This window comes from Hylobates moloch, unplaced genomic scaffold (assembly GCF_009828535.3).
Source record: "Hylobates moloch isolate HMO894 unplaced genomic scaffold, HMol_V3 SCAFFOLD_1, whole genome shotgun sequence".
In the NCBI taxonomy this organism is placed as follows: domain Eukaryota; kingdom Metazoa; phylum Chordata; class Mammalia; order Primates; family Hylobatidae; genus Hylobates; species Hylobates moloch.
Window position 1 is genome coordinate 3,349,339 of NW_026652276.1, and position 63,275 is coordinate 3,412,613.

At 45.9% G+C, this 63,275-nt stretch overlaps 1 protein-coding gene across 2 annotated transcripts; it reads right to left on the reverse strand.

Annotated features, from left to right (window-relative positions):
• Positions 1-32,884: 32,884 nt before the first annotated feature.
• On the reverse strand, positions 32,885-58,475 carry ASB1 (ankyrin repeat and SOCS box containing 1). Of its 2 annotated transcripts, XM_032762295.2 has the most exons (5): positions 58,318-58,467; positions 51,774-51,915; positions 49,466-49,768; positions 40,328-40,713; positions 32,885-38,676 (listed from the first exon to the last, which is right to left on the reverse strand). In XM_032762295.2, the coding sequence occupies exons 1-5, from the start codon at positions 58,364-58,366 to the stop codon at positions 38,549-38,551; spliced, it is 1,008 nt and encodes a 335-aa protein (XP_032618186.1). In that variant the 5' UTR covers positions 58,367-58,467; the 3' UTR covers positions 32,885-38,548. The 2 variants fall into 2 exon arrangements, with proteins under 2 accessions (XP_032618186.1, XP_032609078.1); XM_032753187.2 differs by lacking the exon at positions 49,466-49,768 and having other exon boundaries at positions 58,318-58,475.
• Positions 58,476-63,275: the final 4,800 nt, after the last annotated feature.

Below are 63,275 nucleotides of genomic sequence, written 5' to 3' on the forward strand. Positions count from 1 at the left end.
AGTGTGTGTGGTGTGCAGTGTGTGTGGTGTGTTTGTGTAGTGTGCAGTGTGTGTGGTGTGCAGTGTGTGTGGTGTGTTTGTGTAGTGTGCAGTGTGTGTGGTGTGCAGTATGTGTGGTACGTGGTGTGCAGTGTGTGGTGTGTTTATGTAGTGTGTGGTGTGTTTGTATAGTGTGCAGTGTGTGTGGTGTGCAGTGTGTGGTGTGCAGTGTGTGTGGTGTGTGGTGTGTGTGGTGTGTGGTGTGCAGTGTGTGTAGGTTATGCTGTGTGTGGAGTGTGTGCAGGCGTGAAAGCTGAAGTTCTGCTGTTTTCTGCTCACTAGGGGAGAAGTTTGCAGTCAGTGGACTTGCTGGGTTTTATAAGATGAACCAGAAAATAGCAGGTAGTTTCCCCAGCACGAGCAGGGGAAGGAAGAGCTCTATTTTTCGGGATTCGGTGGGTCCTGAAGGAGAGGTGGATTAGTCAGCTCGGCCTACCATGACCGAGTGCCCCAGCCTGGGAGGCTGACACACAGAAGTGCATTTTCTCACAGTTCTGGGAGTGGGAAGTCCGAGCCCCAGGTGCCATCAGGCTGGTTCCGGTGACAACCTCTTCCCGGCTTGCAGGTGGCTGCCTTGCTGTGCGTCTTCCCGTGGCCTTTCCTTTGTGAGCACACGGACGAGACAAAGACCTCCCCCATCTCCTCCTCTTCTTAGAAGGGCACGAATCCTGTTGGATCAGGGCCCTGCCTTTATGAACTTACTTTATAACCTCCTTACAGGCCCCATCTCCAATACGATCACATGAAGGGTTAGAAACTCAACATATGAATTTGGGGGGACACAATTCAGTCCATAACAATGTTACCCAGCTAAAGGGGCTCGCTGCCTATGTCAGTCCATTCTTGCATTGCTATTTTAAAGAAGGGTGTCCAATCTTTCGGCTTCCCTGGACCACACTGGAAGAAGAATTGTCTTGTACAACACACAGAATACACAAACATTAACAATAGCTGATGAGCTTAAAAAAAAAGGTCCCTGCATAATTTTCGTGATATCCGCCACCACAGATGAGCAAAACAGTCCTCACATCACAATCCTAACCATGTGCTGCCCCTTTCAGAGGGTCTTTTAAAATCGTCAAGCAGGTCCCAACTTCGCAATCACTGACATAGAAAATGTATGTATCTAAGTAATAAAACGTCATTAATTTTTTGATAATTTTTATTATAAAAGTAAAAGAAAACAGGACAACATAAAACTAGTGGGATATTTGACATTGTTTTTGAGAAACTAACGCATCAATATCCGGTTCGATGGAAGTAGTTGCAATTCTCAGAGGGTTCTCAAGGTGCTCCTCAGATATTTTGGTTCTAATTTTACTCTTTATGTGCTTCATCCTTGAAAACAGTTGCTCATAAACACACACCACATACACACACCACACACAGCATACACCACAAACACACTATGCTGCTGCCAAAAAGCGACGACATGAATGAGGCATGATTGTGAAGCCAGGGATATTTGTCTCCGGGAAGATAGGTCTTATAAAAGTCCAGTAAAGAAGCATGATGAGATTTTTCTTTAAGTTGAATGTCGCATTGCAGCTCTATGCATTTGCAGGTAACATATTTATGTCAGCTGAAAATGGAGTTGCAACTATACCAAAATATTGATTATTTTTCCAGAAATCTTAAAACCTGTTTTCAAATTCCTTTATCAAATCAAAAAGCAAGGCAGAATACTTTTTGCTGTTGACAAGCCCGTGTTTAGCAAATGGGTTGAAATACGTAAAATTGTTTGCCTTAATTTGAGCTTGCCATAATTTCAATTTTATTTGGAACACTGTTATGGTTTGAAACATTGTATTGATAAGTTGGTTTTCACCTTGAAGATTCATGTTTAACTCATTTAAATGAGTGGTCAAATCCACTAAAAATGCTAAATCTGTAAGCCAGTTTTCGTCGTCAAGTTCTGGCACAAATTTTGTTTTTGATACCATAAATAACTTGATTTCATGTCGCAAATCATAAAATCTTTTCAACATTTGTCTCGACTTTACTTCCAAAAAGTAAATGATGTCGCTATCGTCAGCATCCATACTTTTAAGGAATTCCTGGAATTGGCAATGATTCAATCTCTTGGCCCCTATGAAATTCACAGCTTTGATGACAATTTGCACGATGTTATCCATTTTTAAAGCTTTTGTGCATAAATTTTCTTGATGCACTATACAATCACACTTCATCAAACGTGAGTTTCGGGCAGCAACTGCATCATTTTCTATTAATTTTACAAGTCCCTCTCTTTTACGTATCACCGCTGGGGCACCATCAGTAACTATACCAGGCATGTTCACAACGGACAAAGAAAATTGCTTTAATGCACCTTTTACTGCTTCGTATAAATCTCTTGATTTACTCTTTTTTAATGGCACTAAAAAAGCCATTTCTTCATTATATGGGTTTATTATTTCTTCACGATATGGCTTTATATAATGATGACATATTCGTCATCAATGCCTCTAATAAAAATGGCAAGTTGTGCTATATGTGTAGCATCAGTGCTTTCATCCATTGCCAAGCACAAAATTTAAAATTAGCAGTTTTATGCTCTTTTCATAGACTTTCCAATTTCTCCAATTCGCCTGGCTATATTCTGGCAAGACAAACTGATTTTAGAAATATCTTCTTTTTTACCAGGGCAAATGATATATGCCATGCCTCCCATACGTTGCTTAATAAACTCACCATCAGTAAATAGTTTTGCTTTTTGCTATTAAATTTGCTATCATATAACTAGCTTTTACAATAGACTCCGTTTGAGTTGCAACTTTAAAAAAAAAATCTTTTGTGAAGACAGACATTTTTTCAGTTCTGCTATTTTTGTCCTTACGACACACTCCTTGATACGCACCAAATTTGGCAGCATATCTTTGCATATAATGCCTTTTCAAATTATAGTCTTTTAAAACTGGCACAAATTCCCTACAAATGAAGCAGAGTGCCTTACTATTTGCCTTGACAAAAAAGTAGTCATCTGTCCACTTTTCATTGAACAATCTTCCCTCATCTGTATTTTTTATTTGGGGGGGGGGGGGTTGTTTTCTTTTGAGACATTGTAGAAGCCATATGCTGGAATTTTAAAAAATAATAATAGATAAGCAACTCGATTTATGTTTATTATGAAAATTAATAGACAGGAAAATAGAAGCAAGGTTTAATAACCAAATAAGAATACTAATACAGGTCTTCTAACTAATATTAAACACCTATCATTTACAAAGGTAGGTTGAAATATTATCAAAAACAATTGCTCAAGTCGCCAGAAGCACATATAACGCCTGAAAGTGTCAATTCAGTTAGTGCTGTTTCCTGTTCCCTGAGTACAGTTTGGGTCCCACTAGATGGCATCAGGTACAGTGCAAGGGAATTTCAGTGTACAGTAAGGGTCAAGAAGGTGGTCTACCATGTATTAGCTATGCAAACTCCACCAACCACTTAACCCTTCTGAACCTCGGTGTCCCCATCTGTAAAGTGGGGACAATAACTCTGCTAACTACCTCACAGGCTATTATGATAGTCGCATTTTAACATCATTGACAATTACACTCAGGCAAACCACTACTAAAACAAGTGGCCTGGAATTATTTCATCAATCTGCTTCTGGTATGACAGAGTCACTTTTATCAGACCAAACTCCCTGCCCAAAATAAGAAGAAACACTGCATAAAGGGCAAAGGTTGGCAGGGCGCAGTGGCTCACGCCGGAGCAAAGGTGTGAATCTGGGAGTTGCATGAGCCGAGATCCTGCTAACATGTAACCTGGGTTACAGAGGCCAACAAAAAGACAAAGGTCCCTGGAAGAAGGAAACTGCACTGAAGTGAGCCTGACATTATGTGCTGCTTTCACCCTCCAGGTACTTGAAAATTCCTAAACAGCATGGAGTTGAGAGGATTAGAACCCAAGCAGAAACTGGCTACTATAAGTGAGAGAAGTTAAGCAGTTGCATTAGTCTCACAGGACTGAGGAGTAAGAATGGAGTTCAAGATTATCAAGTCAGCTATGTGCTGAGAACCTTAAGCAACAAGGGAGGGAAATGAAGGAAAGTGAGCCCAACCCTCTGTATCACTTATCTCCTCAAAATCACTGCTGATTTTCAAACAGTAGCCCAAAGGCTGAGAGAAAGCAAAAGTCAAGTGCCTGAAAAGCCAAGCAGAGCTTGGGGCACTCTCACTACGCTGTGGCAAAGTTGGAGTTGGAGGATCATATGTGAATAACAATGATCCAGAAATAGACTTGGCCTTACAAAGCCTGAAAATCACCTCAAGGCAGCCCACTACTTGCCCCTAATCTAACTGCCTGGCATAAGCAAAAGTAAACCTTCTCTAGAGGAAGATAACATCATTCAGGACTGCACAATTTATGATCACAGTGTCCAGCATTCAGTCAAAAGTTACTAGACATACTGGACACAGCACCGAAATAAAAAAGCCACAAGAGAATACTATTGTGGAAACAATTCAAATGTCCTTCAACAACAGAATGAATAAATAAAATATAGTATATTCATATAATGGGTTGATAGATAGCAATAAAAAACTGCTGCAGAGAACAGTATGGATAAATCTCAGGCATGATGCTGAGTTAACAAAGTCAGACACAAAAGAGTTAATAGTATGGGATATATTTATAGAAAATCCAAATACAGACAAAACTAATCCATGGTGATAGAGGTCAAAAAATTGCTTATCTTTATATCAGATGCAAGGCACATGATGGAGACTCTGGGGTGCTAGAAACTTAAAACATCTTCATCTGGGTGATAATTATTTGGATATGGAGATATAATAGATATGGATACAGATATGCATGTGTGGGTTTGTGTGTGTGTGTAACAATTCATCAGGCTAAATACTTAGGATTACTGTATATGTTATACCTCATAAAAAAAGAAAAGTGAGAACTAATCATTCTAAATAAATAAATAGGTCCAATACATGACTTTCAAAGCAGATTAGACATAGTTGAAGAGAGAATTAGAGAACTAGAAGATAAGTCCATAGAAAATTAAATACAGAAAGAGAAATACAAATAAAAATACAGAAAATCATTTTAAGAGAAATTTGGAGCAAGAAATATTTAACATGTGAGCAAAGAAAACATAAAGTAACTATAATAAATATAAATTTATTAAATATATTAATTAAAGGACAGATGGATAAAAGTTAAAAGTCCAACTCTATTATATTTCTATAAGAGACAGATCTTAAATACAAGGATACAGAGAATGTGAAAGTAAAAGGATTAAAAAAAGAAAAGATATACCATGCAATCACTAACCAATGGAAACCCAGCAAAGCTACAATAATATCAAATTAAACTCAAAAGAAAGAAACATCATGACCAGCCTGGCCAACATAGTAAACCGTGTCTCTACTAAAAGTACAAAAAAATTAGCTGGGCATGGTGGTGGGTGCCTGTAATCCCACCTACTCAGGAGGCTGAGGCAGAAGAATCACTTGAACCCAGGAGGCAGAGGTTGCAGTGAGCTGAGATCGCACCACTGCACTCCAGCCTGGGAAACAGAGCAAGACTCTGTCAAAAAAAAAAAAAAAAGAAAGAAAAGAAAAGAAAGAAACATGAATAGAGATAAAGAGGGATATTTCATAATAATAAAAGAGTCAACCCACCAGAAAGCCATGGCAATTCCAAATTTATATGCACCTAATAATATATGCCTAAAATATGCAAATCAAATATTCACACAAAAAGAAAACTAGATGAATACACAACCAAAATGGGATATTTTAACAAATATCTCTCCAAAATGGACAGAATAAGCAGATAAAAATATCAGTAAACACACAGAAGATTTGAGCAACATGTTGAAATCTCAACAATTTCAAAGAATTTTCAATTTCCAAGAATACTGATTATGTTCTCTATTTTCTGACTACAGTGGAATTAAGCTACAATTGTGGGGAAATTAAAATTCCCAAATACTCTTTTAAACAACCTGTGATTCAAAAAAGAAACAATAATGGAAATTAGAAATATTTTGAAATGAATGGACATGAAAATATAACACACCAAAACATATAAACATATGAAATTAAAGCTGAAGCCATGCTTAGAGGGAAATTTTTATCAATTTAAATACACATAAGAGAAAAGAGGAAAGGCTTAAAACCAATTATCAAAGTCTCCGTTTTATGAAAATAGACAAAAACAGCAAACTAAACCCAAAAAGGAAAAAACAAAGCTTAAGGGCTTATCCAGAAGACATATGTGAATGTAACTTCTATTTTTTTGTATTACCTTTCCTATGGCGCTGAAGCTTCTGTCTAATGGGGTATACCTGCAATGAAATTCACTGTAACCCACAATGTTTTGGAGAGATTTATTTCGTAAAAATGCTGCCAGCTTAAACTGAAGAGGATAGAGATAGAACCCAATGAAAGGAGGCAGTTTGACCCCAAAAAATCTACTGACAAGAAGGCTGTGTAAACTACTCCACTGCAAACACACACTACATTTTACCAAGAAAAGAAAAGATGACTCAGGGGGTAGAACTAAGCTCAGAGAGCAGAAGGAAGTGCTAGAAAGAGTCATTTCCAGGCCTCGAGACCTAATCGAGGAACTTCTAACATTTCCCCAGCTGGATTTCAGAATTGTTATGGACCAATGACCACTTTTTATCTCTCATTTTTCCCTTTTACAAAAGGAATATCTATAATGGCTATACTATGCCTGTCCCACTATGGTATATTACGCAGGGGGCAGATAATTTGTCCCTTTAGTTTCACAGGACTGAAGATGGAGAGGCACTGTACAGCAGGAACTGTACTCGAAGAGCTTCATCCCAAAGACAGCGAACTTGGAGGCATTTGAACCATGCATGGGAGGAGAGATAAGGTGAATATAGCTACAGGAGTGTTTTAGACTGTTTGGGCTTCTAAAACAAAATACCATAAACTGGATAGCTTAAAAACAACAGAAATTTACTTCTTGCAGTTCAGGAGGCTAGGAAGTCCGAGATCAAGGTACTAGCAGATTTGGTGTCTGAGGAGGGCCCACTTTCTGGTTCATAGACAGTACCTTCTTTCTGTGTCCTCACATGGTGGAAGGGGTGAGCTAGCTATCTGGGGCCTCTTTTATAAGGGCGCTAAGCCCTCATGACTTAATCTCCTCCCAAAAGCCTACCTCCTAATACCATTGCCTTGTGGGTTATGATTTCAACATATGAATTTTGGAGTGACACAAACATTCAGACCATAGCAAAAGGGATTTGGGGTCAGGAAGATTTGGGGTCCTTTTTATGGCAGATAGTTGAACCTATAGTCAAAGAAGAGGAAAGTTCACTCTGCCTCTCAAGGGAGGAACTGAAATGCTATTACGGCCAGGCACAGTGGCTCGAGCCTGTAATCCCAGCACTTTGGGAGGCTGAAGCAGGCAGATTACTTGAGGCCAGGAGTTTGAGACCTGCCTGGCCAACATGATGAAACCCCATCTCTACTAAAAATACAAAAATTAGCCAGGTGTGGTGGCATGTACCTGTAATCCCAGCTTCTAGGGAGGCTGAGGCAGGAGAATCGCTTGAACCCAGGAGGCAGAGGTTGCAGTGAGCTGAGATCATACCACTGCACTCCAGCCTGGGCAACAGAGCGAGACTCCGTCTCAAAAAAAAGAAAAGAAAAGCTATTATGGCAGTCGGTATGGATACAGGAAAGATGAAAAAATGGGGCCAAACCTCATCTCTGAACTCCAAAATGGTACATCCTGCTAATCTAGTCCGTATTTTTCACTGAGTATCTCAAAGGTACCTCAAATTCAGCATGTCCAAGACCAGGCCTCCCATGGTAACTTGTATCTCAGTCAACAAGACTGTATCCAGTGTATGAGGCAGAAATCTAGACCTCGTCCTGACAGCTGCCTTTTCCCTACTACCTATTATCCAGTCAGTCACCAAGTTCAGTAGCTCTTTTTTTTTTTTTGAGATGGAGTCTTGCTCTGTCACCCAGGCTGGAGTGCAGTGGTGCCATCTCAGCTCACTGCAAGCTCCGCCTCCCGGGTTCACGCCATTCTCCTGCCTCAGCCTCCTAGTAGCTGGGACTACAGGCACCCGCCACCACACCTGGCTAATTTTTTTGTATTTTTAGTAGAGACGGGGTTTCACCTTGTTAGCCAGGATGGTCTCGATCTCCTGACCTCGTGATCCACCCACCTCGGCCTCCCAAAGTGCTGGGATTACAGGAGTGAGCCACCACGCCCGGCCCAGAGGCTCTTAATTCTTACATAAGCCTCCTTCTACTCCTTCTCCTCCACCATTCACCACCACCACAGTCCAAGCTGCCAGTATCAAGGCTGAACTCCAGCAATGGCCAGATTTTTAGCCTCCCTCAGACATCGAGGCCAGTTCCTGCAGTCAGAAGGCTCTTTCCAAAATGCAAATCCCATGTGACTTTCCGTGCTTTAAACCTGACCCAGCAAGGCTCCATGGTATCCATCTTCTGGCCTCTCCAGCCTCATTTTGCTCCTCTCTCTCCTGCCCTCTGCCCTCCAGCCTCACTGGCCGGCCTCCTCTCAGCCCCTTGAGTGGGCTGGGTGACTTCCCACCACAGGCCTCTGTACAAGCTACCCCTCTTCCTCCACTGTCCAACTTGCCCCCCCTCCTAGTAAACTCCTCCCTGACATCAGATTTTGGCTAAATGCAGCTTCCCACAAGGAGCCCTCCCACCCTCACTTTGATGCTTGCCTCATTAAACAGCATCCTTTGCTTAGGGTGCCCCTTGATAAGCCCCAGGAAATCAGCAGCCAGCTCCTAACACAGGGGCAGGTACATATAGACAATAAACGCTTGTTGAATGACAGTGAATTTCACTTAACCCTTGAAATAAACTTAAGCAGTGGACATTCTTGATCTCTCTCTGTAGATAAAAGAGACAGGCCCAGAAAAGTAAAGAGAAATGGTCAAGATCACTGAGCTAGTGCCAGGTCCCTTTCACTGAAAAGGTGCAGAAAGTCCAATTCACTTCTGATTAACAAACAGAAAAAAAAAAAAAAAAAAAACAACTATTGGGAAAGTATATCTTACTTCGAAACTTATGATACATTACAAAGAACAAATGGAGAAATAAAATGCTGTGACTGGGTTCCTTCTTGTTTAATTCCTTTCCCCTTGTATTTTCTCTTTCTTTCTTCTCCCTAATTTTTCTCCTTTCCCTGTATTCAGTAGCTGACTTGTATCCCTTTAAATACTTCCCAAGGAAGCAGCCTGAACAGCCTTTCCCACAGATTTGGAAATGCCCTGCAATAAAAATGTCAAGGGTGAAATAAGACAATGCATTTTCTCAGCCCTACATCAGGCCAAATTACATAATAAAGGCCCAACATCTGAACAATAAAACTCAGGATGAAAGTCACCTTTAACTTGCTGGAATCCTGGTTAAGGTCTGGATTAAATGGAGTGGGGGGCTGGAGCTAAAGTTGTCATTCTCCAAGGACTTTCATACATGGGGCAAAAATCTGCTGGGCCCCTTCCCAACCTCCTCCGTTACCCAGTCCCCACTCCGGCCAGAATTATACAAACCTTGCAGAGGCTCTGATGAACTTCCATCAGTTCTCAGTTGATTATTGAGAAATTGTCCTCTTGTGCTAGAATTAAAAGCCTCCATTGTTCCTGCTCAGAGTTCCTCCATCAGAAGACAGATGCCCTTAGGCCCTGATATCTCTAGGGGTGTAGAAGCAATCCCTTTCCTGGCTGTCCTGTAGGTACCATGTACCTGCTAGACTAAACAGAGGTTTGTAACCACACACACCCCAAACAGGCCAGCTCAGGCCAGCAGCACAGCCAAATTCTGGGAGGCCAGGCAGCACTGGGCCAGTCCCGGGACCACTTGACAGTGTCAGTCCAGACATCTCACACCCAGGGACAAGGTTGGTGTCCAGGGCTTTTCTCATCACTGTGTCTTTCATCGGAGCAGGTCTGACTTATGATTTCTGACTTATGATTCTGGTTGGTAGCTTTTTAAAAAACTTTCTTACTTAGGTGAAAGGACTCAAAGACTCCTCTCCCAAAGTACCTGAAAATCTCCCTTCTCTCCAAACACCAATTTGCACTTTGTTGCTCCATCAATGACCAGTAAACTTTTTCCCCTGGACTTTTACGATGTTAGAAGACAGTGCAAGTATCAGACATCAGCAAGATAGCCAGCTAGAGTTTCCTGGCACTTCCCCCCACCCACCTAGAAAGGGAACAAAACAACAGATACCTTATTTCCACTCCAGTGACTGAGGCGGTACACTGGAGAGCACCAGGGGAGTGGTGAAATCCCTGTGGGGCGCAGAAGCCCAGGACAGCACCATAGAGAGGTGAGTGAGGTATCCTGCCTCTGCCACACTGTCTCCCCCACCAGGATCTGCTCAGAGTTGAGGGACTTCTTAGAACCAAAGCCAATGCACCATTCCCAACCAATACCCTAGAACCCATCTACAAGGATGTGTTCCTACAAAAGCTGCCTTATAAAAATCAAAAAAGCAACTGTTCCATTAGATATGCAGGTATGAATGTAGGGACATGAGAAACATGAAACATGAAAAAGCAAGGAAACATGATATCCCCAAAGAAACACAATAAGTATACAGTAACAGACCACAAAGAAAAGGATATTTATAAAATACCTAAAAAGAAATGCAAAATAATGACGTTAAGGAAACTCAGTAACATACAAGAGAGTATAGACAAACAATTCAATAAGATCAGGAAAACAATTCACAATCTGAAAAATAAAATTCAACTAACAAATAGATATCATAAAAAATAACCCCCAAAAGTCTTGGAACTCAAAAATTCAATTAATGTAACAAAAAAATACAGTCGAGAGTTTCAACAACAGACTAGATCAAGCAGAAAAGAATTTCTGAGCTTGAAGACAGGTCTTTTGAAATAATCCAATCAGGGGGGAAAAAAGAAACAATATAAAAAAATGAAGAAACGTACAAGACTTATGAGACACCATTAAATGAACAAATATTCACATTATAGGAATGCTACAGGGAGAAGAAATGGAGAAAAAAAGCACAGAAAACCTATTTAACAAAATTATAGCTGAAAACCTCCCAAGTCTTGAGAGAGACATAGATATCCAGATCTGAGAAGCTCAAAGATTCCCAATAAAACTCAACTAAAAATTATCCTCTTTGAGGCATGTTATAGTCAAAGACAAAGAGAGAATTCTAAAAGCTACAAGAGAGAAACATCAATTCACAAATAAGGAAATTTCCATTAGACTATCAGCAGATTTCTCAGCAGAAACCTTTCAAGCTAGGAGAGAATGGGATAATATATTCAATGTGTTAAAAGAAAAAAAAAACTGTCAGCCAAGAATACTACATCTATAAAAGCTGTCTTTCAGTAATGAAGGAGAAATAAAAAACTTCCCTGACAAGCAAAAACTGAGGGAATTCTTCACCACCTGACTGGCCTTACAAGGAACGTTTAAGGGAATGCTATAGCTAGAAACAAAGAGACAATAATTACTATCATTAAAACACATGAAATTATAAAACCCACCAGTGTAGGTAAATCTATCATACTTAGAACAGCCCAGTGCTGTAATGGTGCTATGTAAATCTTTCAATCCTCTAGTTTGATATTTAAAAATCAAAAAGGTCAAAAACATCAACTACAAAAGATAAAGATGTAAATTAAGGCAACTAAAATACAAATTGTAGGCGGAGAGGAGAAAGTCTATATTTTTATGTAACCAAATTTAAATTGTTAGCAGCTTAAAATAGTGTACTATATCATGAGGCACAGTAGCTCATACCTGTAATCACAGCACTTTGGGAGGCTGAGGCAGGAGGATCACTTGGGCCCAGGAGTTCAAGAACAGCCTGGGAAACAAAGTGAGACTCTACCTTTACAAAAAATAAGCCAGGCATAGTGGCATGGACCCATAGTCCCAGCTACTCAGGAGGCTGAAACAGGAGGATCGCTTGAGCCCTAGGAGATCAACCTGGGCAACAGAGCAAGACCTTGTCTCAAAAAACAAAACAAAACAAAACAAAACAAAAAAAATAGTGTACTGTAACTACAAGACTCTTTTTGTTAGACCCATGGTAACTACAAAGAAAAAAATTACAGCAGATACACAGATGAGAAAGAGAAAGAAACCTTAACACCAAAAAACCCACCAAACCACAGACGTAAACAAAAAGAGAAGAAGAACAACAAAGGTCTACAAAACAACCAGGAAACAATTAATAAAATGGTGGGAGTAAGTCTTTTTCTACCAATAATAACCTTGAATGTAAACAGATTAATTCTATAGCTAAAAGATATAAAATTGTTGAATTGATTTTTTTAAAACAGACCCATCTATATGCTGCCTATGAGAGACTCCCCTCACTGCTAAAGACAGACTGAAAGTGAAGACATGGAAAAAGATATTCCATGCAAACATAAACCAAAAACAAACAGGAATAGCTATATTGATATCAGACAAAATAGACTTTAGGTCAAAAACTGTAAAAAGAGCAAAAGAAGGTCATTATAAAATAATAAAGGAAGCAATTCATTAAGAGGATATAACAACTATAAATATATATGCACCCAATATCACAGCATCCAAATATACAAAGCAAAGATTATTAGATCTAAAGGGAGAGATAGCCTACCACATAAAAATAGTAGGGAACTTCAGGGTTCCACTTTCAGCAGTGAACGCAGATCATCTAGACAGAAAATCAGCAACAACAAAAAATTGAACTTATACCACAGACCAAATAAACCTAACAGACATTTACAAAACATTCCATCCAACATCTACAAAATACACCTTCTTTTCAACTGTACATGGAATGTTCTTCAGGATAGATCATATGTTAGGCCACAAAATAAATCTTAAACTTAACAAGATAGAGATCATATCAAGTATTTCTTCAGACCATAATAGAAGTCAATGACAAGGAAAACTAGAAGTCAACAAAAAGAAAAATTTCAGAAGTCTTAAAAGTACATGGAAATTTAACAACATGCTCCTAAATAACCAATGAGTTAATAAATAAATGAAAAGGAAAATTTTAAAATTCCCTGAGATTCAAGGTGGGAGGATCACTTCAGGCCAGGAGTTTGAGACCAGCCTAGGCAACATAGTGAGACATTGTCTCTATAAGCAATTTTAAAAAAATAGCTGGGCATGGTAGCACATGGGAGGCTGAGGCAGGAGGATCACTTGAGCCCAGGAGTTCAAGGTTACAGAGAGCTATCATAATGCCACTGCACTCCAGCCTGGGCAACAGAGCAAAACCCTGTCTGTAAAAAATAAAAACAAATTATAATAATTAAAATTCCTTAAGACAAACGAGAATAGAAACACATCATTCCAAAACCTATGGCACACAGCAAAAGCAGTTCTAAGAGGGAAGTTCATAGTGATAAATCTGTACATCAAAAAAGAAGAAATATTTCTAATAAATGACCTGCCATGAACATCTAGGAACTAGAGAAATAAGAAAAAACTAAACCCAAGATTGTTAGAAGGAAGGAAATAATAAAGCTTAGAAAAGAAATAAAATAGAGTGTGAAAAAAAGACCAATTCAAAAGATCAATGAAACAAAAAGTTAGTTTCTTTGAAAAGATAAACCATATCAACAAACCTTTAGCTAGGCTAAGAATAAAAGAGGATAGACACAAATATATAAAATCAGAAATGAAAAAGGAGACATTACAAATAATATCACAGAAATATAAAGGATCTTAAGAGACTATTATGAACACATATACAACAAAAAATTTGTAAACAAAAAGGAAATGAATACATTCCTGGATATAACCTATCAAGATTAAATTATGAAGAATAGGAAATTTTAACAGACCAATAACAGGTAAGAAAATTGAATCAGGCCAGGCGCAGTGGTTCACGCTTGTAATCCCAGCACTTTGGGAGGCCAAGGCAGGCGGATCACAAGGTCAGGAGATCGAGACCACGGTGAAACCCCGTCTCTACTAAAAATACAAATTAGCTGGGCATGGTGGCGGGCGCCTGTAGTCCCAGCTACTGGGAGAGGCTGAGGCAGGAGAATGGCATGAACCTGGGAGGCGGAGCTTGCAGTGAGCAGAGATCGCGCCACTGCACTCCAGCCTGGGTGACAGAGCGAGACTCCATCTCAAAAAAAAGAAAAAAGAAAATTGAATCAGAAATAAAAAGTCTTCCAAGAAAAAAATAAATAAATTTTTTAAAAAGCCCAGGACCTGATGGCTTGCTGAATTCTACCAAATATTTAAGGAAGAACTAATACCAATTCTGCTCAAAATATTCCAGAAAATTCTGAAGGGGGGGAAAACTTGCAAACTAATTTTATGAGGCCAGCATTACTCTGATTCCAAAACCAGATAACAACACAACAAAAAAGAAAACTATAGGCCAATATCTCTGAGGAACATAGATGCAAAAATTCTCAACAAGATACTAGCAAACTAAATTGAAAGGCACATTTAAAAGATCATTATGATCAAGTGGGATTCATCCCAGGAACATGAGGATGGTTCAACATATGCAAATCCATACATGTGACATACCACATTAACAAAAAAAGGCAACAAAATGACCATTTCAATAAACACAGAGCATTTGAAAATCCAACATTCCTTTATAATAAACACTCTTAGCAAATTAGGTATAGAAGATATATATATACCTGGAAACAGTAAATACCATATATGACAAATCTACAGTTAACATCATACCGAATGGGGGAAAGATAAAAGCTTTGCCTCTAAGATCAGGAAAAATAAGGATGCCTATTTTCACCACTCCTATTCCACATAGGACGGGAAGTCCTAGGCAAAGCAATTAGGCAAGAAAAAGAAATAAAAGGCAATCTCTATGGAGTCTAAAAGATAATGCTTGAAATCTAAGGTCCTTTTTAGCATCAGTGACAAGACAACACTGGATGTAGGGCTTCCCCTGAGATGACATCTCCCAAACTAAGATCAAGAAAAGCAATGCCTCCAACTCCGCAGAGCATCAGAGAAGGCCACGTGAGTAGGTCAAATCTTCATCCCCACCTGGCAGTAAAAGGGAGCCCTTCCCCTCCCCACTGGGTTTGTGTCAAAGGAAGCAAGTAAAGCCTAAATGTCTACCACCACCCATACCCAAGAGTAGTAAAACATCCTTCTTCATCCTTTTGGGTGGCAATAGAGGCTGAGAGGGGAATTCGGACTTCCGCTCCTCCTGACACTTTCTTAGGTGACAAAGCGTAGAGGAAGCTTGAAAAGGCAGGAGATTTAAATAAGATCCTGAATACCCAAAATGTCCAGGATACAACTGAAATTCACTTGTCATACCAAGAACCAGGAAAATAATCAACTTGAATGAAAAAAAAAACAGTAAATAGACACCAGTATCAAGATGACACACACACATGGGAATTACATGATGAGGGTTTTTTATTTGTTAATTAATTTTATTTATTTATTTATTTAATTTATTTATTTATTCGAGACAGAGTCTCACTCTGTCGCCAGGCTGGAGTGCAGTGGCACAATCTCGGCTCACTGCAACCTGCCTCCTGGGTTCAAGCGATTCTCCTGCCTCTGCCTCCTGAGTAGCTGGGACTACAGGTGCCCGCCACCACCACACCCAGCTAATTTTTTTTTTTTTTGTATTTTTAGAAGAGACAGGGTTTCACCATGTTAGCCAGGATGATGTCAATCTCCTGACCCCATATCATCTGCCTGCCTCAGCCTCCCTAAGTGTTGGGATTACAGGCATGAGCCACTGTGCCCAGCCAATTAATTTTATTTTTTAATTGACAAATAATAATTGCACATATTCATGGGGTACATAGTGACGTTTCAATACATATAATGTGATCAGATTCGAGTAAATAACATACCCATCAAATGCTTATCATTTTTCTGTGTTAATAATATTCAATATCTTGATGAAGATTTTAAAGCAGCCATCATAAAAATGCTTCAACAAGGAATTGGAAACACACTGGACATAAACTTTTTTTAAATAGAAAGCCTTGGCAAAGAAATACAAATATGAAAAAGAAACAAATGGAAATATCAGAACTAAAGAATACAATAACCAAAACAAAGACAAAAACTGAATAGGTTCCACAACAGAATGGGTAAGACAGAGGAAGGAATCCGTGAACTGAAAGAGAGAACAATACAATAATCTAAACAACAGAGAAAAAAAATAGACTGAAAAACAAATGAACAGAGCCTCAGGGACCTGTGGGATTATAACAAAAGATGTAACATTTATGTCATGAGAGTCCTGGGAAAAGAAGAGAACAAGAGAGGGACTGAAAAAGTACTCAAAGAAATAATGGCTGAAATTTCTCAAATTTGGCAAAAAACACAAACTTATAAATACAAGAAGCTGAGCAAATGCTAAATAGGATAACCTCAAAGACACTCACATCAAAGACACATCATAATGAAACTCCTGAGAACTATGAACAAAGAAAAATCATGAAAGAAATAGGAGATAATCAGCTGGGCACGGTGGCTCATGCCTGTAATCCCAGCACTTTGGGAGGCCAAGGCGGGTGGATCACCTGAGGTCGGGAGTTCGAGACCAGCCTGACCAACATGGAGCAACCCTGTCTCTACTAAAAATACAAAATTACCTGGGCATGGTGGCGCATGCCTGTAATCCCAGCTACTGGGGAGGCTGAGGCAGGAGAATCGCTTGAGGTGGAGGTTGCAGTGAGCCGAGATCATGTCATTGCACTCCAGCCTGGGCAACAAGAGCAAAACTCTGTCTCAAAAAACAAAAAAAAAAAAAAAAAAAAGAGAGAGATAATCAACACCTTACCTATGTGAAAGAAACAATTCAAATGACAGCAGATTGCTCATGAGAAACCATGGAAGCCAGAAGGAAATGGCACAAAATTTTTCAAATTCTGAAAGAAAAGAACTGTCAATGAAGATACCCTTCAGAAATGAAGGGAGTGATCAAGACCCTCTTGGATTCAAAAAAAACTAAGAAAATTTGGCACCAGAAGACCTATCCTAAAAGAATGCTTAACGAAGCTCTTGAAATGGAAAGGAAATGATAAAAGAAGGAATCTTGAAACATCAGGAATGAAAACAGAACAATAAGAAGAGTAAAAAAAAAAAAAAAGGGTAAATACAAGAAATCAGGCTTTAGGAAAACATTTTACAAAACATGTATGTTTTTTCAGGCCCTTGCAATGGTTACTGTCAACAGATGCACGGATAATGAGTACTTGCGAAATCACTAATTCTTTTTAGGTTGTTTGAAAAAGCTAATTTAGAAGGGGCTTATTTACGTTTTGTAAAGAAAAAATGTCTTTCTGATTACTTTGTTTGCTTTTCAAAATATCATCGTCCTTATTTATGAGTCAAATTTCCCAAGGAGAACATTACATACTCTTAAAAATTTGAATTTTATTCCTGAGCTTATTCCAAATACAGTTTCCAGATTTAGCAAATAAAAAATACAGGAGGCCCAATTAAATTTAAATATTGCATGGGACATAATTATAATAAAACATACGGCTTATCTGAAAGTCAAATGTAAGTGGGCATCATTTAATCCTACAGGATTTCCTGTAGGATTTAAGTCATCAGCATCTACAGAACAGAAGCTCTTCCTGATTAGACAGAACAACTCTTCTGGAACCTCCTCCTCTCCCAAGACCTGCTAAGGGACCACCCATCCTACTATCATCAGTGTTGGACAATAAATAAAAGTCCATCTTCAGAAATGCCTCATTGCCATGATCCTATGGTTTGAATGTATGTGCCTCCCCACCAAAAATTCATATATTGGAACCTAAGACCCAAAATGATGGTATTAAGAGGTGGAGTCTTTAGAAGGTGATTCAGTCTTGAGGTCTCCTCCCTCAAGAATGGATTTGTTCCCTTATAAAAGGGCTCCAGGGCTGGGCACAGTGGCTCATGCCTGTAATCTCAGCCAAGGCGCTGGGAGGCTGAGGCAGGAGGATTGCTTGAGCCCAGGAGTTTGAGACCAGCCTTGGCAACATAGTGAGACCCCATATCCACATAAAAAACTTTATTTTTAATTATCCTGGTGTGGAGGCACATGGCTGTAATACCAACTCAGGGGGGGCGGAGGTGGTGGGGATCACTTCAGCCTGGGAAGTCAAGGCTGCAGTGAGCTGTGACTGCACCACTGCACTCTAGCCTGGGTGACAGAGTGAGACTCTGTCTCCAGAAACAAAAAATGGGGGGGGCGGTTCCAGCGAACTAGTTAAGCCCTTTGCCCTTCCTCCCCCTCTGCCATGTGAGGACACAGAAACGAGGTACCACCGTAGAAGGAGAGGCCAGGCCCTCACCAGACACTGAACCTGCCAGTGCCTTGATCTTGAACTCCCCAGCCTCCAGGACTATGAAAAATAGCTTTCTATGAGTTTTAATTACCCAGTCTCAGGGACTGTGCTACAGCAGCAGGAATGGACTAAGACACACAGATTAGGATATTGTGGGGGCTTTTTTAAAGTTTTAACTCAGAAGGGTAAAACTTATCTGCTCCTAGTGGCCTTAAGAACTAGAAAGCTTTAGAGCTACTCGGGCAGCTATCAGCTACAGGTCTCTACACAAGAAGGACCCGCCACCCCCACCCCAGCACACCTCCCTACACTGGCTGTTGGCCTGTACTTGTTCACTGATCACCTCTGCCGGCTCCTCCAGGCATGAAGATGACAAACCTGTACTCAGACCCTTCCCACAAATGTTTGTTGCTAGGCATGTCTAAGATTACAGGCCTCTGCTGAGAGATTGGGGTGGGGTCACCACTCAGCTGGGAGGGGAGGGAAAGGCTTCCCGGCAGAAGCAACATCTGAAGTGGGGCATCCAAGAGAGAGGAAGGGCCCTGCACAGCTGTGCAATGAGCAGGCCGTGTGGTCAGGGGAAGTGCACAGCTCTCTATGGCTGGGGCCAGGAGAGAGGGCACAGGGCTGGGTGGCCACAGCAATGGGTTGGGAAGGCGAGGGCCAGCGGATTGGCAACCCTTCTCAGGAAGCTTCTCAAATCTCTCCCCAAGTCCTCCATCCTGATGTTACCTGGTTACTGGGACGTCAAATGTGGGTTGCACACCTGGAATTCCGATTGGGTTTTACAAGCCGTGAAATGTGAGCTCTCAGCGCAGCACGACCTCTCCCGCCCGGGCCCCTCGGTCCTCTAGAGCCACCCTGGAGCCCAGGGCTCACCACAGCTTGGCTCAGAGCCCAACTGTGCCTTCTAACGCAGTGTGGATATCCCATTTGGGATTTCAAATCCATAAATGCACATTTTCCAAAAACCCCTTCCCAGGGATGCTGGATGGCCAGACTCCCAGATACAAGACCTGAAGGGAAAGCAGCCTGGGAGAGCCACAGGCAGCCCGGGGCGCGCGGATGGCAGGGTCTCTGCAATGGGCTCCCCAGAGGCTATTTTAGTCTACAAAATGAATTCATTTTTGTTGAAAAACATCATTCACTCATTCCTTCACTGACCAGCATTGATAAAGCACCTACATAGGAAGGTTCTGAGAGGGACAAGGACGCACAGCAAATGAACAGGCTGCCTCGTTCCAAACCCAGGCCGCTTGCTTCTGTAGAAAGCATCCGTTACTCTTCTAATCCACTCTTAGTTCCTCAACGAACAGGCCCCTCTTCCGCTCAGAAGACATAGGGCATGGCATGAGACAGGCCCTGGGCTTGGTCCTGGCACCGCCAGGGCGGGGGGCCACCACAGCCAGCTGTGTCTCCTCACCTCCCAAGCCTCAGTGTCCACAGTGAAAGCCGAGACTGAGCTAGACTCCACTGGCTGAAGTCTGAAGGTCAAAGGTCAAAGCCGGAGTCAGGGTCTGAAGGTCAAAGCCGGAGTCAGCCCTCGCTGTAGCTGCCGTTCTGACATTCACCGACCCTCAGGTTGAAGTCTCAGAAGGGCCAGGAGTCTGTTCTTCCCTGGTGCATGTAAGACAGGCAGGGGCTGACTCTGCCTTCTGTTCCTCTCCAGGGTGACTGTGCTTTCACATGGCTGTGATGGAACCAGGAGACATGATATGCAGAAGACTGGTCCCTGGAGAGCAGAGACTGAAAACACTGGAAGAAAGAGGGTGATGATCGCTGCATGCCTCCTACCTCCACAGGGAGAGGTGAAAGAAGAGGAACCTGAAACTGAGCATTAGAATATGGGGCCCAGGAGACCCTGGTTAAAAGCACAGCATTCAGAGATCCAACAGTGGGAATACATTGGAACTCAGGTTTCCAATTGATAATCTAATCTTCAGGAGACCCACCTTGTGTATAAAGTTCTCTTTCCTGTAGGAAACAATCAAAGAATAGCTTAAATACCTGAGGCCTTGATTCCACTAGGCCTGTAACATCTCCTGACCTCCACCAACAGAAACTGGAGTACCTGAGGGTCACAGAATGCTTCTCTCCTAATTGTTTTAAATGTACATGAAAGTGAGTCACATAGGAAAAGCCTGCTGGGATTGTCCAGGCCATGCACTGTGTGGAAGAGGCAACTGCATGATAGAAATCCTGCATTTCTGCAATGCCAAGAGACACAGGGTCCACATTTTACTACCTCTGATGCCAGGGTGCGTCACACCAGCAATGGCAGTGTCAGCTGTGATTGGCATAGTCAGTGATGTCATTTATCAACACTGGTATCCTGGATGCAGTGAAGCGTGGGCCAGACATGATGCTCCACGTCTGAGCTGCATTGTATCGTTTATCCCTCACAACATCCCACAAATGACATTGCATTGGCAGCCCCACTTTGCAGATAAGGAAACAGAAGCTCAGTCAGCTACACAATGCTCCCAAGGCCCCTCAGCTAGGGCATATTAGCGCCATAATCTTAGCCCCGCTGGCTCCGAAGCCTCAAGCTCTAACTAGGATGCCATAGCACCACCCTCATTCAGGGTCCTCAGTGTGGCGGGGAGCGGGGAGAGAGGTGGAGCAGCCATGACAGCCAGTGCTCACTGAGCATCTCTCAAAAGACAGGCATCGTAAGGCGCCTGCCTGCTGGCCCATCCAGCTGTCCTAACAACTCTACCAGGTGGGCGCTGTGTTATGCTCCCCATATTGAAATGAAATTAAGAAAACAATCCTATTTACAATAGCATTAAAAGGAATAAAATACTTAGAAATAAATTTAACAAAAAAGAGCAAGACAAGCACCCCCAAAACTATAAAACATTACTGAAAGAAATTAAAGAAGACCTAAATAAATTGGAAGATATCTTGGGATAATGAATTATTAGACTTAATATTGTTAAGATGGAAATATTCCCCCTAATACTCAATGGATTCAACACAATTACTATAAAAACCCCAGCTGCCTTTTTTTTGAAGAAATTGACAAGCTGATCCTAAAATTCATATGGAAATGTAAAATAGCCAAAACGATCTCGAAAAACAACAAACTTGTAGTACTCATACTTCATGATTTCAAAACTTATTACAAAACAACCATAATCAAGAGAGTGTTGTATTGCCATAAGGTTGGAAATATATCAATAGAATTGAGAGTCCAAAATAAAACCTTATATTAATGGTCAATTGATTTTTTTTTTTGAAATGGAGTGTTTCTCTGTCACCCAGGCTGGAGTGCAGTAGTGCACTCTTGGCTCACTACAATCTCCACCTCCTGGGTTCAAGCAATTCTCCTGCCTCAGTCTCCCGAGTAGCTGGGATTACAGGCACCCATCACCACCCCCGGTTAATTTTTGTATTTTTAGTTGAGACGGGGTTTCACCATGTTGGCCAGGCTGGTCTCAAACTCCCGACCTCAGGTGATCCACCTGGCTCGGCCTCCCAAAGTGCTGGGATTACATGCTTGAGCCACCACACCCAGCCATGGTCAACTGATTTTTGACAAGGGTGCCAAGACAATTCAATGGGGGAAAGAATAGACTACTGAACAAAAATAGTTGCTGGGACAACTGGATATCTACATACAAAAGAATGAAGTTAGGCCCCCTACCTTACACCGTATATACACATTAACTCAGAGTGGATCAAAGACATAAAATGTAACAACCAAGAGACTATAGGTCTTGGAAGAAAGCATGGGAATAAACCTTCATGATCTTGGATGGAGCAATGCATTCTTAGATCTGACACCAAAAGCACAAGTAAAAAAGAAAAATAGACAAATTGGACTTCTTCAAAATTAAATGCTTTTGTGCTTCAAAGAACATCATGAAGAAAGTTAAAAGAAAACCTACAGAATGGGAGAAAATATTTGCAAATCAAATACCTGATAAGAGAATCGTATCCAAAATATATGAAGACCTCTTCTAAGTAACAATAAAAAGACAACTCAATTTTAAAATGTGCAAAGGATCTAAACATACATTTCTCAAAGAACATACGTAAACAGCCAAAGAGCACATGAAAAGATGTGTGGTAGTTATCACTCACTAGGGAAATGCAAATCAAAACCACATTGAGATACCAATTCATCCCCACTAGGGGGACTAAAATCAAAAAGACAGACAATAACAAGTGTTAGCAAGAATGTAGGGCAATCAAGACCCTTGTGCATTGACAGTGGGAATGTAAAATAGTTCAGCCACTGAGAAAACCAGTTCAGCAGTTCCTCAAAAATTAAACATTGAGTTAATGTATGACCCAGCAATTCCATTCCCAGGTGTATACTGAAGAAAACTGAAAACGTGTATCTATATAAAACTTCGTACCCAAATGTTCATAGCAGCCTTATTTGCAATAGCCAAAAAATAGAAACAACCCAAATGTTCATGGACAGATAAATGGATAAACAAAATGTGGTGCATCCATAGAGTAGAATACTATTTGGCCATGAAAAGGAAGGAAATTCTGACACATGCTACAACATAGGCGAACCTTAAAAACATCATGCTAAGTGAAAGAAGCCACTCACGAAAGGCCACATATTATACGATTCCATTTACATAAGTATAAATGGGATAGGTAAATCCATAAACACTGAAAGTAAATTAGTTGTAGCCAGGGCCTGGCAGGGATAGAACTAGGGAGTGAGTGCAAATAGGTATGAAGTTTTTTGTTGGGGGTGATGGAAATGTTCTGGAATTAGACAGTGGTGGTCAACACACAACTTTGTGGATATGCTAAAAACTGTTACACTTTAAAATAGCATACTTTAAAATGGTGAACTTTATGGTGTGTGATTATATCTCCACAAAGGCATGTAATTCTTTGCTGACGATGGCATGGCCTTGCTCAAGAACTCTAGAGGAGGTCCAGGCATGGTGGCTCACACCTGTAATCCCAGCACTTTGGGAGGCCGAGGCAGGAAGATCCCTTGAGGCCAGGAGTTAGAGACGAGCCTGAGCAACATAGTAAGACCCTGTCTCTACTAAAAACAAAAAAATTAAAAATTAGCCAGATGTGGTGGTGAGCAACTACAGTCCTAGCTTTCCAGGAAGCTGAAGCAAGAGGATCGTTTGAGCCAGAAGTTCAAGGCTGCAGTGAGCTATGATCGTGCCACTGCATTCCAGCCTGGGTGGTAGAGTAAGACCCTGACTCAAAAAAAAAAAAAAAACTTCTAGGGGTGGGAGGTGCTGTACTATGTGTCTTGTACTGTGGCTTGGTCTTGTCCAAGACTCCTCAAAATATTTGTGTATCTCCTTTACCCCAGGGCAGTTCTCACGTAATGAACCTTGATCCTTTTAAGGAGTGGCTAGCAAAACCAAGACTGCCTTGATCCCCACAGCTGTCGCTTGTCCACTGACTCAAGGCCCATCACAGTCCTCCCTCCCCTAGCAGCCCACCCTGACAGTGTAACTGGAGCAGTATTTCTAAAATACTGATTGGGCCGCATTACTCCCTTTCTTGAAACCCTCCAGCTGTTCCCCATAACCAGTCCTAGTTAAACAGCCTCATATTAGAATCCACTGGGAAGGTTTCTAAAACTATTGAGGCTCAAGCTCAACTCCCAGAAATTCTGATTTTACGGCTGTGGTCAGCAGATAAGAGGCCCCCAGAGATGTCCACATCCTAATTCACAGAAGCTGTGAATATGTTGTGCTAACTGGGTTGCCGATGGAATTAGTGTGGCTATTCAGTTGCCCTTAAGAGAGGGAGATCATCCTGGATGATCTGGTTGGTCCCGTGACATCACAGGGTCCTAAAAAGTGTAGGAGGGCAGCAGAGTGGAGGTCAGAGTGATGTGGTGAGGACCCCCAGCCAGGACTTTGTTGCTGGCTATGAAGATGGAGGAGGGGGCTACAAGGCAAAAATGTGGGCAGACTCTAGAAGCTGGAGAAGGCAAAGAAATGGAGTCTCCCTGGCGTTTCCAGAAAACACACAGCTCTGCCCACATCATGATTTTGGCCCAGTGAGGCTCGGGTGGGGCTTCTGACCTACAGAACTGTAAGATAACAAATCTGTCTTGTTTTAAGCCACAAAGCTTGTATCATCTGTTAGTAACAATAGGAAACTAACACACAGTTGATCCAGACGATGCCCAGGCATCGGGAGCTTTTTAACACACCTCAGTCACTGCGCAGCCAGAATTAAGAACCACTGACCAACGGTAACATTCCTCAGCTTTCAGCATCCACAAACACAGAATGCTCATTTTAAATAGACATTGTTAATGATCACCCATTTTTATAAATAAAACGTTTTTTCGTTATTGTCAACTACCTCACTTTCATATCTGAGAGGGATGAAGGGATGACCTTTTTGCACCCTTCACCAAAGCATCTGTGTCTGGTTCAGTGATGGCTAAGTCCAGCTAAAGCACAGGTCTCACTTCCGGGCAGTTTCTTTGCTTACCCTTTTTTATTCCTTTTTTAAACTAAATCAGAAAATTTTAGCCTACAATTACAGGTTTTCAGAAATGACACCCATCTGTGAGACGTTCTGACCATTTGGATCAAACGTGGATGCTAAACCTTTGGAGCTCTCGTCCCTGAGGATGACTTACAGCGTCATCAGACACCACACTGGCCCGCCTCGCAGCCTGGAGACTGGGACAGAGCGGATCAGGGGAATGGCAGCAGATGGATTCCTTGTTCACTCTTTGTAGCATTTCACTCTAAGAAATATTTTCTTCATGTTCTGTAGCCGCATTTGGACATGATTTTAAAAATATGCCAATAACATCAGTTTCTCCAACAAAAGGCAGTGGGTTGGAAAGAGCCTTGTAAGAAATCCCGGTACTAGCCAGGCATGGTGGCTCACACCTGTAATCCCAGCACTTTGGGAGGCTAAGGCAGGTGGATCACTTGAGGCCAGGAGTTTGAGACCAGCCTGGCCAAGGTGGTGAAACCTCATCTCTACTAAAAATACAAAAATTGGCCGGGCGTGGTGGCTCACGTCTGTAATCCCAGCTACTGAAGAGACTGAGTATCACTTGAATCCGGGAGGCGGAGGCTGCAGTGAGCTGAGATTGCGCCACTGCACTCCAACCTGCGTGACAGAGTGAGACCCTGTCTCAAAAAAAAAAAAAAAAAAATCCCGTGATCTGACATCACCACGAATTGTGGTCTCTCGCCTTGAAGCAGAAGGTTCACACCACTCCAGGTACTGGATCCATCAATGAGGCACGCCCCAGGAACAAGCCACATGGCTCTAACTGCTTATTTGATTGTTTGACTGAAACTTGAACTCAGAAATGACCTACACTTAACACGGTTGAGATGCTAGAGTTTTCCCAGCATGGAGGAGGGATTCCAGAGGCGTAGGGAGATGGGAACATTGGACTGGGTTTAACATGTGTGACCTGCACACCTCTCTCTCAACTACACACTGCAGGAGGCTCCAAAGCACTGTTGCTTTCACTTGGGCACTGAGAAATGCCTGGGAGCACCTGCATCCCTGAGAAGCTTTGCAACTGCTCTCTTTGGCAGGCAGGTGCGATGGTGGAGACGCTGCCACTGAGCTGCGCCCTCTGATTTCAGTGGGGATGACAGGGTTCCAGAGGAGCAGAGGCCAAATGCCAGGACTTGAGCAGCAAAGACCAGGGGGTTGCGTCTGCCAAGGGAGGTAGCAGACACACGCTGGGGATCAAAACACCTTGGTCCGCGGGGCTCTTTGCCAGTGGCTAATTGAACTTGGTATCCCTAGGAATACAAGAGGACTGACTGACGGAAAAAAGCAGAAAACCTTAGGTCTGGGAGCCAAAAATCTGACTTGAGTCACAACTGTGGATAGCAACAGCCTCTCTCCCAGTTCCCAGACCTAACTCAATTCACAGGCCAAGATTCTTGAAAGGAAGGCTGGGTCCCCTGAGGAAGAAGCCTGCAACACTGCTTCAAGCACATGACACGCCTCCTCCTCCAGCCTGCAGATCATTCCCCAGTGCTCTACTGGGATCCGGGAGCACGCCTTCCTTGCCAGCTGGTACAGGGCTGATGAGCCTGTCGGTAGGTGGCTCTGGAGGGACACTGGTAAGAGGAAGAGGTTTCTCTTCCTAGTTCCACTGTGCTTTCCTTCCTTCCGACTCCCTTGGCACTCGCGGGTATGTGGGACGCCAGTGGAGCTTACCTCCAGCAGGTTTCAGCAGCACCCAACAGGGAGCATCCTGGCTGAGTTCTGCGGCTGTCCCAGGTGGCCTTCCAAAAAGTTCACCTCCCACAGGCAGCCGCCCAGCATTGCCCGGGAGCCCAACCTGCTCCAGCTTCCCAGCAAGTCCAAAAGCATCCCCTGCAAGCAGCTATCCCGCAAATTTCTTTGGCATCCCAGCAAGTAATTTCCTGCCCACAGCTTTACCCTACCGAATATGAAGCCCTGGCCCAGGGCAACCCAGTGAACTTCTCCACCCTGGACTAGGCTGCTTTCGATTATTCGCTCTGCGCATGAGAGTGGCTGTGGGACACAGGTCTGGAGTTCCTCAGCATTTCTGTGCACTGTCATCTCACTGAGCAGCTACTGAACATGTGTGAATGCCTGGTTAGAAGGGGCACCTCCCCTAGGATTGCTGCAGTCTCCCCCACTCCCGACAATTCAGACCTAGTATTTCTGCACTATGACTCCTACGTGGCCCCAGCAGGTCTTACCATCAATGACACCACCCACCAGGTTCTGCACTTCAGGGCACCTGGCTCCTGACAGTCCCAGGGAAAAGCTTCCCCACACGGAACTGGAACGTGTGAGACACATCCCTGGATACAAGGGACCAAGCTCAGGATGCCCCAAGACGTGCTGAGACTGTCCTATCAACCACTCTCTCCTCAGGGTGGCCTGGGCCCAGAAACAATCCTGACATCCATCCAGGCCACAGCACTGAGCTGCACACAGAGCCCTTCAGTCATTCCCAGGTCTTATGCAACAAAACTTCAGCCAAATGGACTGAGAGCTCTTCCCTGTATCCTACTGCCTCCACACCCCACCCCTACCTCCAATGATGGCAGACCCCAGTTCTGTTCTCAGCCACTCCACAGAATAAACAAAAACCCCCAAGTTAAAGGTAGCCTAGTGAGGCAGGCAGTTCCCTTAGAAGTTTGAGTTGGAAGCCACACAAATCCACCCAGAGTCACGAGGCCAGCAACATCCATGAAAAAAGGTAAGCCATCCCTGTGAGCCACAAAAAGACCCTGGCTAAGGTCCCCTTAGCCAAAGCTAGGTCATGTCCATGCCCCATCCATCCAATCAGGGAGAAGGGAATGGGGGCTCAGGCTACGTGGGTTTCCCTCAAGGGACTGGAAAGAGCATAGTGGGGTGGCTCAGGAGTCCCCAGCAGCTGGTAGAGGAGGACGGTGACATGACTCTGGCAAGGGCTCTGGGCAGGCTGGAATATGCCATGTAGCTCCTGCAAGCTTCCCACAGACCCAGCACCATGCATGAGCAGCACCCAGTGTGGATGTGTGAATACAAGTTCAACTTCTGGCTAAGGCCACCCCCACAAAGGCTGCTCTCAGATCTCCTCTCTGGCATGCGCTGTTAAGTCAAACAAGGACAGTGCACATTCTCTGCACACCTAAGATCCTCCTCCAGCCAGAACTTTCTAGTGCAGAGTGAGGTGGGACCCTTGGCTGAAGGTTTCCTCACACTGGCTGCACTCATAAGGACTGGGTCTCTGGTGAACATTCTGGTGCTGAATGAGGTCTCTGTGGTAGAAGGCCTTCCCCTGTATCTGCATTCATGAGGTCTTCCTTGGGTGGGAGTTTGCCGAGGGTGAGAGGCTGGACCTGCAACTTAAAGCTCTTCCAAACAGGCTGTACTGAATCGCTTTATGCAGCACAAGCCTGGGATTTGGCAGGAGGTTCCTTCCGTTCATCGCACTCCGAGCAACATTCTGGGTGATGCACATTCCAGGGCTAAGTCATCAAGCATTTTGAAAGTTCCATTCCATTCCCTCCTGCCAAAACCCCCCAAGTTAAAGGTGATTAGGGTTAGGGTATGGTTCTCCATTGAGAATTCTGCTGTGAGATGAATCAGAGCTCCATTAATTTATGTTATTTGCTGCTTTTAGGATCCTTTGTCCTTGATCTTTGAGAGTTTGAGTAGTGTATGCCTTGGGGTAGTCTTATTTGGGTGGAATCTGTTTGGTGTCCTCGACCTTCCCATGCCTGGATGTTTAACTCCTTCTCAAGCTTTGAGAAGTTCTCTGTTATTATTTCTTTGAATCTGCTTTCTACCCCTTGCCCTTGCTCAGCTCCCTCCTAAACACTCATGATTCTCAGATTTGGTCTTTTGAGGTAATTTTCTATCTCTTGTAGGTGATCTTCATTTCTTCTCACTTCTTTCTCCTCTGTGTATTTTCAAAGAGACAGTCTTCAAGCTCACTGATTCTTTCCTCTACTTGGTCCATTCTGCTGTTAAGAGCCTCTAATGAGTTCTTCAGTTCAGCAAATGTATTTCTTAGTTCCAAGATTTCTGTTTGATTATTTCCATCTTTGTTAAATTTCTCTGATAAATTTCAGAAGTGATTTTCTGTGTTCTTGGTGATCCCTGAGTCTCTGTAAAACTGCCATTTTGAATTCTTGGTCAGAGAGCTCACAAACTGCCTTCTCGTTAGGGTCACTAGATTTTTGCTTTGTCCTTTTTGAAGAGGTCATAGTTGCCTGTTTGCTGTTGCTTCTTGTGAGTACACATCTGTCCTTGCATTGAAGGATTATTTATTCCAGTTTTCTCTGTCTGGCTTGTTTTGGGTTTTATTGGGTATTTTTGCTTAGCAAGTCTTTACCACTAGGTCACTGCCTCCTTTTCAGCTCCACGTGGCACGTTAAGCCCAGGCTCACCTCAACTCCAGTACATGATGGGAGCTTTGCATGTCCTGACCTGGGAAGGTCCCAAAGGCATTATCCCAGCAGTGTGAAAAGGCTGGTGAGGGGTTTGTGCCCAAGGGAGCTGGGAAACATACCTCCTCCAGTGGCTGTTGCTGAACAGCCACTCTGATTTGGCGTCTCCTGTGGCTGTTACAGAGCAGTCTCTCCAGGGCTGGGGATGGTAGTTCCCCCTCCCCCATTTGTCACTGCCTGTCCTCAGAGATTTCTCTCTTCAGGCAGTCATGCTGCTGCCTGTGGGTTAATGCAAGGACAGGTCTCCTGCCAGGGATTCTAGCATGGTGGGAAAGCTGGTTGACCACCTCAGTCTCACTCTTCCCAGTGTAAAAACCAGTGAGCTGGTGATATGGTTTGGCTCTGTGTCCCCAGCCAAATCTCATCTTGAATTATAATTCCCATAATCCCCAGGTGTCAAAGGAGGGCACCAGGTGGGAGATGATTGGATCATGGGGGTGGTTTCCCCATGCTGTCCTCGTGACAGTGAGTTCTCACGAGATCTGATGGTTTTACAAGTGTTTGACAGTTCCTCCTTCACACACACACACACTCTCTCCTGCCACCTTGTGAAGAAGGCACCTGCTTCCCCTTCCACCATGACTGTTAAGTTTCCTGAGGCCTCCCCAACCATGCAGAACCGTGAGTCAATTAAAGCTCTTTTCTTTATAAATTACCCAGTCTCAAGCAGTTCTTCATAGCAGTGTACTAATACTGTAAGGGAAAGATTCTCCACTCAATTGTTGCTAGGCAGAATCTGGGGAAGGGGCATCATGGATGCGGAAGTCTGGTTCTCCTACCATCTGCCTGGAATTTTTTCACTTCTCTGTGGCCCCAGAATCTGTCTCATTCCCTTATTTGAGTCCTGGGTTGTTGCTGGTGAAAATCTCACACTGTGTATTTATTTTGGTTTTCTGTTGGGGGCGTGAAGCCAGCTTGATTCTATACCGCCATTTTAAAGCTGAAAATCCTCCAGGGCTAAATCAGAGCAGACCTTTGGTGGAACACTTTCTGTGCATTTGTAAGGACTTTCTATAGTGTGAACTCTCTGATGCTGAATGAACTTAGCAATATGGCTACAGGTTTTCCAACCTTTACTGCATTAATGAGGCCTTTCTGTTGTGAACCTTCTGGCACCAAAGAAAGGTGAGTCCTTTGCTGAATGCTCTCCCACATCAGCTGCACTCATAAGGCTCAGCACCACAGTGGACTCTCCGGTATTCAATGCAGCTTGCAGCTGGAGTTGTGGCTAAGAAACTTCCCACACTCACTGCACTCATGAGACCTTTCTCCAGCGCTGGGTTCCCCGTCCTCAGGTTCTCTGGTGCTGAACTGTGCATTTGCAGCTCATGGCCCCCTCACACGCCATACTTTCCAGGTGAAAGGTTCCCCCATCTTCGGTGCTCCTGTGTGGCTCCCCTCACCGTGATGGCCTGCTGCTGAAGAGGCCAGTGCTGGGTCCCATCCTTGCCTCACACTAAGGGCTTCCACAATGTGGGGACTCCACAGCTTTCCACAAGGCCCTGCCCTCGGCCCTACTGCAGTGTTTCTCTCTGCTGTGCTGCTTCTGGGCTGGTTTAAACAGAAGCCAAAGCCTCTCCCACATGCCTCTCATGGGTATGCTTTCTGCCCAGGTGTGCTCTCTGGCACTCAATCAGGGGCGAAATGCTTTTCAACACTGGGCATTTTCTCTTCACTTCTCCCCAGGGAAATGACGATTATTCAGCTTTTGCTCACACACACCCCCCATCAGTCCTCCTACCGCCCTCCATTCTCCTAATAGGCTTGTATCATAATACGGTTACTGTTTGGTGCTTATATTTTAGGGCTATATCCATACTATTCATAACTAAATTCTATAGTAGTATTACTGTGGGAACTTTTTCTTTCCTACCCGTTTTGCTTGGAGTTATGTCCCTTGGATTCCTAAGTACTTGTCAATAATTCAATCTCAGCTCCTATGTAAACCCTCAATATGTTCAGAGGCAACAGGTGTCCTAATAGTTAAGCCATCTTCTCTGGAGCCAGCACTAAACCCAACCTGGCTGCCTTCTATGCTGAGTGCACGGCTGCCATCCTGGAACCTCCTTTTGCTGTGCTCCTGGGGAGTCACCTTGCTCTTTGCATTGGATCTCCCATTGCCTTTATACTATGCTTTCTCCTTTTGGAGTACATTCTCTAGTCCTTTTATTTAAAAGGGTGTGTAAAGGCCAGGCGTGGTGACTCCCACCTGCAATCCCAGCACTTTTGGAGGCTGAGGCGGGCAGATCGCTTGAGTCCAGGAGTTCAACACCAGCCTGGCCAAGATGGCAAAACCCTGTCTTGACAAAAAAATCAGCCAGGCACGGTGGCACATGCCTGTGGTCCCAGCTACTTCGGAGGCTCAGGCAGGAGAATCCCTTGAGCCTGGGAGGTCAAGGCTGTAGTGAGCAGTGTTCGTGCCACTGCACTCCAGCCTAGGTGACAGACCCTGTCTCAAAAAAATAATAAAAATAAATAACATGGTGTGTGGAATATACATTTTTAAAGAGCCTACAAGTCTTTTGGCATGACTTTTAATCTATCTGGAAATAATCTTCCTTCAGAATTGGAGAAGAACATTCCCTGTTTCCTATGTGGCATCTGAGGACTACAAAGTTATTGATTCCTAATACTCCCCATGTGTACTGTTCATTCCCTCCAGCCATTGCCCCGGTGTTCTGAAATCTCACACTCATGTGCCTGGATGTGCACACTGATAAGGAATGGAGAAGGCAGGATGCTTTCTCCTTCCATCGCGTTGGCACTAGGTGTGCTAAGCCCTTGTAATCTGGAAACTGACAGCCTTCATTCTCAGAACTCTTTTATTCGCTGGGATGCATTGAAAGACGTGTGAGGGTATGTCCTGGGCCACGTTATGGATGGGTAACTTTAGGTCTTTCCTTTTAGGCTGGTGAGATTCCTCAAAGAAGTCTCGTTCTGCTTTATTTCTTGCTAGAGGATACGACTGAGCTATGGATTTTAGATACTGAAGGCTGAAAGCAGTACACCTCCTCTGGTCTTTCACGGGTTTGAAGTAGGCACAGTTGCCCAACTGTGTGGAATGGGGAGTCTAACAGCTTCTTAAACAGGCCTCGGCTCCTAGTTTCACCTCATCTCACAACTACTTCCAGAGGTACCTAGAAGTGCCAATTCCAGATCCTCTGGGAGCTCTGCAAGACAACTCGGACGCTCAGATGTTCCCATTTCTTTCTTACAATGTAGATTTCTCAGGTGTTTCTAAGTCAACTACCATTCACCTATTTTCTGGAGAGCTTCCCAATTTTGTTGCTATTTTTAATCATCCCAGTGGCCTTATGCTTTTTAAAAAAGAATTCCCTGTCATATCAATGGGATTTCAGGAGGAAGCAATGGTAAACAGCCACATCTAACTGTACAGGAGGCTGGGAAATGAAGCCTTTATTCTGGGAATCCAAGTGTCCAGCTAAAAACTGTGAGTTGTATTATCGCAGATGGAGAGGGTGGATGGTGAATGGAAACTAGCAATCTCTGCCACATAAATCCAGCTACTTTCGAGGCAAAGAGAGACTGAGACTGCTCATGATAAAAAGCCTTCTTTGCAGGAGAGTAGGAGAGGTGGCAGAGGTTCCGGGACAAGAAATGAAGAAGCAGAACACACAAGGAGTCGCTGACAGATGGATGCATGTCTTTATTTAGTTCATTCATTCCAAGTTCATCCCAAATCTTCACATCTCACCCTCCCACCATCAAAACAGGTCCCATGTAACAACAGGGGGCCAAAAACAACAGGCTTGCCCACAATCTCCATCACCCCCCACCCCACGGAACACTGTGGGGACAATGGCACCTTGCTTGAAAGCCACAGGTTTCAAACACATTTAGGGGCACAACTCTCTCAGACTGGAAACCACGAGCCACTAAGTAAAACAGGCTGTCAGGGAGTTTCAACCTGGGCAACATTTGGGGTATGTCCCTGGAGCCCCAAGTTCCCTCAGAGGAGGTGAAAACTCCTGCTTCAGAGTCCTTCTTTCTATCCAATCACTTAAAACGTTCCATAGAAAGAAGAAAGAAAAAAGAACTCCCTTGTTCTTGAAATGCGCATACCAAGATTTCACACAACCAAAACTTCCACCTGTTGAAATAAACAGTCCACAAAATTAAGGCATTTGGGGGCAATTAGAGGGAAATAAAGCATTTATTAAAATTACAATAGCATATCAAAAATGTTCATTATGCTTTTGAAGGCTCTTAACTAGGCACAAGGGCAGAAACAGTCATGGTCCCGGCCACTGCACGCAAACACGTGTTGATTACCAAAGCAGGAAGGGAAACAGAGGGCTGGTGGTGAGCATTCTCTTCAGCAGGTCCCCAGGCACCAGGCCCCCTCCAAGTCATGCCTCACATGCCCAACAGCAAAGAGAAGCAGTGGGAGCTGTGCAGACACTGCAGGGCAGGGCAGGGCACTGCCAGCTAAATTACAGCAGCAACTGTACACACGAAACAGCTTCTTCATAAACACCATTCTCAAACTGGATTTATGCACATTCATACACTACCTAGTATATCTAAGAGATCTTGAAATCAAAGCAACATAAAAAAGAGAGATTCGCCTGCATTCCAGGCACTGAGCAATGACATGTCAAGGCAACAGAAATCCCCCTCCTGCCCCCACTCACTTCTCCATCCCACTGTCTGCCAAGAATTTATAGTATTTATTCCATACATCACTGTGCACTTCAAAATCTGCACATTCCTCTCCATGGAATTCTCCTGGGATGTGAATCCCACCAACGTGCATCATGTACGCATCTAAACTGTTTCATTCCACACTGAGAGATTCGGGTTTGGAGCGGAAGGAGGGGAGTGAGGCGTAAGTGAGAAAGGAGGTCACATGGCCCAAACAGGTACTTCCAGGAGGCCAATCCCAGCAGGCGGGGATCCAGGCCCCTGGAGGCCAGGCCTGCTTGCCGAGTACAGACAGCCAGGTGAGGAGGCAGAAGCTGTAACCCCAGAGCCAGAAGACCCACACTAGTGTCATCATCAACATACAGGGGCGCCACAGGCTCCCAGGACCCAGGTCAAGGGGCAGTCCTCACCGAGAAGGCCACACCAGCTTCCTGTGAGTGTGTTCCACGGATCCAGGGATGGCCAGAGGCCCATCACCACGGGTGTTTGCACTTCCTAAAACCGCACGCAGCGATCTCCAAACTCGTTCTTGGCCATGAGCAGTGACAATGCTGCAGTGCTGTCTGCCAGTGTACAGGCTGTTTAAGAACCCAAGAGGAATTTCTCACCAATACGTAAACACTCACCACAGCTAGACTGTGGTTCCCTGACTTTGGGAATTCAGAGACCGGCGAACTTAAGAAGAAATTCTGGGGCTGACAAACAGCAACCAACATTTTGTTTTGCAACCAAGAGCATTTCAAAAAGCAAAAATATTGCCCTCTACTTTTACCTTCATTACATAAAAGGAAATTTTATCATCCAAATAAGGAAGAAAATAACTTCAGAATAAAAAACAATCCTTTAAGTTAAACAAATGTGACTTCATCAATTATTTACCATGTTGTTCTCATACACCTCACCTGCATAGAGCGCTCTGTCCCCAGTGCTATGCTGTGGGCCACAAGGACTCTGGCCCATCGGGGTCCACAGTCCAGCCCGGATCTCCCAGGGTCACAGGTTCATCCAGCCCTGTCACTACCTCAAATGCGTTTTCACTAAGAGGGACAAGTCACCAGGACAGCAGTTTACACGCACATGGAGACTGCTTGCATAACACATTGCTTCCCCCGTGACCCCACAAAACCCTGCCGGAAAGGCACAGCAGGAAGCCTTGTCCCTGTCTCAAGTGGAGCCGCCTCTGTGAATAGGGACTTGGCCAAGGCCGCACGGATGGCAGCAAAGCACAGGCCAAGCGTCTCTCTCAGGAAGGCTCTTCCTTGGCTCGGTCCTCTGTCCGCTGTATCCTCCTCTCTTTCTCTCAAGAACTTCTCATTTGAAGAGTCAATTCATTGAAAAAGGAAAAAGAAAACTTACTAAAAACAATTGTTCCTTCTCTTTAAAATTACCTGTTTAACAAGTACATTTTAACTAAATTTTCAAATGTCAAAAGAAAACACCAAAAAAACAAGCATTGTTGCCTTAAACACTTCTCTGGAACAAGGCAGAATATAAATAAATAAATAAATAAATAAATAGCGCGAGTGATGCAGAGTCACAGAATGTGGGTGATATTGATGGGTTTATCTAAAACCCCTCACCCGGTACTGCAAAGCTGAATTCTCAGAGGTATCAACGTTGTCCCCCACCCCACCACGGCCCAGCCCAGCCCATCTGTTGACAGCAGCCAAGGCCCAGGGCCCAGGACTGTTCCACGGCCAGCAGCTGCCCTAGCAGTGGTGACAGTCAGATGCTTCTGGGATGCAACCAGGGACAACCTTCAGGCTCCTTCCCCCTGGCCCATCGAGCCCCCCTCCTAGCGAGGACTCCGGGCCAGCCAGGCAGCAGCCTCACTGAGGACCATGTTTCCCTGCACCGTGGGACTTGGGCACCCCAGAGCTTAGGAAGGTGATTTCCTAAAGTGCTTAGGTGGAAAGTGCTACTCTTTCCTATTCTGTATCCTGTCCTTGCCAATGGAAGAAAAAGGGAGCTTTAGTGAAGGGAGTGTCACTAAAACCCAGGAAGAATGACCTTAGCTACCCACCCTGTTTTCAGATTCATATTTGGCAGCTATGAAACAAGACACCAAACCTCCAAATTGTTTGGATTCTGAGAAAATTGGCAAAGGCTGGCTTGAACAGAGAGGAAGTTGAACATGTCCTCTGCAAATGAAAAGCTGAGACCCTAGACACCTGCAGGCCAGCCAGGACAAGCCACAGGCCAGGGATGGGCCGTGAGAGGCCCCCTCCTCCAGCTCATTCTCTCCCCAGACACATCATTCCCTAGCCAGGTCTGGGTGAGGCTTCTCTGCAAGGGTCCATTCAGTCCATTCCTCCTAGAGAGACCAGGGCAGTGACCTGGTCCCTCCGAAACAGGCCCTGGGCTGTGCAAAGGAGCATGACGCCCACGCTGCCACATCTGGGTCCTTGCCTCTGTGCAGCCCGAAGGTCACACCAGCGCACTCATGCATGGAACTCCCACAAGGCAGCATTCCCAGGTGCCGCTTCCCAAAAGGTCCAAGAACTGAGCCACCTCCTGCACCGGAAGGGCTGGGGAGGCCTCGTCCTTAACAGGCCCCTGCAGAAAGTACTCAGTAGAGCAGAAGCAGAGCATGTCATGTGTCTACCACATGGCTCACCTCAAAAAAAGCCACCCTCCTCTCCTACACTGAGCCCAAAGGGTGGCAGGAAGAAGAGGCTCAAGGTGGGAGGAGCTACACAGTAAGCCAGTAAAGAGCCAGAGTGCAGGGAGCTAACCAGCCTCCCTGAAGGCCCCTATCAGCCCTACCAGGGTGATGAGCCACTGCCTACGACCTCCAGTGACAAGGCCCAGTCCATTGTGGTGGCTCCAACTTCCATATCATCATTCCTTAACTCCCTATAGCTCCTGCCCCAGCCACACCCCCATTTTTGTCCTAGTCCCACTTTGGAACCACAAAGAACACGCCTACCCCCTCTCCCGGGCTAAAGCCCCTGCAGCACCCGGCCCCGGCTGTCCTGGCCCTCCCCAGCTGCTCACCACCTGCGGTTCCTCTCCTAACTTGGGAAGACCCTCCTGGCTTCAGCAGGACCCAATCCCAAGCTCCCCTCGGGAACAGCACACAGCCCACATTTACACAACCATCACAGCTTCTAACAGTGTCACCTCGGCTGAGGAAACACCTCCCGGATTGCATTTTCCCCTCTGAATCACCCGAGGACTGTTCTTCCCTTCGGAACTGCATCTGCACATACACGGGTCAGCTGGGGTGACCCACACAGAGCCCATTTGTGACACAGGGGGTTGGGGGTATAGAATTCTATCCTCTGGCTGTAGAACGCAATAATGGCCAGGCACTACCTGCCTACTAAGACGCACAGTGATGCTACTAAGTAAATAAAACGATATTCATTGTTCAATTTTTACAAATTGGATTTCTCTTATTACAGAAAATCTAAACACAGACTTGAAATCTGCTCCTTCCTAAATATATCTGAAGTCTAGAATCACCATGGATCCACACAATGGTCATCATGGGCTTCAAATGACGAAATGTGATTCACTGGCAACAGCAGCAACTTGGGAGGGCTCTGAGGCTGCAGCCACCAGCCCACCTGGCTGTGCAGCCCTGGGTGAGGGGAAGCCCCACCTACGCAGCCAAAGCTATCAGCAATGATAACCCCGGCCATCTCTCTCCCGGGAAAGACTTCTGACCTCACTGCTATCCCCTTGCGTAGATTCTAGAAGCAGCGACCAAGACAAAAGAGAGCAATCAACCAACCGCCAGATGTTCTGTCCACTGGACAGCATGCACCTGGAGGCTCAGAACCACCCAGAGGACTCACCGCATTTTTCACTTTCTGGTATGTGTGGGGGATAGAAGACAGCGCCTCGGGCATTTTCCTCGCCTATCAGAACTGGCAGTGAATGCTGTTGGAACGGTCCTTGGTCCCAAGGAAGGCAGTCATTTCCTGGGGAGTTTGGTGTGGGCCTCCTAAAATCAATCACTGGAAGCTCCCTAAGGTGAAGTGGCAGAAAAATCGTGACACCTGATGAGAGGCACAGTAGGTATCGGAACAGGTGCCGTGCAGCCAGGAAACCACCCTTGAGTGAAGACACTCACTATGAGACCTCCACCGCAAAGACAGAATACTGAAGTGGCAAGGAAGGAGCGTGTATGACAAGTGCATGTGTCACCCCAGGAGCAGGGAAAACAAACCAGCAAGTTCATGAACTGCATTTCTGTCCTCTATTTTGCTTACAAAACTCCCTTTTCATTGAGATACTAGAAGGCTTTAATCGAACCATCAAATTGAGAAGTAGAAAAATAAAGAGAAGCACAGTTCCAGAAGTGCTAGGAGTCTTCCCTACAGGGAAATGAGTAGGCCTCCAACCTCACCCCTGCATGTACCTATTCCATGGCCCGTTACATTAATATGCAACTGAAAATCCAGAACAGAGAACTTGGGAAAAACAATAATAACTTTAGTATGAGCCTCTCAGTTACAATGACCCAAAGACTGTTCAGCGGCCCAGGCACCTGCGGAGCAGTGACAGTCCACGAGGACATCTTCTGCAGCAACAGCCATCAGGAGACCACCAGCAGCACAGCACTCAGGGCTCGGTGTCCACCTCTCTGCAGATCGCCTTCTCCCTCGCTGGAATCAACCGCAGCGCTTGAAGTCTACTCATGAAGTAGAAACTTCTTTATGGGGTCTGGCAGAGGCAGCGAAGGAATCAGATGAAGCCGGTATTTGCCAAGAGCTCTTCTCACAGCCACACGGCACAGACACAGCAAGGTTCTGGGAACACCTGGAGGTCGTAGGAAGAAAGAGAGGGATAGAGGAAGGTTCATTCTATCCCAGTTCTAGAGAGAAAAGGCAGCTGGGACTGGCAGCCAGAAGTGCACAAATGCTCACTACCAACTTCAAAATGCTCAGTAAAACACAAAGTGATGGCTTTTCCTGATGGATGAGGAGAGCAGGCCCCAGGGAGGAAGGTCTTATTATCTGCTCCTTCCGTCGGAGGAAGGAGCGAAACCTTTCCAGCCTCGTTAACCCAGGGCATCTGCTCCCTGGGTCACAACTCGACCATGTTTAATGCACTAGAGAAAGAAATCAGAGTGGACCACTGAAGGCTCCAGCAGGTGCGGGCCGCGGACACCCAGCCTCTGTCAGCCTCTTCCCTTAGTCAATCCCTGAAGCTCCACCAGTGCCTGGGGAACACAGGCCGAGCAGTGCTTGAGGGGCACAGGCTGACGACTTTGCCCCCAATGAAAAGAGCGCAGCCAAGTTCTGTCTCGATTAGCGAGGAAGCTGAGGAGTGGAACAGTCCTGAACGCAAGCTGCTTCTTCTATCACTATAGTTCCCAGCTGACCATTCATTAACTATTTGTGGGAAGGCTACACAGGAGCATGCTTTAATGAACTGGTTTAAGGAAGTCCAGTAACAGAAACACAATGAACTGAAAGTCCTTTGAGAGGCAGGGAGAAGGAAGAGGTCATCAACCTGGATGTCTCAAGACCCAGACTGGGAGCGGTGGGAGGGGGTGACATGTGGGCAGGAGGTTAAAGACAACACATGAGGTCAGTGTCTGAATCCCAGAGAGCCTCGGATAACAAGACCAAGCTACGGATCAATTCCAATCTCTAGTGCTATTGATGCATTCATCATTAACAAAATCTTTCTTCATAAATAAGCAGACTAGGAACTTCATTGTTACAAAACTTAGGCTTATCACACAATCCAAAGTAGCGATACTTGAGTGCAATTGAAGAAAGGAGAGTAAGGAACCCTAGAAAGCCCCGCTTGCAATTTGTTTTAAGGGCTCATTTAAAAACCAGGCATAAAAGAAGTCAGGTCTATAAGAATCTGGGGCCACAGGTCAGAGCAAAAGGATAAAGAGAATATAATTGCAGGCCGGGGCAGTGGCTCGTGCCTGTAATCCCAGCAGTTTGGGAGGCTGAGGCGGGCAGATCACTTGAGCCCAGGAGTTCAACACAAGCCTGGGCAACACAGCAAAACCTCCTATCTACAAAAAACACAAAAATTAGCTGGGCATGGTGTGCGCCTACAGTCCCAGCTACTTCGGAGGCTGGGATGGGAGGATCCCATGAGCCCAGGAGGTCATGGCTACAGGGAGCCATGATTGCGCCACTGCACTCCAGCCTGGGTGACAGAGCAAGACCCTGTCTCAAAAAAAAAAAAAAAAAAGAGAGAGAGCATAATTCTAGGAGTTCAGACAACACACATGTACTTTTAGAGATTCCCTGGTATCAATTCTTGGAATTCAGGAATTTAAAAAGAGAAGATCAATCTGAACAACCACCTGGAAAACCGCAAGTGCTAACTGAAGATTTTGGCCAAGTGCTCAGTTGGAGGTTTTTGTTTTTTGTTTATTGCTACATCTTGATTCATTCAATCAACCCAGCCCACAAGTCAGAGCTGAACTCAAGCCACTTACTTCTGGCCTCTTTAAAGACCTGCAAGGCCTCAGGGTCCACCTTTCTTCTTCCTCTCGACTCTGGGCCCAGCGATTCCCACTTCACTAGATTCAGGTTGGCCCCAAATTCTACCAGCAGGCTCACGAAGGCTGCCTCACAGCCGTGACGCAGAACAGCATCCATGACGCACCCAGGGGAGCCCCTGTAGAATCCCTGTGTGTTGACAGGACCATTGCAGTTGAAGTCGGGGTTCGCTCCAGCCAGGAGGAGCAGCCGGAAGCACTGAAGGTTGTGGTAGGCTGCGCTGATGTACAAGGGGCAGACCACCAAGGAGGTGAGCCGCCGGGAGAATCGGGGCTGGACATCAGGAGTCAGGTGGTGGTTGACGTCAACATCAGCCCCGTACCTGCAGGGAAGAAAGGGAAAGTCAGACCGTGCAGGGGACTGACCACAGCCCACAGATCCCACAGATCCCACAGCCACCCTGAGCAGAAGGCCTTGATTCAGTGACACCAGGCGCTATAGGAGACTCCACAGATCAGATAGCTTCATTACGTCCAGCAACATAAGGTAGCAGGAAAGAACTTGGAATCCCCGCACATAGAAAAAATCCTAAGGAAGTCCTTCAAACCTTTGAAGGTCCAATAATCCCAAGGCTATTTAAACTATTTCAGAGCAAAGAAAAAGAAGAGAGCCTTACAAATTCATCTGATGAAACTGGCACAATAACCCCAAAACCCGACAAGGGCCAAAGCATAAGAAAAACTACCAGCTAATTTCACTTAGGAGTATCAACTTTTAAATCTTCAATAAAATTTTAGCCGAAGAGAATCCTTAAGTATATTAAGAAAGCAATATACCATGACCTCATGGGAGTTATCCCAAGAATGCACAGGTAACTCCAATATTAGAAACTCTATTAATAGAATCCATTGTAAAATGAGGCTGAGGGGAAAATCCTCTGAGTATCTCTGCAGATGCAGAAAAAAAAAAAAGGTGGGCATATGACAAAACTCAAGAGCTATGCATGTTTAAAAATGCTCAATAAAACAGAAAGTGATGGCTTTTCTTTAACATGATAAAACATACTCCCTCAGGCCAGAAGTCAGCATCTCATTTAACAGGGAAAGGCTAGATGCATTCTGGCCAAAGCTGGAGCAAGACAGACTCCTGCTTTCCAGCCTCCTATTGAACACTGGTGTTAAAGGTACCCTGTGCAATCAGGCAAGAGAAAGAAATTAAATGCATAAAGTTGGAAAATAAGAGGTAAAAATTTCCTATTTTCAGAGGATACAATGTGTCTGAAAAGCCCTAAATAATATGGAAAAAACAACTAACAAGAAATGAAGAACTTTTTGAAGTAGCAGGTTGTCAAACCAATAGGCTTCATATAAAAAGTAGAAGGGAAAATTCCATTTATGATAGCAAAATAAATTTTACAATGACACATCTAAGCATAAACTTAACAATAAATGTCCAAAATGTGCATAACGAAAATGATAAACTACTACTTAAAGTCAACAAAAGCAGACCTAAGAGAATGGAAAGACATACCACAGTACTGATTAGGACTCAACATCAAGAATATAATTCTCCCAAAATTTATTTTATAAATGAAAATGTCATTACTAGAACTAAATAGTTCTAGTAATGTAATAGTTGATCACAAACATAAATAAATAAAAATAGCATCCCTTGAGCTACATTAGTTGATATATGAAGTTCATCTGTAAGATCAAAGAAGATGAAAAAGTCAAGCAAGAAGGGGGTGGTGGGAGGCATCCACACCATAAGTGAAGTTTATTATGAAGGCTAAAAATAAAACTGTGGTATTGGTATGTGAACAAAATTGACAGAATGATGGAACTTTACAGAAAATCTCGAAATGGGCCAAATTGCATATAGAAATTTCATATATGATAAAGGCAGCATCTCAAACAAGGGAGAGTGTAGATGTTTTACTAAGTGTTTTTTGGGGTAACTGAACATCCATATGGAAAAAGGTAAAAGTATATCCATTCACCATAGCATATGCCAGAATAAATTCCAAACTGACCATAACTTAAAACATAAAATATGAAACCATGCAAAAACTAGAAAAAACCTCTAAGTAAAATTTGCCTAATTCTGACACAAAATCCACAAATAAAATGTTTTTAACATGAAAATTTTTAAAAGAAAAACTCTTGCATAGCATAAGCATGACAAAACAACATAAGCAAAAGTAAAACAAGCAATGAAAAATTGGGGAAAAATGTTACAAAGGGTTAATACGCTTAACATATAAAGAGCTTCTAAAAGAAAAAGATCAATAGCCCTACAGAAAAATTAGAGAGATGGGGCGGGGCGTGGTGGCTCATGCCTGTAATCCCAGCACTTTAGGAGGCCAAGGCGGGCGGATCATCTGAGGCCAGGAGTTCAAGACCAGCCTGGCCAACATGACGAAACCCCGTCTCTACTAAAAATACAAAAATTAGCCGGGTGTGGGTGTGCCTGTCATCCCAGCTACTCGGGAGGCTGAGGCAGGAGAATTGCTTCAACCTGGGAGGCGCAGGTTGCAGTGAGCTGAGATGGTGCTGCACTCCAGCCTGAGCAACAGAGCGAGACTTCATCTCAAAAAAAAAAAAAAAAATAGAGAGATGGACAGCTACAAATGGCTCTTAGCCACATGAAAAGACGCTCAGCCTCACTCGGAACAGAAATGCAAATTAAAACTATTCTGAGATATCACTTCTCACCTATCAGATTGGGAAAAATCCAAAAATTTATTGACCAGCCTTTTAGGAAACAGGAAATCTCATTCATTGTTTGAGAAATGAAAAGTGAACTTTCCCCCCGTGGAGGGGGCAATCTGTCAATCGCTAGCAAAATTACATATGCATTTACCCTTTGACCAATCAATCACACTGCTCGGGATCTATTTCCAAAATACATCTATGTATGGAAAGATGTATGCACAAGGCAATTCATTACAGCACTATCCATAACAGCTGGAGACAGTAAACCACCCAGGTGTCCACTAACAGGGGACTGGCTGAATGAACTGCAGCTCATCTGCACAACACCGCCCTGTGCAGCTCTGAAAAGGAGTGAGAGGGTCGCTGTACACTGCTCCGGAACAGCCTCCGAGCACAGGAAGAGGGAGGGAAAGCAGCACAGTGAAAGTGTACAGTCCACTACTGTTTCTATGGGGGAGGAGGCAGCAGTGTGCTTATGGTAAACCATGGAACTTTTTAAATGGTTATCTACTGGGGAGGGAGAGAACAGGATCAAGGAGACAAGGATACAAGCTAGATTTCCAAAAATTTATACCTTGGCCAAGCGCGGTGGCTCATGCCTGTAATCCTAATGCTTCAGGAGGCCAAGGCAGGCAGATCACTTGAGGCCAGGAGTTCAAGATCAGCCTGGCCAACATGGCAAAACCCAGTCTCTAATAAAAATACAAAAAAAAAAAAAAAAAAAAAGTGAGCTGAGCATCATAGCATACACCTGTAGTCCCAGCTACTTGGGAGGCTGAGGCATGAGAATCACTTGAACTCAGGAGGTGGAGGCTGCAGGGAGCCAAGATTGTGCCACTGCACCACAGCCTGGGCAATAGAGCAAGACTGTCTCAAAAAAAAAAAAAATTTATACGTTGTTTTATAATTTGACTTCGGAACCACGTAAATTTTTTATGTTGTAAAACAAAATTAAGTAAAAAGCAATCCTCAAAAACTGAAAGCAGCGGGATGTAGTGGCTCATGTCTGTAATCCCAGCACTTTGGGAGGCCGAAGCAGGCAGATCACTGGAGATCAGGAGTTCGAGACCAGCCTGACCAACGTGGCAAACCCCCGTCTCTACTAAAAATACAAAAATTAGCTGAGCATGGTGGCGGGCACCTGTAATCTCAGCTACTCAGGAGACTGAAGCAGGAGAATCGCTTGAACCCAGGGTACAGAGGCTGCAGTAAGCCGAGATCATGCCACTTCTCTAGCCTGGGCGACAGAGCGAGACTCCATCTCAAAAAAAAAAATTGAAAGCAAAAAGAAACACATGAACTCAATCAGGTATCCAGCTGGCGCTATGATGCGCTGCCCACTAGGACATCTTTCCTTTCGGACACACTAAACATCCAGACTCCCATGATCAGCACAGACCATTCCCAGCATTACGTTCACCTGGAAGGCCCTACCTAGGCCAGGACGCACAGCTTGTCAGCAGGGCAGCGTCACACAGCTCTCCACGTGGGTACGCACACAGCCATGAGTGAGGTAACCCCTAGGCTGCCCCTCCTAATCCCCAGTGACAGCCAGATGGGAGGAAACAAATCTCACATAGGGCAGGTGCAGGAGCCACCTGACTTAGAAGCCTCATTCTCCACCAAAGCCAATCTCTAAATGACTCCATTTACTTTATTTGCCCTTGTCACTGTACTCAGAGATGACCAAATATATGGCTCTCTATCAGACGTTTAGGGTTCTTCCAGGCCAAGTGCAAACTACCAATCATTTTTACTCTGAACAGGGATCAGTCAATGAGGGGGCCCTGGCTCAGAGTCAGAGTCCTGACGAGGTGAGAAGGCCACCTGGCATGAGAGGTGAGAGCCCAAACAGGTCACGAGCCATGTATGGGAAGAGGCAGCAAAAGGAGGCTGGCTGGTGCCACACAGGGGACAACACGGACAACACAGGCAGTATGTGGAGGGCAGGGGAACCGGGTTTCTCACTGGTGAAAGGAGAATAATAAATGCAGAAAGGAAGAAAACTAGGATGAACCTTGTGGTGTGAGCCTGGATTAAAGGTAGCCAGGTGAACTCCTGTCAATGTATATAAAGAAATATAAACAGAGATGTGGAATGTACATACAACCTTAAATTGGTCCAATAGGAGGATATGAAAACAGTGATACCCCAAAAGCAACAGGCATTCCTAGTGTCCAAATGTAGGTTTCTGCACACCATTCTTCACTAAAAGAAACCAGGACTCCTTGGAGAAATGACTTATTCCAGGACTGAGGCAGTCAAAGTGCAAGATGAGCCGAGAATATCTTGTTACAGGACAAAGTGAGGAGCTGCTCACAGAATGATTAAGGACATGTCAAAAGGACAGAGATGGCTTGAAGCAGCTATCAGTAGCCAAACTGAGACAATACGAATATCAAAACAAGTAACAATCATAATGAATTATAACTCATTGGATAATATCAGAAACCATGAGTCTACACTAACAAATAAATAAATGAACAAATTAAAAATCTGAGATGAACAGGACATATACATTGTTGTAAAGCACCTCTCCTCAAAATACTACTTACAGAGAGAAAAGGAATAGCTTTACGGGAGCGAAACATGGCAGGCACCACCTTAATCAAATAACGGAAGTGAGTATCGGCAGTAATGGACACACTGCGATCACATGCAGCCTGACAGGAGGGGAATGCGAACACAACCTCCCTTCCCGATTCCTGCCCAAAACGCATGACATGACTCTAATCTGAGTCAACATGAGAGTCGGCACCTGTTTTCTTGAGCTTTTCGTCAGCCCACACAGTCCCGCAATGTCTCACAAGATTCGTCACCACCAAAGTATTTCATTTGTAATAGGAAAGGGCAATATGTGGGGAGCAGCGATGACGGGACGAGAACACGCAGGGTGCAGGGAGGACAGAACTGCGTCACCTTCCGTGCCGCAATCACAGCGCTCGCCAACAGGTAAGGCCAGCAACCACGCTTTCTAACCGTCTCCTCAGCACCATCCTGAGTGTCCAGAGAAATGTTCCCTTGGAACCAAAACTGCTGCTTTCAGGCAGCACAGGCCTGAGGACGAGCACATGGACCAACACGCTCACATGACAATGAAGCTTCCACTACAAACACAAACATCACTCTCTCTCCAACCAACACGCTCACGTGACAATGAACTTCCACTACAAACACAAACATCACCACTCTCCAAGACATTCTAGGAGTGACAGGGGAAGCATTCTAAAACACACAGAGCCAACAAGAAATTGATATTTCATTTCATACACCCAACCAATTAAGCAAAGGAAAACTAGATCTCAAGCAGTGAGGGTTTTTTCTGCTTATTCTTAGGGAAAATCTTCCAAAACGTTTGTAATTTTGGGCAATATGACAATCTGGTATTAGCTGAGCTGTGGGAAAGATAGCCCTTCATCCACTCATAAAAATATACTGGATGAGATCCAGTTAATTTTAATCCTGAATATTTTCCAAATTCCTCTATTGCTTTTAATATCACTGGCAAGGAACCACTGGGAGAACTCAATAAATCAATTTAACTTTTGCACATACAGAAATACCACTCTGTACCTTTTTTCTAAAATATGAGCAATACATATCAAGGGAATTTACAAATAACAAAATGGAGGTGACTTACAGAGGGACAGAAAATTGCAACAGTGAAAGATGAGAGCCCTAAAGGGGAACTGGCACAGGGAAGGCAGAAGCTAAGTTATTTCCAGATAACATCACTGTTCTGTAACTTAACCATATCACTCTACTATCCAAAAGTCAATTATCTTGGAATTTAGAATATAGAAAACTTTTTAATAGAATAATATCTGTTCTTGGTACCACCTTGTAAAAGTAATGTCCTGTGCTCCAGTGAGGGAGTAAGATGTCTTAGTAACGTTTTCACAAGAAGGGCATCTATGGCCAGGCGCGGTGGCTCACGCCCGTAATCCCAGCACTTTGGGAAGCCGAGGTGGGCGGATCACAAGGTCAGGAGATCAAGACCATCCTGGCTAACATGGTGAAACCCTGTCTCAACTAAAAATACAAAAAATTAGCCAAGCATGGTGGCGGATGCCTGTAGTCCTAGCTACTTGGGAGGCTGAGGCAGGAGAATGGTGTGAACCCTGGAGGCAGAGATTGCAGTGAGCCGAGATAGCGCCACTGCACTCCAGCCTGGACGACAGGGTGAGACTCCATCTCGAAAAAAAAAAAAAAAAAAAAAAAAAGAAGGGCATCGGTATATGCACTTCTCGGGCAGCCTGTAGGTAACTCAAAGCAGTTGTGCATCATGAATTGACTGAAATACCCAAAGGGATTTCTGGAACCAACATGGAATTTCACTGATTGACCCTACTCAAAAGCATTTCCAAATTAATAGCTTACATTCTCCAAGGTGCAAAGACATGGGACTGAGGTGGCTTAATCAGGTTAGAAATCCTTAAAAAGAGGGAAAAAGCCCCGCAGCTTTATCACCCTCTAACATAACAACCTTACCACTCTCATTTCTTTATCCTCCCAAAAGCCAATTGTGTAGCTATTTAATTTATAAAACCCTTCAACAGGAAAAACATATTCTCAGTACCTAATTTAAAGACCATATTCTGTGCTGGGTAAAGGGAATCCCAGGTCCCTGCTCATCAGAGCCACCCTGGCTGCAGCCTGTAACAACAGAACCCTTACCTAATCCTTTTCAATACAGAAAAATTCCCCTGAGAACCAGCTACTTAAACTGCACCCCGTCCAAACGCAGAGCAATTTGGTCTCCAGAGTAAGAGAGGGAAAAAAAAGCATCTTTGCTGGAAAGAAGTCACTAGAAAGATGAAAAATAAAAACAATCTGGTTCAAAAAGAAAAAAAAAAGGCAACCATTAATATGATTAAAATAAGACTGTAGGCCAGGCGCTGTGGCTCACGCCTGTAATACCAGCACTTTGGGAGGCTGAGGCGGGTGGATCACAAGGTCAGAAGATCGAGACCATCCTGGCTGACACAGTGAAACCCCATCTCTACCAAAAAAACAAAAATTAGCCGGCCATGGTGGCAGGCACCTGTAGTCCCAGCTACTCAGGAGGCTGAGGAAGGAGAACTGCTTGAACCCAGGAGGCAGAGGTTACAGTGAGCCAAGATCGCACCACTGCACTCCAGCCTGGGCAACACAGCAAGACTCTGTCTCAAAAAAATAAAATAAAATAAAATAAGACTGTAAACCTAGTATAATGGAAGAGGAAAGCAAAAAAAAAAAAAAAAACATGTAAGAAGAAAAGATATCAAATGGAAATAGTTACAAAACAGAAAGATAACAGAAACAGACTCTAACATCAGCTATAGCAATAATGTTCACTGTATTAAAAAGCAAAAACTCCTAGACAAATAGTTCTACACAAGCACAAAAGAACTACTGAAACTCCCTAAGATTAAAACTAAATATTACATAATGCCATGTAAGTGGGTGTTAAATAAAACTAATAGTACTCTTGTTTTGATAGAGCATAATACGTAAGCAGGAACTTTTATGAGCTCAATCAGCATCAAAATTTTCAAAGCAAAACCTATTCAAAGTACAAGGGGAAAAAATGGCAAAATCACAAACGTGATCAGAGACTAACAGAATTCTTTAAATTTCTGGCAGATCAAATGACAAAATGTAAAAAAAAAAAAAAAAGAGAGAGAGAGAGCGCTAACCTAACAAAGTATAATATGTAAACAAAACACCCATGGTCATGTATTTGTTTCAAGCATTCACAACAATGTAGTCTGACATTAAAAAATAAGAAGAAGCCAGCATTGTGGTGCACCCCTGTAGTGTCAGCTACTAAGGAAGCTAAGGCAGGAGGGTCACTTGAGCCCAGGAGTTTGAGGCTGCAGTGAGCTATGATCACACCACAGCACTCAAGCCTGGGCAACAAAGTAAGACCCCATCTCAAAAACTAAACAAAAATAATAATAATAATAATTTTTTTACTTCAAAGAATCCCCAAAATGAAAACTATATGGTCCATATTATCTGAGCATAACACAACAAAAAGCATTATTAAAACCTTATCTTCCATAACTCTAAGAACAAAGAGGAAATCCACTTCAATTAGAGCTATTTAAATAATAACGAAAAAGCTTAGAGAGGATGGTCAAAACTGCAGTAAAAGGTAAATTAACGTTGCAAGTTTGCATTCTTGAGAAAAAATGAATAAGCAATCAACTCAAAAGGGAAAAAAAACTAAAAATTAGAAAAAGATAAAAGTAGATGTAAAGGAACAGGTAAGCCGAAAAACAAAGAGACCTGATAAAGCCAAGAGGCAGCTCTTTACAAAGGCCAGCAAAACAGACGAGTCATCTAAAGAGCCGAATTCTAAAGACAGAAAAACTGCAAATACAGAGAAGAAAAATAAAGTGGCTGCAGGAGCCAGGCGAGCTCCGCAGTACTGGCCTGATGAGGGCCTTCAGGATGTCGGCCCGGCCCACACGAGAGGCATGGTAGACGGGGGTGCTGCGATGGTGCCGGCTTCCGTTGGGGTCTGCGCCAGCTTCGAGAAGGATCTGGGTACTCTCTAGGTGCCCGTTCACCACAGCCACATACAGGGCCGTCTGTCCTTTTACGTCCACCAGATCCACCTCGGCCCCCTTCCGGATGAGGAAGTCCACACAGTTCCCATGGCCTGCAGTGGCCGCGATTCGCAACGGTGTGCAGGGGAGCCAGCCACAGCACCAGACAGACTTCTCATTGATGCGGCTGCAGGAGGAACACAAGGGGGCTCATGAGAGGCAGCCGCAGGACAGGGACGGGCTGCACTGCCCCCCTCACCCTGGCAGCATGGACACGGTCCCCCTCTGGTTAATAACGCCTCCACCTGAGCTCTGCCTTCTAAAATGCTCTCACACCTTTCCCCTGCGGGACCTGGGCATGGCAGGGCAGGCATTACGAGCCCCATTCCAGAGACAGGAAACTCAAGGCACCTGCAGAATGATCAGCACCAAAACTAAGATCTCTAGTTCTTAGACTTCCTGACTGCCGTCCGAAGTGCCTTCCTCTACAAAGGTGGGAAGGGTCTGCCTGGGAGGCAGTGCCGAATAAACAGCGCACTCGCCCGGGAGTCTGGGTAAGAGCCCCTAGGCTGCTCTTCCCCAGTTACCATCTGTGAAGGCTTGAGGCTGGGCCTCTCTAGGCCTCAGCATCCTCACGGTGCCTATGTAGGCCCCCAACCTCTAACACTGCACAAATGATGGCCTGAAGGAATCACTAAGGTGGCATGGGGGCTACACCCCTGGCCCAGAGCGGCAGAGGAACCTGTCCAGACTCAGCTCTCGGCAGATGTCACAATCGGACTGCAACTACCTGCCCCACCCACCGACCCAGCAAGGCAGCAACCGCAACGGGTTCACAGCGAGCTCCCAGTGTCACTAAGAACAAAGCTCAGGGGCCCAGAGCACCAAACCAGGGCCCAGGAACATGCAGCGGAAGCAGCTCCCAAGCCAGCCCTCGGGGCTCCTCCGCCAGCTGCGCCTAGGCTCTGACTGCCCAGGAAAGTCGAGGAGCACTCCAGGAACTCATCACCAAAGAAGTAAATAGCAATGGGAAAATGTAAAGAACCAGAGATGCCCTGAGCCTGAGTAAAAGGAGGAGGAGAAACAGTGCTGGGAAATACTACATGGAAAGACGGGCTGAGACGTCACCAAACTCTATTTCATTCTGTTACATCTGCAAGTTGAATTAAGGTTTTCTTTGGGCTTGAGTCACCCACTTTAAATATCTGTGCGTAATCCATCTGTCTTCCTATGACAGTCCTTTCTGGTATTTTTCTTTTAAATACTGATATCTGTTCTGATGAAATACTGCTAAGACACTAGAAGGAAATGAAGAAATACATTCCTGTACTATTAGAAATCCTTTTCTTGGGAACTATGCAAAGAAAAGTTGTGGCATTAGGCTCAGCACGAACACGTAGGCATTGCTGCTACCACCGCACTGGCATTTGGGTCCTGAAGGGAAAGCGGAAACACAACAGCAGCATGGATAGTTCCTGGCTGCCGCTGAGTTTAAACTCTAGCTGGGACTGCAACCTTAGACCCGCAGAACAATCAGAGAACACTCCACAGTGCAGGCAGACTGTGCTCCCCCAGGCGTCCTGAGCAGGGAGAGGGAAGGGCAAGCATCACTTGCTGTGAAGGAAGGGCTGGAGCCATTTTGCGGGGACAGGCAGAGTTTGGCAAGGCCAGGACAGGGGACCACTGATGAGGGGAACAGAAAGGAGAAGGCTGATGAGGTAAACGGGCCTAAGGCTGAGGCCCAGGTCCCGGGGAGAGATGACTGAGGGCCTGAGAAGCTAGAGGAAAGGGCACTAGGGAAGGTGGTGACGCAGAGTGAATGTACAGAAGTGCCTGCAATCAAGAGCCACGAGAAACGCAAGATGGGGCGGGGCCGCCACTGAAGAGGGAAACAGTGGTACCTTCAGGAGTGACATCAGGAGGCTGAGGCCCACAGAAGGCCAGAAGTTGCCAGAAAACACTAAGGTCAATGGCAGAGCAGGACCTGAACTCAGGTCTCCCTGCCCACACTGTCTGGCTGTCTCCTACAACTCTGACCATGCTGCCTCAGTCTCCTTTATCCCCGTCCTCTAAAGCTGGAACACATTCCTCCCAACATCAAGGTCTTCATGTGCACACGGACTGTGGGGCTCAGCTTCATGCAGACCTTCAGTGCCTGAGTACCCGCACCAGCCCCGGGCAGCGCCGCTCACCTCCGGTAGCTCTCCTCTTGCAACAGGCTCCTGAGGGTCTGGAGGTCCCCGACGTAGGCTGCATCATGGAGCCTCGTGTCCTCACAGTGCTCCAGCGGATGATCACAAAATTGCTCCCTCAGCCACTCCTTCAGATTACGACCTGCACTGAAGAGAGGGGCTCCTGTTAGCTCAGGGAGGCCCTGCCAAGACTAACCGAAAGGAGGTGCCATCTGCCGCGAGCCTCCCCTCTCCCAGCCACGGGGCACCTTCAAACACTCAAGAAATAAATCACAAGCTGGGCATGGTGGCACGCCTATAATCCCAGCTACTCAGGAGGCTGAGGCAGGAGGATCACTTGAGGCCAGGAGTTCAAGACCAGCCTGGGCAACACAGCAAGACCCTGTCTGTAAAAACAAAAGAAATAAATCACAGAGAACAGTAGAAACCTTCCCTTATTAAACTAGCACACTCCTGACACCAACGCTGACAAGAATAATTTTTTAAAAGTTGATGGGGCCCAGGAACTATAAGCCAAACCTACCGAAGAATAAAGAAGCAAGATCCTGAAGAAAATATCAGCAGATTGAATCAATATTGTGTCAAAGAATCCACTGATAAGTCAAACCTGAAGAATACGGATGCAAGATCCTAAAGAAAATATCAGCAGATTGAGCCGGGCGAGGTGGCTCACACCTGTAATCCCAGAATTTTGAGAGGCCGAGACGGGCAGATCACGAGGTCAAGAGATCAAAACCATCCTGGCCAACATGGTGAAACCCCATCTCTACTGAAAATACAAAAAATTAGCTTGGCGTGGTGCCGCGCACCTGTACCCCCAGCTACTCGGGAGGCTGAGGCAGGAGAATTGCTTGAACCCGGAGGCAGATGTTGCAGTAAGCCAAGATTGTGCCACTGCACTCCAGAGCCTGGCGACAGAGTGAGACTCGGTCTCAAAAAAAAAAAAAGAAAGAAAGAAAATATCAGCAGATTGAATCAATATTGTATCAAAGAATCTAGCAAATATCTTAGTACTGGCATTTGGGAATATCTTAATACTGGGAAACTATGAAGGAGAATATAGTCATCTCCTTCACTACAAAAAAGACATACGGCAAAATCCAACGGCTGAGCAAATGCTGCTATCTGCTACACAGGTGACTACCTACCACGCTGCCCGGGCAATGGCCACAGGGAGGCCTGCCTAAGAAACTCCTCAGACAGGCGCACTTGACCATAGAGAAGTCCCACCTCAGTAAAAACGAAGGTTAAAAATACATGTACGTAAATATAAATCCAGCCCATTTAATGAAGACTATAAAACTCAAAGACAACACAAAAGAACAGAATAAGCAGAAAAAACACCAAGTACTTGGATTAAAACATTCAACATTCAAGGAATTTTAAATAAAGTGTGAACCACTTCTCTGGGGTTTTGTTATCAGATGTCACAAAAAATATTCTAAAGTTTATTTTAAAATATAAGGGAGAAGAACTTTTTTGGTTTTTAGTAAGTGTACAGAGAAAAGACCTACCTTACTAGGTAACAGAACACTCATCAGAATAAAAAAGAAAATCAAACCATCAGCTGCCCAGAAAGATCTCAGTATAAACAACTTAATACAGGCAGCCTTCATTTCACTGCATTTCACCTTATCAAGCTTCACAGGTAGTTGTGTTTTTTTACAAATTGAAGGTTTGTGGCAACCCCGTGCTGAGCAAGTCTTTTGGAGCTATTTGTCCAACAGGATGTATCTATTTTGTGTCTTCTGGGTCACAATCTGGTAATTCTTGCAATATTTCAAACTTTTTCATTATTATTTTATCTGTTACGGTGATGAGTGATTTGTGATGTTACTACTGTAATTGTTTTGGGGTGCCACAAACTATGCCATATGAGACAATGAACTTAATCCATCAACGTGGTCTGTGTTCTGACTGCTCCACCAACCAGCTGCTCCCACTCTCTCCTCAGGCCTCCCTGTTCCCCAGACACAATATTGAAATTAGGCTAATTAATAACCCTACAACGGCTTCTGCGTGTTCAAGTTAAAGAAACAGTCACACATCTCTCACTTTAAGTTAAAAGCAGGAAATGATTAATTTTAATGAGAAAGGCATGTGGAAAGCTGAGAAAGGTTCAAAGATAGGCCTCTTGTGCTAAACAGCCAAGTTGTGAATGCAAAGGAAAAAGAGCTTGAGGGAAATCAAAAGTGCTATAAACACACAATTGATAAGAAAGCAGAACAATCTTATTGCTGATATAGAGGAAATCTGAGTAGTCTGGAGATACGATCAAACCAGTCACAACATTCCCTTAGGCCAAAGCCTAATCCAGAGCAGGGCCCTAACTCTCTCCAATTCTCTGAAGCCTGAAAGAGCCGAGGAAGGTGCAGAAGCAAAGTGTGAAGGTAGCAGAAGTTGGTTTGCGAGGTTTAAAGCCATCTCTATCACACAAAAGTACAAAGTGAAGCAACAAGTGCTGATGTGGACACTGCAGCAAATTATCCAGAAGACACAGCTAAGATAATTGATGAAGGTGGCTATACTAAACAACAGATTTTCAATGTAGAAGAAACAGCCTTCTATTGGAAAAAAGGATGCCATCTAGGACTTTCATAGCTAGAGAGGAGAAGTCAATGCCTAGCGTCAAAGCTTTAAAGGACAAGCTGACTCTCGTTAGGGGCTAACGCAGCTGGTGACTTTAAGTGGAAGTCAATGTTCATTCACCATTCCAAAACTCCTGCCTGTGCACTATAAATGGATCAACAAAGCCCAGGTGGCAGCACATCTGTTCACAGCATGGTTAGTGAATATTTTCAGCCCACTATTGAGACCTACTGCTCAGAAGATTCCTTTCAAAATAGTACTGCTCGCTGACAATGCACCTAGTCACCCAAGAGCTCTCATGGAGATGTACAAGATTCATGCTGTTTTCATGCCTGCGAACACAGCCATTCCACAGCCAATGGATCAAGGAGTCATTCTGACTTTCACGTGTTATCATCATTTAATACATTTTGTCAGGGTATTGCTGCCATAGGTAGTGGTTCCTCTGATGGATCTAGGCAAAAATGAACTGAAAGCCTTCTGGAAAGGATTCACCAATCTAGATGTCATTTAGAACATTTGTGATTCATGGGAGGAGGTCAAAATATCAAAAGGAGTTTGAAAGAAGTTGATTCCAACCCTCATGGACGACTTCGAGGGGCTCAAGACTTAAATGGAGGAAGTAACTGCAGATGTGGTGGAAATCACAAGAGAACTAGAATTACAGCCTGAAGATGTGACTGAACTGCTGCAATCTCATGATCAAACTTGAATGGATGAGCAAAGAAAGCAGTTTCTTGAGATGAAATCCACTCCTGGTGAAGATGCTGTGAACACTGTCATAACGACAACAAAGGATTTAGAAGGCCACATACACTTAGTTGATAAAGCAGCAGCAGGGTTAGAGAGGACTGACTCCAATTTTTAAAGAAGCGCTACTGTGGGTAAAATGCCATCACACAACATCTCATGCTACAGAGAAGTCTCATCAAAGGAAGAGCCAGACAATATGGCAAACTTCATTGTCATCTAAGAATTACCACAGCCCCCGATAAGTCAGGAGCCATCAATACTGGAGCAGGACCCTCCACCAGCAAAGACTGTGACTCACTGAGAGCTCAGATGATGGTTAGCATTTTTCAGCAATAAAGTATTTTTATATTAAAATGTGTACATTTTTAGACATAATGGTATTATTGTACTCGTTTTTTTGTTTTTGAGATGGTCTGTGGCCCAGACTGGAGTGCAGTGGCGTGATCTCAGCTCACTGCAAGATCCGCCTCCTGGGTTCACATCATTCTCCTGCCTCAGCCTCCCGAGTAGCTGGGACTACAGGCGCCCACCACACTCGGCTAATTTTTTGTGTGTGTATTTTTAGTAGAGAAGGGGTTTCACCATGTTAGCCAGGATGATCTCGATCTCCTGACCTCGTGATCCGCCTGCCTTGGCCTCCCAAAGTGCTGGGATTACAGCCGTGAGCCATGGCGCCTGGCCTACTACACTCTTAATAGACCATAGTATCATGTAAACATAACTTATATATGCACTGGGAAACCAAAAATTTCATGTGACTTGGTTTACTGCAGTATTCACTTTATTACAGTGTTCTGGAACTGAACACAAACTATCCCCAAGGTATGCCTGAATGTGATAAACCGGCATCACAATCAGCGAGAATGGAAAAGAGTATTCAACATATGGCATTTGTACTATTAGATACTTACTAGGAAGTAATTGAGTTATTCACCTCACATCATAACCCAAATAAACTCCTGAAGATTTAAGAGTTTTGTAAAAATAGTTACACAGATTCATGTGTAAGTAAAGAGCAAAAACTCAGACTGCTTGGATTCCAGTCCCTGCTCTGCCATGCTGTCCTAGTGTGAGACCAGACAGGCAGGTATAAAGCACCCGCTCCCTAAGGGGACTCTTTCCAGATGCTGATATTGTTTTTTATATTAAAATTAATCTCTTTTGAGTACTACTGTACATGAGACGCAACCACAGGTAAAATGCGGGTGGTGAGTAAGTGTCCGGGCTCTGCAGGGTTTGACAGTCCATCGAGTTGCTCATGCTGACCCCACAAGCAGACCCGCCGCAGATCAACACGCCGGCATGAACAGCTCTTTAAGCCACCATCGCAGTCTTCCTTCAGTAACTATCCTCCCCTGTAATTACTCCACAGTTGCGGTTACTATAGGGTGAAAAAGTTCAAAGTCGGAGTGGGAAAGATTCAGGTGTAGGGCAATAACCAACAGGTAAATGGCGGCCACAGGACTTCTGCTGAGCCCTCTTCTGGGCCCCCCCTGCTGGCCTCTTGTGCTATCCATTCCTGGCCCTGCTCAGAGTAGACTCAGAATCTTTCCCCAGCTCCAGATTCAAAAGCAACTTCAAGTTTGTGTTTTGCTGATCAACTACTCCAATGACAACACAACTGCCCCTGGATAGCACTTAAGCTTCAACTGAAAATCTGTTGCCCCTCTACCCGAGGCCGAAACACAGTGAATAACAAAACAGCAGTGCATGAGGATATAAAAAGGAGCCCTCAGCCGAGTGTGGTGGCTGCCGCCTGTAATCCCAGCACTTTGGGAGGCAGAGGCGGGCAGATCACCTGAGGTCTAGAGTTTGGTATCAGCCTGGCCAATATGGTGAAACCCCGTCTCTACTAAAATACAAAAATTAGCCGGGCATGATGGCCAGCACCTGTAATCCCAGCTACTAGGGAGGCTGAGGCCGGAGAATCGCTTGAACCCGGGAGGCGGAGGCTGCAGTGGGCCGAGATCACGCCACTGCACTCCACCCTGGGCAACAAGAGCGAAACTCTGTCTCAAAAAAAAAGGAGACCTGTGCAGCCGACAAAGCCAGTGTTTATTCCCCAGGACTCCTCTTTATACTGGGAAGTAGCTGTTGGTCCTCTTTTTCCCACGGAACACCTATCATTCCGTCTCTCACTCTCACATGAGATGACATACTAGACCCTAAGGTCCTGGCTGTCTCTGAAGTCAAAGTCAACGCCAACCAAAGCCCAGGATGGTAGATGCTTTGTCTGGCTTGTTCTTCTGGTCATTGCAGTATCCTCCGCTGGGTCTAGCCAACAGCAGGTCTTCAATACAAGTCTGTTAAATGACTGGAAGGAGGTGCAGAGGGAGGGATGAATGGAAAAGCCTATCTGCACCAGTCTCCAAGTCAATCTTTTGAGATTTTTAAGAAATGTATTGGTTTATCACTAAGAAGGAGAGGAACCCCTCCAAAGACAAATATAGGCATGTAAAGAAAGCCCAGAACACAGGAAACTATTGGCGCGAATGGCAAGCTCAGAAATTCGGCAAGAAGGAACTCCCACCACACCACCAGGAAACGGGAACCCGTCCTGACCGCTTCCTTCACATCTGCATGGTAGGGACACTTCAAGGTGGAGACCCGAAGTAGGATAGTTATTTTGGAAGGTGGGTGAGAGCCTTTCTATCTGCCTCCTTTGCTGGTGGGCCAAAGGCCCCTGGACATGTGTCACTGACGAGCTCGCTGGAGACGGCGTCCCCGTTGTCCCTGGTCTGTGTCTGTGGTGGGTGGGAAGGCTGCCCCGCTGTATCACCGGACACGCCGTAGGCGGCAGAATGGTGGAAAAGTGCCTGCCCTCCCTAGGGCTACCCTCTGGCTGGCTTTCCCTTTCTGTGCGCTCAGAGCTGGAAGGTGGCCCACGTCCTACTTTTGCGGTTGGGTCATATCAAATCTGCATCGGCTAACGGGAAGGAAGTTACGAACAAGTTCCACTGGAAAGAAAATCTAGCGCGGGGACTGCACTCGAGGCCGAGGAGCAGGCAGCGCGTACGTGGTGGGGTCGCCCAGCACTGCGAGCCGCGCTGAACCCGACCCCCGGCCTGCGGGGCGCGGCTCCCTGGCTGCCCCGTGGACCTGGCCAGCCCGGGACGCGGACGCAGGGCCTCGGCAGGGACGCCGGAGCCAGCCCTCCGCCATCCCCACACGCCCCACGGCCCAGCGGCCGCGCGCACGTTACCTGCGGAGCCCGGCCCTGCCCTCCCGTCTGGGCTGCCGCCCTCCGCCATGGATGCTTCGGCCTCCGCGGCCTCCCCGAGCCCGCGCGCGCCCCTTGAGCGGGAAGCAGAACGGCCTGCGACCACTTCCGGCGCCGAGGGTGAGGGGGCGCGTCGGGGTCGCGGCTTCCGGCGGGCGCGCGCCGGCCTCACTGGTTTCCGGGGCCGCGCAGGGGCCGCGCCTCCACTTCCGGCCTCGCTGCCTAGCCAGGTGCTGGCTGGTCCCTTCGTCCGGCGAGAACTTCGCGAGTAAGCGACTCTCGGGATGCTGGCCGCGCTGTGGTTTCCTCACATAAGCAGCCAAGGAGTCGGAAAGCGTGTTGCCTGAGGCAGCAGCCTGGGAATTTCGGTCGGGCGGGCCGTCCCCACCCCCGCGGACGGGGCGTGGCTTCTGCCAGATGTGGGCGGGGCCCAGAGGGCCGCGGCGGGCGGGATCCGGGCCTCGGCCGGGCTGGCTTGATCCCCGCGGGTACCCCCACTGGCCACGAGCAGCCCCGGGAGGGTGGATTCGGAGGCGCGGGGACTGGTGAGGGCCCACTGCAGGGCTGAGCGTCGCAGCGTGCTGTGGTTTTAGATGAATGCTCCCCCAAATCCCTTCCATGAAGCCCGCAATCAGCTCCGTAACTGATGACAGCCAGTGGCTGAATAAATGAATGCATTCGTGAACAAACGAGTAACATTTCTTGCACACTCCCAACTTCAAATATCGCAGCGTCATCCCACCATGAGTATTGGTGTTCGTCCTTCAGCACGGATTCCCTTGGCTCCTCCCATTCTCCCCTGCTGAGTTTAACAGCGGGGCCTCATGCAGGCGGAGGATTTGTACACGGCACAGCAGGAGGCTGATGAGGGAGTCCGGAGACCCCAGCAGTCGTGGGCGTGAGCTGCTGGCCCATCCGTGTGTACAACATTACAGACTGGAGTAAGGGAAGCCGCAGGCGCAGCCCCGCGAGTGTCCCTGCTGGGGCTGGCCCTGGGTGGCCCAGATGCACCGGGTGGGCCCACTGGGGGCAGACCTGGCAGGCCCTGTGGGGGGTGGAGGCGGGAGTGGGGGTACTTCCTACAGTGGTGTTTGGTCTTGATAACAGCAGAGAGCACCACTGGCATGAGGGACAGGTGACTCCGATGATGACGCTGCTAGGCCAGGAGCCAGGGGTGTGCCCAGCCCCTGGCTCCACCACAGCTGCACATCCTGAACTCTTGGAGCTTCAGCAACTCCGAAACTTGAAGCCGACTCACGTGTTGTTGGATGGACGAATGGATAAACGAAGTGCCGTCCATCCATACAATGGAATAGTACTCAGCCTTAGAAAGGAAATGCCGTCCATCCATACAGTAGAATCTTACTCAGCCTTAGAAAGGATGGGAATTTTGACACACGTCACAACACGGATGACCTTGAAGACGTTATGTTGAGATAAGCCAGTCACAAAAAGACAAATACAGTACTGTGTGATTCCAATTATTTGAGGTCCCTGGAGCAGTGAAATCATGGAGCGGAATAGGGGTTGCCAAGGGCTGGGGGAGTGGGGAATGAGGAGTTAGTTTTTAACGGGGACAGAGCTTCAGTTGAGGAAGATGAAAAAGTTTTCGAGACTGGTCGCACAACAATGTGAATTGTGCATTAACAGTACTGAACTGTGCATTTAAAGAAGGTTAAGTTTTATGTTCTATATATTTTACCACAATTGTTTTAAAGAATTTTTTAAAAGAGGTTCCGGTGCAGTCAGTCAGGGGTGCAGGTTGGGTGTTGGGTGGTTCAGAGCACCCAGGTGATTCTAAAGTGCAGCCTGGCGAGAGCCAGGTCTCCGTGGGCCTCCGCTGCTCTGCCTGCCTGGTCCCGGTGGGCCCACAGTGAGCGTCCCGCGTGTGTCAGCAGCCTTTGCATCAGGGTATTGAGTCCCTGAGCAGAGTGGCCCTCCTGCGCCTGCACCTCCACCTTCCCTGCCACGTGTTGCCCTTGGGATCCTGCCTCTTAGAAGAACCTGAGGCCGCACGTGGTCCGTGGTGGGGAGGTGGCCTCACATCCCCACCTCTGTGCCTCCTAAATGCCCACATGGTGCAGGGCAGTGTCCACAGAGCCAGCAGTGCTGGAGGGGGAAGGACACTCAATTGCTGGCCACTCTGCCAATACCATCACCCCCATTTCTCAGGACCCTGAGATCTGGGGGCCTGGTGCTATGCCCAAAACCACACAGCCCACAGGTGGCTGAGTTGGGATCACATCCAGACTGTCCAGTCCCACAGCCTGTCTCCCCCTCAGACCTCACCTCTCCAGAGTCCCTCTTCTTCCAGGTCCTCTGAGCCCAAAAGACCCACCAACACAGGGACACTCAGTGACCGCTGGAGATGAATCAACTTGGGTCCCATCACCTACAAGCAACAGGGATTTACCAGTGCCATCCCAGCCCAGCACAGCAGCAACAGGACCAGTGCAGTGGGCTGTCTTGCCCCTCCAGGTCCCAGTGGCTCCCTCCCGTTTTCCCACTCCTAAAATCACCCGTCGCTTCCTGTTGCCCCCTGGAGGCTCAGGCCTCCCCCAAAGTGTCTCCGCTGACCCCTCTGTGGAGCCTAGCCCAGTCTTTCTGGTGGAAAAATTGGCAATCTAGCTAAAGCATAAGAATGAATAATCCTTGGTCAGAAATGTCTCTTCCAGGCATTCATTCTAGGGAAATAATCAGATGTGGGCGAGATTCAGCTACAGTAGTGCTCGTTACCATCATTTTATAACAAAAATGTCCAACAATGGGCTTTCTGGTTCAGGAGGTCTGAGAAGGGGCCCCCATCCCTCATCTTTACTGTTGCGGGGAACGGGGGGCCCCTCTGGAAGCATGGCAGGTATACGGGGGGCTGGAAACATGAGCTCCACAGCTGCAGGCTGGTGAGGGTCCTGCTGGGCTTGGGTGTGCTGGTGCTGCTGTCGCTCAACCCCCACAGCTGTCTCCAGGAATTGGGCAGCAGATGTCACCCAGGCAGGGACCAGAAGTGGGAACCTCTCCTGATCCTAGGCCCTGCGGGCCTGTGTTTGGGGCGTCTCCTCCCAGGAGGCCCAGCCCTCTCTTCCCCTTTGAAGGATCTCCTGCTTTGAAGGAAGCAGGGCATCTGAAGGTTTACCAGGTGAGGCCGCGAGATGAGGGCAGCTCACTGCCCTCCAAGCGTTGCCCTGGAAACATCTTCACCAGCCCCTGCCCCGCAGACCCCGTCTCAGGCCTTGGAGCCCACCTGCAGAGTCAGGGTGTCTGCCCCAGGCTAGGGAGCCGGATCCACATCCTTCCAGCTGAGTCACAGGACAGGGTGACTCCTCTGAGCGCCAGCTGCCTCCCTGTCAAATGGGGCTGATAATACCCACCTTGCAGGCTTTGTAAAGACACAAAATCCCATAGAATGTGCACAGGCTTCCTGGGGCAGAGAGAGCCTCAGGACACAGTGGGCATCGGTGCCATCGCTGCTAACGCTATGGCATGGCTTTGCTGAGTGGAGCCAGGCCCGCCTCCAGCCTCCCACCCCACCCCACCCTGTCCTAAATTGAGCCCACCTTCTCTGCCCAGCTAGGAACAGAGCAGGGCTGAGGGGCAGAGACAGTGTCCCAGCAGGCCCTCAGCTTGGGGCTGGTGGGGCTGGGCAGGGCCCAGGCAGTGATGTTCCTTGCAGCCCTCGAAGCCTCCCTCTTCTAGCCAGGTCGGCCTCTGCCTGGATGTGGTTTAGCCTGGCAGTGGAGGCCCCAGGGAGGACCGGGAAGCCCAGCTGTGGGGACTGCAGAGGACAGTGTGGGCCCTGGGAGTCCTGCCAAGGGGGTGCCCTCTTTCAGCGCCCCCACGGGTGCTGTGCTGCCTCCTTTGGTGTGACCGAGAACTCCACTAGTGTCAGGAGGCCACGGCGCTCAGTGAGCCCCTGCATCCTCTGCCAGGGCCTGCGTCTCTCCAGACAGCACCCGTGGAAGGCACCTACTACGTGCTGGTCACTGCCACAGCGGGAGGAGTCAGAGGTGAGGAAATCTCAGTCCCACAGCAGGGACTGGCAGCAAAGACAGGAGGTTCTTAGAGACTGTTCGGCCACAGGGGGACCAATAGCCCAGCTTGCCCAGCACTGAGTGGGCCCCAGGACACAGGGCTGCCAGTTTTCAAAGTAGGGTGAGTGCAGATCCTATCCCAGCCCTCAGCTCTGCTCCCTGCCCGTCCTGCTGCAGTGCTGGAGTCTTTGAGCTGGCCCCACCATGCCCTCCTTACCGCCAGGTGAACTTTTCCTGCCATACCAGTTGGTCTCTGTCACTCGGGCTCACAGACTCCTTCGTGGTCCCCTCAATGCCCATCTATAGGCTCTTGGAGGAGCCTGGACGTCTGAGGCCCTTCCCAAGAAGCCCCAACCTCCCTCCCCTCCTCCAGCTCCCAAGCTCCCTGCCTAGAACCTGACCCTGCAGGGCCAGCACTCTCTCCCTGGGGTCTGCACACAAGGCTCCCTCCCTCCCATACCCCTGTCCTGGGGACCTCTCCCTCTCACCAGATGCCTCCCCCACCCCACCCCCGCTTTCCGCCCCGCAGCTGGGGCCTTGGCTCCAGGTCCTCCCAGCAGCATTTATCTCTCCTCACCTGACTGCAGCTGCTGGTGGAGCTGGCCTATCTCTCTTGGCAGACACTTAGGTTCCACGAAAGTGGCTTCTGGTGGGACGGGTATTTTGATTCTGTCACAGGAGCTGGCCCAGGCCTTGTTCCTGAACCAATGGATAAAGTCATTCATGCTCTGAAATTGACAAACTGCCACACCAGGGCAGCGGGGTTCTAGGGTTCAGGGGCAGGACACCATCCCAAGGAACCTATAGACCAGCATGGGGGCGTTGAATGGCAGCCCCCAAAACAGAGATGTCCACGGTCTAAGCTCTGGAAACCGTGAATGGGACCTTATTTGGAAAAAGGGTCTTTGCAGA

What these genes read in the sequence shown, in the direction of transcription:
- ASB1 (XM_032762295.2), bottom strand. Translation starts at nt 58,366, where the DNA reads ATGGCGGAGGGCGGCAGCCCAGACGGGAGGGCAGGGCCGGGCTCCGCA. An exon ending in CAAGAGGAGAGCTACCGGAG is followed by an intron (nt 49,769 to 51,773) that starts GTGAGCGGCGCT and finishes TTCCTCCTGCAG; the next exon opens with CCGCATCAATGAGAAGTCTG. An exon ending in GGTCTTTAAAGAGGCCAGAA is followed by an intron (nt 38,677 to 40,327) that starts GTAAGTGGCTTG and finishes TACGACCTCCAG; the next exon opens with GTGTTCCCAGAACCTTGCTG.